Raw genomic sequence first — 63,128 nt, 5'->3', positions numbered from 1 at the left:
GTATTTAATCTCGATCCGCCTGAATATATCATTTGAAAAGCACTGTATATTTGGTAAGCGGTTTAGTAAACCTCTACTTTTAATAATTAACAACGCCAAAGATTTAAAATCTCTTTGAAATAAAGCGGTGTACAACTAGTAAAATGTATAGTTTAGCAAACTATTTTCATCACTATAACACGGCGCAAAACTCGAAACTGCGATAGCATTTTTAATGAAGAAAAATCTTAACCACAGATAATTACTCGTAAGTTCATGTGGTACAGTCAAGTGTAATAATATGTGTGTACACATCTTACTAAAAAATATGTCCCATAGCATCTTATTCCAGTGTAATAAGAGCGTAGTACCATATTTATGAGACGATACTTTTTTTTCGATACTTATTTTTGCATTTGACTGTATATAGTTTATCGTGCTCAGTTGTTCCCTACCAGTTGTTTCTCTTTGCATGAGCATTGATAGTCTATGTTAATTTGTCTTTGAACATAGTTCTCTGTGAATATAGAGTTCGACATATGGGTGAACAAGACGCCAAGGAACAATAGTTGTAAGAGGAAGTTATTGTGACTTAGACACGAGTATAACATACGCTGAAAATTCAATGATAACTACTGATAACTTCCGATAAGTTCTGCCATGCCGGAGCCCTCCGTCAGACTCGGACCGATAATATTTGTTTGTATGCAGGCATAATGTTTGTTGAAGTGTGCGTGACCGTTAAAGACGGCGCCCCTGCGACCTGACTACTCGGGTGCAGGATCTACGTCCGATCTCGGATCGGACAATGTGAAAACTTCTTAATTAAGCATCGATGGGCGAATAGGGCGAAGGTAGATCTCGGTGAGCTCGGCGTCAGTGAAAGCCGATGTGAATCCGCGTAAGACCTAGCAAAATAATAATAATAATAAATCCGTTTATTTAATGCAACATAGGTCCAATCGCATTACAATGTTAAAAAACAAAGTTAAAAATAAATTAAAACAGTATAGACATTTAGAAATATTTGAACATTACTGACATTTACAAAATAAAACAGCCATATAAAAATCTGAATAAAACATTTAAAACTAAAATAATATTACAATAAAATTAAAAGATTAGAATAAAATTATTGTCTAATAAATAAAAATAAAATAATAAAAATGGCGTGCTCTTGGACTCATAACATTATACGGTACATTATTAGAGTCCATAATAGCACTGAGCCGTTTTGTGTATTAGGTATATCACAAAGCTTGTCTATACACAAATATTACGACAACATCAGACTAAATAACTGTAAATTATAAAATAGTTATTGATATACACCATATTGTGTCCATATATTTTCAATAATGTTAACATCCAGAGAGGAAAATGGGGACTACGTTTGTATGGAGAGGGGATTTCGCAGGTCCTCCACTTTCGTCTTAAACTTTAACTTCACCGGCGATTGTCCGGAAGCATTAACCTCATTTTTTACCATTTTTATTCACGATATTTCAAAACTCTTACAAACGAGAAAGCATTCGTTAATGTTCATGAGTTGTATTTAAAATATTTTTTATTTATTTATTTATTTAGGCAATTACCTTATTCAGGTAGTTATTTAACCAGTAAGGTTTGTCTCGATATGCCATTCCGTAGTAGATTTTATACAGCATTTATCAGCAATTTATAAAATGCAAAAACCGACACCATCACCACCACCTGAGGACCTAGACAGAAACCACTTAATTATTTCTAAAAGGTTCGTATGACTCTTGTTATCAATACTTTTTTTTATGGCTGTTATTTATATGCAAGGAGTTATATGTACATATTTTATAATCATTTTTGGCAGCAAAAGTGTCAGCGCCATCTATAGGTCCGAAACTATGTTTGTCCAAATCAGGTTTGTTCCATCGTGCAATTTAAAAACGGGTGTGTGTGTTTAAAAGTGAGGGAATTAGCAATTCCCGACGGAGTTGCTCCCACAGCGCTTGCAGCGTTGCGATTGCTCAGCGAACAGGCGAGCTGATCGCTCAGCGGACTAGTGGTGGGCTGCCTTACCAGCTTACTACTGAGGTGGTGATGAGCAGGAATTAAGAGGGAAGAATAACTGCGATCCTAACGAAATAACGGTACTTTTTCTATGAAATTTCCATTTCGAGAGTAAACTGTTTCTACTAACTAAATCTTAACAAATCACTTTGATTTCGATGTCGATCGCTTCAGCATAATATTTTCTAGGTATATAGGTTTTGCTTTTTTTTTTGTATTGCAACTTTGGAAAGAAAGGTAAACCTGTAAACCTAGTTTTTCAATGTCTACAGACTAAAAATCATGAAGAATAGAAAATATTTAGACGTGGAAAAACATTTTCTCCTTTTGTATGAACAAGTACCTCGTTCACTCCACTTTACTCTTAACCAATATAGTATTGGTTGTAATCCAGCGTCAGCCTTCTCTCATTTTTGCTCATTTCTACCTCAATGGGAAGGCAGACTAAAGAAGCACAGATAAAGTATTCGTTACATATACAGGTCAATTCGAACGTACACTGACATCAGTTGCCAAGCGGACCCCAGACCGGCAAAATCTCGGGACAGCGCGAGAAAGATGATGACCAGTTAGATGTCAGTCTGATATTATTGTATGCTCGAATTGGCCTGCTAATGGAGTTACTTACAAAGACTACCGTTAAAACGTTCTCGTTTACTGACCGACTGATGAGTACATTACATTAAAGTCATTGCCTAGAAGATGCTTCGAGCATCTTTGGTCCCAGTATTTGGTTGACTTAACGTATGCCTCAGCTGCGCTATGTCAGCATCAGGAATATCAAGAGAGTTGCGTTATTTATAAGCCGGTTCCCATGCTTCCGGGAAAGCCTGAGGTAAAGATAAACTTTTGTTCAGTTCAGTTTTGTGGTACGTAGATACCTAGCAGAATACCTCAGGTCTACGTAGATACCTAGCAGAATACCTAAGGTGTACCTAAATGGTTCGGAATTAAGACGACGCATTGTACATTTTGGCGTTAGGCATCTTGTTTTATCTCAGCAATTACAAAACTCGTGAAAGTATTGTTTGGTGAACAGTACCCCTAGTGTAACTTTGATCGACATCATAACGTGACGAACGCGTTTGCGTTAAGTCTCATTTTGTATAGGATTTTGAGGTTCCAAAACGTCCCGCTTGGCGCGCTCTTCCTAAATCCAATACAAAATGAGACTAAACGCAAACGCGTACGTCAAGTTTCAAAATCGAATTTAGTTACACTAGGGGTACTGGTCATGGCGTCGACATCGACTTCATTTTTGTTGCCGTCAAATATATCGTCAGTCGTCGTCAAATATATGTTTACCCTTGCACCTTATTCCTTTCTAATGAGCTAACACCCCTTTGATTTGTGCAAAAAACCGACACCGATGCCGATCACTAACAAAACAAAACAGACAAACGTCTATCCACACGTTCGTGTTTGTTGTTTGTCGTTGTTTGCCACGCATGTGGAGCCAGCATCAACCCTCTTGTGCGATAAAGCGTAGGTAGCGGCATAATATTTGACGTTGATGTTTGATGTTGTCAAGCGCAGTACAGTTGACTCGCTTGCAGCAAAATACATCCCTTTTCTAGTACCCTATAGTTATTCTAGTGCAGGGATAACCGATTAGTTTATTCCGGGGTCCGGTTAAAAAAATAACCATCGAGGTCCGTTTCTACTGGAGTTTATAAGCGAATTCGTACTCTGCGAACTGCATCTTTCTCTCGCACGCTACTCCGCTCGTCCGTCATCGAATTGACGGCAGCAAAGACAAAGTGCTGGATACATTTTATTAAATTACGTACTCGGTAATACAAGTTACTGTTTACTTAAGGTCCGCATAAAATAGGTTCATTACCCCTAGTGTAAATAAATTCGATTTCGAAACGTGACGTACGCGTTTGCGTTAGGTCTCATTTTGTATTGGATTTAGAAAGAGCGCGCCAAGCGGGACGTTTTGGAAACTCAAAATCCTAACGCGTTCGTCACGTTATGATGTCGATCAAAGTTACACTAGGGGTACTGTTCTAGTTTGTTGGTTTGTCTTTTCAAGGCATCTCAGATACGGAAGGTGGAGATAAGGAATGGAATTTCCATATACCAAAAAGTCTCATCAAAAAACCTTAAATAGGTGGCGCTACAATACCTAGAATACTTGAAAAAAAAAAAACAAATCGTAGACAGCGCACTTCACTCCGTCAATAACGCCTAGGTTCATAGCTACTCTAGCGCTACTCTGGAGAGATTTGGAACTATTATTTATAGCTGACCACTGGACACTTTTGCATAAGTTCTGCCTATGGAGATTGCGTTCCTTAACTCTACCTTCCATAGTCTCAGACCGACCTCTTGTCTTCATTGTTGTGCGCAGTAGTGGTGCCTCTTTGGACTATGCAACACATACATTCTCTTTTCTGACATTATTGTGAGGGCAGTGGACGACCACTTCTCCATACAAACGTAGTCCCCATTTCCCTCATTAAGGAAAAGTTTTAAAATAATTTGAGGTAAGTATCCTATCGCAATAAAATTATCGTATTTAATCTCGATCCGCCTGAATATATCATTTGAAAAGCACTGTATATTTGGTAAGCGGTTTAGTAAACCTCTACTTTTAATAATTAACAACGCCAAAGATTTAAAATCTCTTTGAAATAAAGCGGTGTACAACTAGTAAAATGTATAGTTTAGCAAACTATTTTCATCACTATAACACGGCGCAAAACTCGAAACTGCGATAGCATTTTTAATGAAGAAAAATCTTAACCACAGATAATTACTCGTAAGTTCATGTGGTACAGTCAAGTGTAATAATATGTGTGTACACGTCTTACTAAAAAATATGTCCCATAGCATCTTATTCCAGTGTAATAAGAGCGTAGTACCATATTTATGAGACGATACTTTTTTTTCGATACTTATTTTTGCATTTGACTGTATATAGTTTATCGTGCTCAGTTGTTCCCTACCAGTTGTTTCTCTTTGCATGAGCATTGATAGTCTATGTTAATTTGTCTTTGAACATAGTTCTCTGTGAATATAGAGTTCGACATATGGGTGAACAAGACGCCAAGGAACAATAGTTGTAAGAGGAAGTTATTGTGAGACAAACTTAGACACGAGTATAACATACGCTGAAAATTCAATGATAACTACTGATAACTTCCGATAAGTTCTGCCATGCCGGAGCCCTCCGTCAGACTCGGACCGATAATATTTGTTTGTATGCAGGCATAATGTTTGTTGAAGTGTGCGTGACCGTTAAAGACGGCGCCCCTGCGACCTGACTACTCGGGTGCAGGATCTACGTCCGATCTCGGATCGGACAATGTGAAAACTTCTTAATTAAGCATCGATGGGCGAATAGGGCGAAGGTAGATCTCGGTGAGCTCGGCGTCAGTGAAAGCCGATGTGAATCCGCGTAAGACCTAGCAAAATAATAATAATAATAAATCCGTTTATTTAATGCAACATAGGTCCAATCGCATTACAATGTTAAAAAACAAAGTTAAAAATAAATTAAAACAGTATAGACATTTAGAAATATTTGAACATTACTGACATTTACAAATAAAACAGCCATATAAAAATCTGAATAAAACATTTAAAACTAAAATAATATTACAATAAAATTAAAAGATTAGAATAAAATTATTGTCTAATAAATAAAAATAAAATAATAAAAATGGCGTGCTCTTGGACTCATAACATTATACATTATTAGAGTCCATAATAGCACTGAGCCGTTTTGTGTATTAGGTATATCATAAAGCTTGTCTATACACAAATATTACGACAAACATCAGACTACCCTAATCCACTTCATTGTGACGAAAAATAACTGTAAATTAAAAAATAGTTATTGATATACACCATATTGTGTCCATATATTTTCAATAATGTTAACATCCAGAGAGGAAAATGGGGACTACGTTTGTATGGAGAGGCGATTTCGCAGGTCCTCCACTTTCGTCTTTAACTTTTACTTCACCGGAGATTGTCCGGAAGCATTAACCTTGGGCTCATTTTTTACCATTTTTTTACGATATTTCAAAACTCTTACAAACGAGAAAGCATTCGTTAATGTTCATGAGTTGTATTTAAAATATTTTTTATTTATTTATTTATTCAGGCAATTACGTTATTCAGGTAGTTATTTAACCAGTAAGGTTTGTCTCGATATACCATTCCGTAGTAGATTTTATACAGCATTTATCAGCAATTTATAAAATGCAAAAACCGACACCATTGACACCACCACCTGAGGACCTAGTGGACAGAAACGACTTAATTATTTCTAAAAGTTTCGTGTGACTCTTGTTATTATTACCTTTTTAATTTATATGCAAGGAGTTATACATATTTTATAATCATTTTTGGCAGCAAAAGTGTCAGCGCCATCTATAGGTCCGAAACTATGTTTGTCCAAATCAGGTTTGTTCCATCGTGCAATTTAAAAGCGGGTGTGTGTGTTTAAAAGTGAGGGAATTAGGAATTCCCGACGGAGTTGCTCCCACAGCGCTTGCAGCGTTGCGATCGCTCAGCGAACAGGCGAGCTGATCGCTCAGCGGACTAGTGGTGGGCTGCCTTACCACTGAGGTGGTGATGAATTAAGAGGGAAGAATAACTGCGATCCTAACGAAATAACGGTACATTTTCTATGAAATTTTCATTTCGAGAGTAAACTGTTTCTACTAACTAAATCTTAACAAATCACTTTGATTTCGATGTCGATCGCTTCAGCATTATATTTTCTAGGTATATAGGTTTTGCTTTTTTTTTTGTATTGCAACTTTGGAAAGAAAGGTAAACCTGTAAACCTAGTTTTTCAATGTCTACAGACTAAAAATCATGAAGAATAGAAAATATTTAGACGTGGAAAAACATTTTCTCCTTTTGTATGAACAAGTACCTCGTTCACTCCACTTTACTCTTAACCAATATAGTATTGGTTGTAATCCAGCGTCAGCCTTCTCTCATTTTTGCTCATTTCTACCTCAATGGGAAGGCAGACTAAAGAAGCACAGATAAAGTATTCGTTACATATACAGGTCAATTCGAACGTACACTGACATCAGTTGCCAAGCGGACCCCAGACCGGCAAAATCTCGGGACAGCGCGAGAAAGATGATGACCAGTTAGATGTCAGTCTGATATCATGGTACGCTCGAATTGGCCTGCTAATGGAGTTACTTACAAAGACTACCGTTAAAACGTTCTCGTTTACTGACCGACTGATGAGTTGGAACATTGCCATCAATAACATTCTAGTGCCTCAAGTGCTGGTGACTAAGGTTTTATGATTGATGCTGGACTCACATGGGTATCCCACATCGACCATGTATGTAACAGACTAGCCTCAGCTTGTTATGCATTATCTAGACTAGCTCCTACACTATCCATTGACAACCTTACAAAAGCTTATTTTGGATATTTCCATTCTATCTTGATACAAGGAGCGGATATATGGGCCACCTCTGCTGACCGGGATAGACCATTCAAGCTTCAGAAACGAGCATTGCGAATCATCGCGCACGAACCAGCTGATCACCCCGCAAGGGATCTTTTCAGACGTTATAAAATCTTGACTCTGCCCAGTGTATACATTTTAATGGCTTGCAAATATGTGAGAGCTAATCTGCAGAAATACTCGGTGTACGGCTTCAGAAGCGAAAGGTGCCGCGCAAAAAATCTCCTAGCGCCCCCGCCACGACGACTGGCCAAGGCTCGTGCTTCTCTCGGCGTCCTCGGGCCCAAATTGTATAACAATATTCCAATCGATATTAAAAATTCCACCAGCGACGCAATCTTCACAAAAAAATTAAAGATCTTGCTCACTGAACTAGCATGTTATAATGTTAACGAATTTATAATATGAGAATGTATTTATAAATAGTATATATACTAAATAAAAAATGAATATATTAAATTATTAAAATTAAAAGAATCAGTGACATGAATTATTTTATATACCTACTGTAGAATTATTCCATATAAAAAATCACCATTATTAATCATGTAATCTGCTATGTACCTGCCTAATTGTATGACGTGTAAAAACATTGTATTTTTTTACCAATAAATTATCTGAATTATCATTAAAGTCATTGCCTAGAAGATGCTTCGAGCATCTTTGGTCCCAGTATTTGGTTGACTTAACGTATGCCTCAGCTGCGCTATGTCAGCATCAGCAATATCAGGAGAGCTGCGTTATTTATAAGCCGGTTCCCATGCTTCCGGGAAAGCCTGAGGTAAAGAGAAACTTTTGTTCAGTTCAGTTTTGTGGTACGTAGATACCTAGCAGAATACCTCAGGTCTACGTAGATACCTAGCAGAATACCTAAGGTGTACCTAAATGGTTCGGAATTAAGACGACGCATTGTACATTTTGGCGTTAGGCATCTTGTTTTATCTCAGCAATTACAAAACTCATGAAAGTATTGTTTGGTGAACTGGACGTGGCGTCGACATCGACTTCATTTTTGTTGCCGTCAAATATATCGTCAGTCGTCGTCAAATATATGTTTACCCTTGCACCTTATTCCTTTCTAATGAGGCCAAAAATGTAAACATATATTTGACGTCGACTGTCCGAGGCGTATAGAAGTTAGCAGCGATTTTGTTAGCTCACAATGTGCAAGTGTTATTTAAACATCATAATTTTCTAGAAGTATTTTTTAAATATCACTTGCACAGTATGTGATATCAAATTACTGTCAACTTAGCTTGGTCTAACTCTAATAATTATATTCTTGTAAAGATGTTTGTGATCTCGACTGTACAGTCAAAACATTTAATTTGTGACCATTTCGTACATTGTCACAGTGACAAACAACATGAAAGTCGCTAGAGACCTCATTGTCACTGCGACAAGGTACGAAATGGGTCACAAATTATAGTATTTTATGCAACAGTTGTATAAGAAGGATCAAAAAAGGCGAGTGGCGTGAGTTACATTGTAAAGCAATACGCCACGAGCATTTTTTGACCTACTTATGCAACGTTGCATGCAATACTTTTCCTACGCGTCAACAAAAATAAATCTTAATTTAGGTAAACAAAGTAAAAGTATACATATAAGTAGCTAAGATACGCGAGCATACCTTGTTACGCGCCCGGCCCGCCGCGGCCCGGCCGGTCGGCAACATCTCGTAACTCATGAGGCCCTGGTACGAGTACTATAGACTTTTCTTGAAACCTTTTATGTATGGTCTTATTCGTATATTCGTGTTAATGAATGTATAAATGACAGATAACAGTAGAGGAGTAGGAAAAATCTTTTGAGTAAACATGTAATAGAGGCATTAGCTAAGTTTTCCCTATACCTGTTTCTGAAGGAGGAAAAACTCAAGTTGAAGGCAACCTAATGCGGAGCACTTCAAAACTTGTCACCTTATTGGCTTTGAGGGAAGTTGGCGCATATTTGAGGAAAGTTGGCGCGTATTTACAAGTTGCTGGTTTTATTTTGCATGCCAAAGCTCGCAAAAGCTCTTTTTCAATTTGCTATGTAAATTAGGTTTTACAAAAAATCTACTTACTTCTTATCTAGCAGTTCTATTTCATATAATTTGTTAGCTTTACATTTAATTAAACTGTACAGAATGAGTTTTTACTTTTTGTCTCAAATATATTGGCTAATATGTTGGCTCGCGGCTGTATTCCTATCACTAGCTGTTTTGTTCTAAAATTATAGTGCCATTAGGTAACGATATACAACTGATTAAAATGAAAATTAAACATGTTTTTTAGGGTTCCGTTCCTAAAGGGTAAAACGGAACCCTATTACTAAGACTCCGCTGTCCGTCCGTCCGCCTGTCACCAGGCTGTATCTCATGAACCGTGATAGCTAGACAGTTGAAGTTTTCACAGATGATGTATTTTTGTTGCCGCTATAACAACAAATAGTAAAAAGTACGGAATCCACCGAGGGGGTGGATTAGTCCAAATCGCACTTGTCCTTTTTTCTACCGAGCCAACTTTAAGGTCTTGCGGCCCCAATTCATAAGAATTCGGCATATAAGAATGAGATACGATAACGATAAATTCTCATTTAGATATCGTTTGTATGTCGTATAATTGACAGAAGCAGCTTGATTCGGGCAACCAATGTCACTTTGACGTTAGAAATATCGTAGATAGATAATAGTACATTACGATACAAGTGCGAAAAATAGGAAATTCGAAACGAGTGGCGATAAATTAAAACACGACCGAAGGGAGTGTTTAAAATCGACACGAGTTGCGAATTACCTATTTGCACATGTCTCGTACAACGTTTTACAGTACATATGGCCCTTTAAATGTTTGACACAGTAACGTAATATGCTAATTTGCGCACTAGTACGGTAAAGTAGCACCATATGTACTGTAAAGATAGTTTATTATTCAAGTAGGTATATCTTACAATGCGCTTATGAACGTCAAATAAAGCTACACCGGCTCTAACCCTACACCTCTGACCCGTGGAGATTTAAATCCCCCCTTCATTGGAGGAGGGTATCCTAATATGGACCGGCAATAGATCTTATTGGGATCACAGCGGAATCGAAATAAACGTCAATTTTGAGATGTCGTTTAATTAGTTATCGATCTTTTAAAGATCTGATCTTAAACGTGCCTTAATCATTCTTCGAATCGGGCCGTTGGTTGGTGTCTGCCCTGTAATGCACGATTCCCACCGACCGGCTGGAGCCGAACCGCGCCGGTGCGCATTTTCAATATATATACATTATGTATGGCAGAAGCGATGGAATCCGTTCGAAGCCGGTCGCGTCCGCGAGGAGCCGACCGGCTCGCGGCCGTACAAATGGGAAATGCGCGCCGACTCCGCCCGTTCGGTGGGTAAAACTACAAAATTGCGTTAGAACTCTTAATTAAACCTCTTATTGAGTTTAACTTAGTAACTATTCTAAACGTTACCTGTACACTACTAAAATCTTAAACAATTTACCAAATATGTGATGTGGTATTAAACCTCAGTGCTAAGCGAGCTAGTTTCAAAGTAAGTACATAATAAGAGTCCTTGTTTACGGCTTGCTTCATGAAACATGAGTGGATACGTTTCGTACGGAGTTCTAGACTTATTTTAGCCATATTACTTAACCTTATAGATCTTATATCTACTCTTATTTAAGCTTAATATTAATATGTTGTTTGTTTCATAAATAAATTAAAATAATATTATAAAGCGAATACAAGTTACAAAAGGGCGTTTTTTTATACTTAGTCGGTGGCAAAGAAGCATACAGCCCGCCTGATGGTAAATGGAACCGTAGAATATGGACGCCTGCAACTCCAGAGGAGTTACATGCGCGTTGCCACCCTAACACCCCGCACCCTCGTTGAGCTCTTTGTTTCGTTTCGTTTCATTGTTGAAATTTAAGTAAATGAAAAAAAAACCTTGTTTTACAATAATTATTTAGTGCCTTATTTCGTGTAGGTATGGTGTGTAATAAGTTATTTTATCGTGAATATAAGTCAATATCCCGATATTCCCGATTCAATAAGTATCGAGTGGGCATTTGTGCAATGACATTAATATACCTAGATTTTGATATAAATATAATTATTCTAAAACAAAATATGTAAATCTATCAAATATCAAATATCAAACATTTATTCAGGGGCACTTTTACATGTCCATTTTTACAAACAATAAAAATTACAAAATACAATAACAAATATGGAATCGATGAAATAATATATACTTTATTAGAGATGTATACTGTCTCTAAATGTCAAATTACACAAAAAACTATGGTAAAAAAATAAAACCAACAAATACTAAAATTCTTTAGAGATGCATAAGTCTCTAGGTGTCAGAGATTAAATATAAAAAATATATATTAAATTATCCTTAGAGATGTAGAGGGTCTCCAAGGCTTGAATTCTTATATAAATAATTAAAAGACAAAAAATCAAATCAGTTCTAATTCGTTCAGTACTTTTCTGTAAATAACAAATATCACTTAAGACGCATTGCAAATGTGTAAAGCTTTTTTAGACCTATTAGGCATCAGAATCGACGACGTAAAGTTAGTCCAGTTATTTGGGCCGGTATATTCCATTATTCAGTCTTTGTGCCAGCCTCGGTCGCTAGTTTCCAGTAAGTAGGTGCTACAGAGGTCCTCGCTCACTACTTGCTTTGCTCGGCCGAGACTTCAAGAGACCGCTGCGGTGAGGCGAGTATGGGGCCTTAATGTGGGTATTAATTACTAGGTAAGTACCTTTCTTAATTAAATGCTTAGTATTTGTAAATTAATTTGATTAATCGTCTGGAATGAGGTCAGACGGAGAAGTCTGACGGCGGGGTAAGTGGGGCTGGTCTTCAAATTGCGGCCTGCTTACACATTTATATAACGCAAAAACCGGACTCGCTCACCGAGGGTTCCGTACTTTTTAGTATTTGTTGTTATATCGGCAAAAGAAATACATCATCTGTGAAAATTTCAACCGTCTAGTGTGTGTATGTATCACGGTTCATGAGATACAGCCTGGTGACAGACGGACGGACGGACGGACAGCGGAGTCTTAGTAATAGGGTCCCGTTTTACCCTTTGGGTACGGAACCCTAAAAATGACGTTTTTGTTTGAAGAAACGTCACTTTGACACTGACATATCTAATCCATATCTTATCTTTAGGAAATGTTTGACGTATCTTAAAGTTCGAATCGGGCCATGCGTCTCGCTCGCGCTAATACTTGTACGAACAAGTCCGAGCGTAACGAACGCGCGAATGATAACTAACTGACATCATTCAGATATCGTTCTGATGTCAGGTGCACGTTTCAATTGACCTGTAACATTATGTATAAGAATTGGGGTAGTCGAAGTATTTTACAGATGGCGCTAGCATAGCTTGCCCTGTAAATCCCTAGATTTGTGTCAAATTCTTGTTTTTTTTGGGTATTTTATGTACTGGGTGCCAGCCCTTTAAGCCAAATCTCATAGAAAAAAAGTAGAGACAGGGGCAAGCTACGATGGCGCCATCTATGCAAACCTTTGACAGTTGCTAACCGCATTGTCTGTGTATCATAATAATATGTAAGGGACTCGGCAGGACAGGCTCCCCCTAGTGTCATCTTCAAGACAATGAAAAATGTAAATAATCTTTTCTGTCAATAAATAATTTTGTACCTAGTTTAGAATTGGCTTCATGTAATTTATGACAAAAAACACAGTATCGTGTACAAATTGTTTCCTGAATATCTCAATGGTGATTACAGGCGGAACTTGGATAACACTCAAACGATGGAAATGGAGTTATCTTGTCGAGATAAAAATGTTGCAAGTTGGAATCTGCCCGTAGATCATCTCCTACTAGATCGCGGGTAATCTTTAATTGAAATTGATGTTGAAAAACGTTATTTGTTATACTGTTTTTTTTCCTACGTAGGTGGCAGACAAGTATACGGCCCGCCTGTTGGTAAGCAGTCTCGTAGCCTATGGACACCTGCAATTCCAAAGGTGTTACGTGCGCGTTGTCGACCTTGGCTTCCTTACTCACCGGCAGGAACACAACACTATGAGTAGGGTCTAGAGTTATTTGACTGCGGTTTTCTGTAAGGTGGAGGACCTACACCTCTATTTCGGACGTAGTTTAAGGACGTACCCGGGTCCAACGGTCCTACGTTATCAAGTATAATATACTTATTTGAACTTATGTTCTCAGCAAACTACACAACATATTAAGTATAAATCGATTGGTACGTGTTGAAAATTACATGTAAGGACGATGCATCCTGACCCACTGTGATACAGTTCACTCTAGTACGGGGATCAGATGACACTTGCCTGTTGGGTTTGTACCATAAAACAATGTAACTATTATAAGCATAAGTACCTTTATTGACTCAATTAAATATCTTAATCTTTATACTTGACTCTCTCACTTGACATCTCTAAAGAATTTTAGTATTTTATGGTTTTATTTCTTTATCATAGTTTTTTTTTGTGTAATTAGACATTTAGAGACAGTATACATCTCTAATAAAGTATTTATTATTTCATAGATTCGATATTTGTAATTGTTTTTTTTTTAATTTATTGTTTGTAAAATGGACATGTAAAAGTGCCCCTGTGGCCTATTTGCTGAATAAATGTTTGATATTGATATTGATATTGATCGTATGCGTTATGTGCACAACTTTCAACTCATAATATAAAAGTCAACACGTAGTGCAAAGAGTGTAACATAGAAAATAATAACACACATACGCCTACAATAAGAAAAGTATATATATGTAGTTTTACGAGTCTTAAATGCTCTCTCTAGTACCAAGATCTGCGACAACTCGTCCTAAATGCTACCGGAATGTAAAGAGGCCAAAGGAAATAAAATGAAGAGGAATTCGGAATACTTTACGGAAAACTTACGAGCGCGGCTCTTTAACGCCCTTGTTTGTTGTCTTATTTTGAAACTATGGAAGGTGGAGGTAAGGAATGAAATCTCCATGTACCAAAAAGTGTCATCAAAAAACCTGAAATAGGTGGCGCTACAATACCTAGAATACAAGAAAAAAAATCAGAGACAGCGCACTTCACTCCGTCAATAACGCGTAGGTTCTTAGCTACTCTAGTGCTGTTCTGGAACTATTATTATGGAAGGTAGAGTTAAGGAACGCAATCGCCATAGGCGGAACTTATGCAAAAGTGTCCAGTGGTCAGCTATAAATAATAGTTCCAAATCTCTCCAGAGTAGCGCTAGAGTAGCTAAGAACCTAGACGTTATTGACGGAGTGAAGTGCGCTGTCTATGATTTGATTTTTTTTTTCAAGTTATCTAGGTATCGTTGCGCCACCTATTTAAGGTTTTTTGATGACACTTTTTGGTACATGGAGATTCCATTCCTTATCTCCACCTTCCGTAACTATTATTTATAGCTGACAGCTGGACACTTTGGCAACAGTTCTACCATAAGAGATTTCACTCCTTTTAATTCCACACTCCATATTCGAAACAATATTAAATGACGTCGGACTGTCAAAAGATGTGTCAAGCATCTATTGGTTAAAAGAGATTGAAGTGGTTTTATTTTGCAATTGAATAATTGTTGGAATTGAAATCTTATTTTTAAATAGGTTTTATGTTTACATTTCTGCAACACTTATTAATGCCTACTTATTTGTAAATGTTATGTTATTCCAACGCACTTTCATTGGTTGCATAGAAATGAAATAATTGAATCAAGAAGAAGAAGAGATTTATCATATTATATTTCTGTGCTTCGTTAAAAAAAAAACATTGCTTTAACAAGGTCCATTATTTCTCAAATAAATAGCCGGCCAGCCGTTGCGCAAATGTGCGAAGGACGCACAATTCAGCCAGCACATATTTCTATATGTCCGTCTGTCTGTCCCACACACCGGCAACTCCATATCCGTACATCTGCATCCACATTCACCAATCCAAGAAATTGTCAACGGAGCTTCTTCGTTTTCTGATCGTCTTTTGTTTTCGCAGCCAAGGAAGCATTTGTTTCCGTAGGTTTTTAAGTCGCTTGCGCAGACTGGCAGGTAAACCAATGGACAGTAGCATCCGCAAGCTTCTTTTATCCAAGTTAAAGGAGCTAACCCTCGTAGCTTTCTTCTTAAGTTCTCGCAGCCGATCTCACAAGGGTTTCCATAAGTTTTTCCATCAGAACCACATACGGGGTCTCCAATTTTATTGCAATTACATGGTTGACATTCTCCAGTATATAGAACGACTACAAGATCAAGTCCAATTGCGAATCGACGTCCATTGTGACATTGTAATGCGCATTTATTTCCGTACGTTTTTCCATCGCTACCACAGACAGGTTCCCAAATAGCTGGACAAACGCAGCTTTCTGTATAGCAGACTTCATTAGCCTTTAAATATATTCTTGGCAAACCATTATTGACATTATTCTGACTTGCGCAGTCCAACCAACATATATTTCTGTAAGATTTACTGTTACTGCCACAGACAGGAGCAATTGTTGATGAACAATTGCAAGGTGCTTGAAGACATAACCCTTTGTAAGCGGAATAAATAGGCGACCCACCATTTTTTTGTGATTTATTATTAGCGCAGTTTAATTCACATTCATTGCCGTATGTATGGTCATTGCTTCCACATACGGGATTATTATCTTGAGGGCAATTACAAGTATTATCAGGGCATTTTCCTTTGCTTCTCACTTTTATCGCTGGATTTCCGAAGGATATTTGTCTTTTACTCTCACATTCCAATTCACATTTATTTCTATATGTCCGTCCGTCTGTTCCACACACAGGCTGATCAACATCTTTAGGACATGGACAATATTTACACGCTCCAGGCTTGGTCGTAATCAAAGGTATACCTAATCGATATCTCTTCTTATTTATACAATCAATTGAGCAACTACTCGAATATGTAACTCCATCGCTTCCACAAGACGGTATAATATCTATAGGGCAGTTGCCACAGCCAGGGCATTCTCCTTGATTCTTAACCAATATTTCTTCATTACCAAGTCGTTGCATTTTATCGCTGTTACATTTCAACCAACATTGATTTTCATAAGTTCTTCCATCTGTTCCACACACAGGTGTTACATCAGCTGTACAAATACATCCTTCTTTATCACATTCCCCTTCATAAGCTACGATGATTTTAGATTCTCCACGCTTAATTCTTTTCTGGCTTTCACATTCCAACTGACAGGGGTTTCCATATGTAAATGAATTGTTTGAACATACGATGGAGAAGTCAGTTCTGTCGCAGCAGCAGCCATCGTCGGGTAGTAAGATTGGTCGAGTAGAATTTGCTGATGTTAGGACGATCAGTTGGAGTAACGTAAATAGGAGAGTACCTGAAAATAAATACATTTAGTTAGAAAAAGTCTGGGAAAGATTATAAAGTAATGTAAACAGACCAAACCAGTCCACCAAACAAAACGTGAATCAGTCATTCCGCCAATGAGATAGAATTTTTTGTATCTGAATATTTTTACTACCGTATGTATTTACAAACAATTAGCACTTTGTAACATCTGCAACATACTTATTTGCACCACTTTTTCCACCCTTTTTCATCACTTTCACCATCAGCTTCCCGATAACGTGATCTGGGTTCTGGCCTTACGGAAGAATATCAGAGTTTTGCTCGAGAGAGTGAAGCTTAAAGCTGAGTCGGCACTTTTTTGTTTTTGCTGCAATGCACACCGTGTACCTACTGTAATGCAACTTCATTATTCGTGTTGTCTCTAATATTTATATTTTTTCGTGCTAATTGTGTATTTTTCTGTTTCTAAAGTTTCATGTTTGCAGCAACCAAATAAACGACGTGGTAACAAAATAGGGGTTGGAGATACCGAAAAAAACACGTTTAGAAAGAGGCCTGGAGTCCTCATTTGAAGTAGCTTTGCACAGATTTGGCAAGCGACAGTATCTAAGCGCTACCATAAACGTTACGTTCTTATGAAATTATTTTGATTACAGTTGCTATACTGTGGTGATTTCATGTCAGTGCCTAGTTCGCTTGGACATACTCTTATTTAATTTAAAATACCTGTCTTCTTCTTCCTCGCGTTTTTCCGGCATTTTGCCACGGCTCATGGGAGCCTGGGGTCCGCTTGACAACTAATCCCAATATTTGGCGTAGGCGCTAGTTTTTACGAAAGCGACTGCCATCTGACCTTCCAACCCAGAGGGTAAACTAGGCCTTGTTGGGATCGGTCCAGTTTCCTCACGCTGTTTTCCTTCACCGAAAAGCGACTGGTAAATATCAAATGATATTTCGTACATAAGTTCCGAAAAACTCATTGGTACGAACCGGGGTTTGAACCCGCAACCTCGGGATTGCAAGTCGCACGCTCTTACCGCTAGGCCACCAACTCTTCTCTAGGCCACCAGCGCTTTTGCGCAGGCCATCAGCGCTTAATTTAAAATACCTGTATTAAAGAATAATACATTAAAGGATACATACTTATATTTAGTGAATAGATATGAAAAAGCGATATTTACCGTCGAGACAGCGCATTTTCTTGGCTGTCGTGGTTATTATTGTGTAACAAGTAAATGACTACGATTTTTATATTATTTTTTGCACCGAAGACAAGTAAATAATAACTACGACTGAAGAATTATCGCAACCTGAGTTTCTCTTTAACCAGTGTTTTTAAGGATTATTATTAAAAAACCTGTTTACATTTATTACAATCCGTTAAAAGAGAGACAGGCTACAATAAGCCACAAGCTCTTAAATCACAATTCTGTTTATAAATTTTATTTCTCAAAAGAATAACAATTATTCACTTACATGAGAAAAAACACAACAATCAATTACAAAATTAAATTAGTGAGCAAAAATATTAAATACATAAATAATGGTGCCGCGCTAGTAAGTTTTTTTTTATGGAGGATAGGCATGCGTTTGACCACGATCACACCTGATGGTAAGTGATGATGCGGTCTACGGTAGAGCATGCTTACCTATGAGATACCTATTTACTCTAGCCTTGAAGAGATTCAGATTGTACTCATGCGGAAACACAGACTCGGGCAGGGCATTCCACTCCTTGGCAGTTCGCATAAGGAATGTTGAAGCGAAACGATTCGTGCGCATTTGGGGAATACCTACCATGAAGCGATGCCGAAGTGCTGATTGTCTGGTAGTCCGATGGTGAAATGGGGACGGAGGAATAAGGTTGTGCAATTCCTCAGCACACTCTCCGAAATGTAACCTATAAAAGAGAGAAGAGAAGAAGAAAGTTGTAGAAATACAATCTATAATAAAAATGGTGTGTGTCAAGTAGAACAAAAACATGCAAAACAAGTTCAAGAAGTGTGGTTGCTATTGCTAGGAGCGTACCGCGCGCTTGCACTGTCAATCAATTTGACTGACAGTCTATATCATTTAATTGTCTCCGATTTACTATAATTAACACGTTCGCTGCGATATAAGGCTTAAATGCCCTATGCATGTACTCCCACTCCGTGCGGAGGCGAAAAACGGTGAACTTCCCGTGGTGCGGGGGGGTGTATAATGAGAATTTCTATATGTACAAAAGAGACAAGTATAGGTTTGAGTTTAGGACTTTAAGGGCTACTAAATAAAGCATTAAAACTGTGGTAAGGTTTTTCGGCCTGATAACGCACTGATTAATATTTTTTTCGATTCCTTGCGGGTAATAGGCCGTAAGGCCCGACATAGATCACAAGGTCTCTCCACCCCTTCCCGCACTGTTGTAGGTGATAGAATAGTTTACTTCCGATTAGTGTTGTGACATCATTAGCGGGAATAGACGTAAATACGATAGTGCACTATTCAAGTGTTTGTTTACGTTTTTGTGATAGTTCATGGTGTTTTATCATTTATTATGCTTCGGTCAAATAAACGGTGCAGAAGAATGCTGGAATTATCGTTTCAGCAAAATGAAAACAGTGAAAGTGAAAATTCTGATGCGGACAAATCGAGATGGAGAAAAGTGTTTATCAAAAATAATATAAAAAATAATGACTCGCAGCAAAATCGATCCGAAATAAACATCGTCAATCCTGGGCCAAGTAAGGAACCGGAAACTGTCCCAGAGCTACAGCGGAACTACGTGAGTAGAGGAACAGCGAGCACAATTACAATTACCGCTCCTAAAAAACGCAAGTATAATGTGCCAGAGCCTGACACCAGCCGACTTTCTCCTATTCATTTGAAACCGTTATTTCAAACCGATCTAGAAAATACCCCTAGAGCCCGGAAAGTACAACTGTTGAACGAAGGTGACAAAGAGTCGATTTACGTGAGCCCTAGTACTGGTAAAACCTTACAAGTTTTAAAAAATGCTGAAACGTTACCAAGAAACAACCCACAAACTCAATCCATTTTCCGTTCGCCGGCAGTCTATGACACTAAAAACGCGTCGACGTTGACAAGCAGGTGTAGTTCCGTAAGCGATATATCGTGTGCAAAATCTCTTCCGTGCCCGTTAAACAAAGATGCAATTGATGAATTATTAGCTGGACCATCTTTTGAAGACCAACAAAACGAATCGTTTTTGGAAACCAGCTCTAATAACATGAATGCAGCCTCTCCAGCCCAATCCCCAAATCTTCGCAAGACCGTTCGTAGTCCGTTAAATAATGATGCAATTGATAATATAGCAGCAGGACCATCTTTTGAAAACTATCAAAACGAATCGTTTTTGGAGACCAGTTCTAATAATGTGAATGTAGCCTCTCCAGCCTATTCCACAAATTTTGATAAGACTGCTCGTAAGATAGGGGAATCGGTTGACATAGAACCTACCAATGAAGACCACTCGGACACGGATGAAGATTTTAACCCAAATCTAATCAGTTCTCAATCAGATACCAGTAGCACTTCTTCCGGAAGCGATTTCTCGGTTAGTGAAGATGATTCCGAAAATGTCGAAGAAATGCAACCCAACGTAATTCCTCCAGTAGCAAATTCTATGGGCGAAGATGAGTGGCAAGATATTGATGATACGATTCCTAATTTCGAAGAATTCACTGAAAATTGTAAGATAAACATTCCCGATGATGCAGTCACCCCTGAAGATTATTACAATTTATTTGTTACAAAGGATATTATTGCTAAGATGGTCGTAGAAACAAATAATTATGCCCAAAAATTCATAGCAGGTAATCAAGTTAAGCCCAAATCACGAGTTCGAGCTTGGATTCCTACAGATCAAGAGGAAATGAAAAAGTTTTTGGGCGTGATTATGGTGATGGGTTTAGTAAAACTACCACACATAAATGATTACTGGTCGAGAAAGAGTATTTATAGAAATCAGTATGTGGTTTCAGCTATGAAGAGAGACCGATTTCTGCTAATTTTGAAATTTTGGCACTTTAGTCAAGAGGACCCTGATGATAGAAATAAACTTGCTAAAATTAAAGATGTGTTTTCTATGCTGCTTCAGAGATTTCACACGGTCTTAATACCCGGAAAGTATTTAGTAATCGATGAATCGATGATACCATGGCGGGGACGATTAAAATTTCGACAGTATTTAAAAGGTAAGTCCCATAAATACGGGGTGAAGCTGTACAAATTATGTACGCCGGATGGGTATACTTTCAACGTGAATGTTTATACTGGTAAAGGTGATAATGGCAGAGAGTTAAATCACGGAAAAGAGACTGTTTTAAGATTAATAAGGGGCCTTGAAAATGAAGGAAGAACCGTAGTGACTGATAATTTCTACAATTCAATAGATCTTGCAGAGGAGCTTATACGCAAAAAAACATTCCTTTGTGGTACTTTGCGTCCAAATCGGAAAGGTCTCCCAAAACGCATAGTAGCATCAAAACTAAAAAAAGGCCAAATAACTGGTGCAATGAATGAGAATGGGGTTCGAATTATAAAATGGGTGGATAAGAGACCAGTTAATATGATTTCTACATGTCGGGATCATGATTTGATGATAAAGGACACCGGTAAGATAAGACGTACTACCGGAGAAGCAATTAAAAAACCACAGTGCATCATGACCTACAATGAAAATAAAAAGGGTATAGACTTTAGTGACCAGATGTCATCGTACTACACAACCCTAAAGAGAGGAATCAAGTGGTTTCGTAAAGTCATGCTTGAATTGCTATTTGGGACAGCTTTGGTCAATAGCTGGGTGGTTTACAATATTCGGCAGCCAGTTCCAATTTCAAAGAAAGATTTCATCGAAGCGATCATAGCAGCATATACCAAAACGCCAATCACGGATACTAACTCAGGTAAGTCTATTATTTATTATTTCAATCATTTAAGGTCACCCGAGGCAAATGCAACTATGAGGGTAACGTAACGAATTAAAATTGCTCTTAATTTAATATATAATTTTTATAAAGATCAAGCTCTGTTTTATTTTGACAAAACAATAATAGTTCTATGTTCGCTCAAACAGTTGTTGGGTCTTACAAATTGGATTAAATTAAAATGTATTTCAATTAGTTACATTGGCACTTACGCAACTATGACATAAGTGCATATACATAATTAGTATTGTATGAAATATTTATTTAATAATATCATGAGTAATTTTCATGCAGTTATATGATAATATTATGTATCTATTTATATACAGAACTAGCTTCTACCCAGGTTTCAAAATCGGTCCAGCGGTTTAGGCGTAAAGAGATAACATACAGACAGATAGGTAGTTACTTTCGTATTTATAATATTAGTATGGCAATAGATCCCGCAATGTAAATCTAGTTCCCGCAAAACAAGCCTTACAGTTAATTGGTGGGTAAGGCAAGAATTATTAGTGAAAAAATAATGCCATATTAATAATATATATTATTTACTTTCAGATGGTCAAAATGAGGTAGTCTTAAAGAAAAAACACAACTTCGAAAAGAAAGGTGAGAAGAGGAGAATTTGTGCCGGCTGCTACCAAAAGCTGCGTGGTACACTCAACAGCCGAGAAGCAAATAGAAAAGTAAAGAAAATAAAATCTTTCTGCGTAGAATGTAAGAAAGGATACTGCTTGTCATGTTTCTATAAAACTCACATGTAATTAATTAATTTTTCACATATAATGTGAAAAATAATACTGGCTGTCTATTTTTTTTGATTCTTTAATAAATGATATAAAAAGGATATGTCGATAACTTATTTCCCATCACTAATACTTCCTAAAATAAACCTATTATTCAGTGCGTCATCGGGTTACAAGGCCTTACATGTATTTTTGTATATATCTCTCAAGTAAATAGTAGGAACCCGGGGCGAAGCAAGTACTGTAACCACCAACTCGTCGACTATCGATATTGATAGGGATGTGTCCACATTTTTCCATTTTTGTATAATTATAGTCATTTATATGAGTCGATACCTTACTAGGTCAATGAGCCCCATATCGCCGCGGCGTAAACATTGAGTATCAGGCCAATCGGCCATTTAACGCACCATATAAAAAAACGTCAGTTTTAGTTCCGCAGCGAACGTGTTAACTTTTGTTTGTTTCAAAAGAAAACAGGTGTTAGCTATGAATTCACAGTAATGAAGACCATATGCAAAGATAATATTTGTTCAGCGTTGTTTTTCAGACGTCGTGTGTACGTTACAGTGTGTACAGTAAATGTATTAAATATCGATACGGACAAACTGCCATAAATATGTATACACGATCTTATTGCCTATATATTAAGGTAATGTGTACATATTTTTGTCATTTTGTCCGTATCGATATTTAATACCTTGACTATACATGTATTTTTAGGGTTCCGTAGCCAAATGGCATAAAACGGAACCCTTATAGTTTCGCCATGTCCGTCTGTCTGTCTGTCTGTCTGTCTGTCTGTCTGTCTGTCTGTCTGTCTGTCTGTCCGAGGCTTTGCTCCGTGGTCGTTAGTGCTAGAAAGCTGAAATTTGGCATGGATATATAAATCAATAAAGCCGACAAAGTCGTACAATAAAATCTAAAAATTTAATTTTTTTTTGGGTACCTCCCCTACACGTAAAGTGGGGGTGAATTTTTTTTTCGCTTCAACCCTAGAGTGTGGGGTATCGTTGGAAAGGTCTTTCAAAACTAATAGGGGTTTTCAAGAAACATTTTTTGATAAAGTGAATATATTCGGAGATAATCGCTCCGAAAGAAAAAAAAAATGTGTCCCCCCCCCTCTAACTTTTGAACCATAGGTCCAAAAAATATGAAAAAAATCGTGGAAGTAGAGCTTAAGAAATACATTAAATGAAAACTATAGCGGACATGATCAGTTTAGCTGTTTTTGAGTTATCGCAAAAAGTTTTCCCTTCATAGTAAAAAGACTTACTTTAATTAGGTACTGATTATGCAAATTTGCCTATTTGTTTAACTCGGGTGAAAGGTACCATTTACTACACTTTAAGCTCCAGTTTAGCTTATTGTGACGGGAGAGTAACTACGGAACCCTACACTGAGCGTGGCCCGACATGCTCTTGGCCGGTTTTGTTTTGTGTATAAGTGCGCTTGAGACCGAGTCTGGAATGACGAATGACCTGTTATGTTAAAGAAAAATGACTCAGTATTTTCTACATTATTTTAGGAGCAACCGTGTTATCGCCGCAAGTTTTATTTTGTTGTTGGTGTTTTTGTCACATTTGGATAAAATTTGGCTGATTTGAAGAGCGGCATAGATACAATCACAATTAAGTATGTAATTTTTTTTTTGAGTTACTAAAATACTATATTTTTTGGTAACTTAGATAAAGATATTTTAAGATATACTTACGATGAATGAGCTAATATTGTACAGAGTATATCTATATACTAAATTTTATCAGATTCTGCAGAAAAAAGGACAAAAAAATAAAAATAGGCTCTTTATTCCCTTCTCGGTTTTAGTAGGTAATATTCATCTATCAAATTACAGCGTTTTTAGTAAAAGGGCATTTCAGCTAACTCGCGGACAAATACTCGTAGACGAGCAAACCAGCAGACAGGTGGAGGAGCAGAGCCTCGCGCAAATAATATAGTTCCTTAGTTGGTGACAGAACTCTTAAAACTGCGGGTATTCTAATATTGTAAAATGGAAAAACAACACTTAATAAACATATTATAAAAACTATATTTAAAGTTAATCAGCAGTGAGGTCACAATTTCACGTAAGTGTCATAATCACAGATACTTTCACAAAAGAACAAAACTCCAAGGTCTTCCAGTGCGTTGGATCCGGAATTCCAAAAGTATGTATATAGACTCTTGAGCATGATTCGGGTGTAGGCTGTTTCCGAGCTTGTGTCCGATTTTATTTCATAAAGAACCGCTTAACCTCGACTGGGACGCCTTGCAAAACTTAGTGCGCGCCACCGTAGTTCTGAAGCGAATTGTGAATCCCGGTATTGGTTGGATTTCGTAATTACGAAGGATTGGATATGTATTTGGATTCAGAGATCTGCGTTGATTTTAAAGCGACGCATAAGTATGGACTTCCGGAATTTTAGATCAGCCGGATGTTGGATTTAGACTCGTGGTTTAATCCAGATGTTCACTCCTTGCGTAGCCTTAAGTATGAGAGCACCGCATAGATCCGGATCCGGTCCAGGGGCCAGCCGGAACCGTCGGACGATTGCCGCCAACGTCACTTTCATTTCCATCATTGCGAATTTTTGGCCTGAAAGTAAAGCGAATAGTAGATTAATCTCAGCTCTCTGCGAGTTCAGTATAATAATGCTTTCAGGGCGCTGCTGGGGTTGTCACGTCCACAGTGCATCCACCATGTTCGCGGAAGCATGCGTAGACAATTTCAGTGCTGAGCTGAGTTAAATACAGACTTACGGAAAGAAGGCTTAGTTTCCCCTCTAAGACTAAAAGTTAGAGGCAGTCACTGCCATTGTCAATGTCAAAAACCTGGGCTCCTAAATATTGCAATCGAGATAGAGCTAAGATGAGGATGAGGTACCTACGCAGTTCCTCGGCCCAGTGCTAAAAGGAATCCAGTTATACTCATTCCCTGACTAGGATGCCTTCAGGTTTGAACAACTGGTGGTCTTTGAAGTGGGCGGGGTTGTGTTGCAGGTATTTGATTCAAAACTGAGCTGGTACTCATGAGGTTCTTGGAACCAGTTGCTTTTAAGTGAAGGATTTTTTTAAAGCTAGTGTCCTCTCTAGATGAGAAGGTCAGAAGGCAGTCACTGGCGTAAAAATTAGTTCTTGGTACTAAATTGCTAAAAGAAAACCGTGGGTCCTAAGATGAAGATAAGGTACCTATGCAGTTCCTCGGACCAGCGCTGAAGGGTATCCAATTGTATGCGTTGCCCGGCTTGGCCGTCTCAAAGAATCTCTCAGGATTGAAGAGCAGGGGATCCTCGAAGACAGCAGGGTTGCGCTGCAGGTGGAAGATATTGAGGATCACGGAAGTACCCTTGCTTAGGTGGAAATCCATTACATCTGAAATATCGGGATGTCAAGATTATTACTACATAAGGATGAAAGGCTTATGCAGGAAGCCCTGCCCTATTTCAGTTAAACGTTGAAAAGATTAAATATTTTGAGTAACTAGAGTTTTTTTGCCAAAAAGTAACTAATAAGACACAGACTAATACTGGATTCAAACAGACATCGTGGATATATACAGAGAATGTTTTATAGTTAATTTCTGAGTCATAATCATCACTTTCGCTAAAAGACCGTTGTATGCTGCCTTCATTCAACTGTACCCTATGATATTGACCAGATCGTTAGTCCAGTTTGGAGTTAAATTTAAAAACTCTTTGAAAACGCTGAAAAGCTCTTTGAGTGACTTTGAGCCTTCTAATATTTATACTCCTTATACTTATCCTGGGGAACCTCACCTACGTCTTGTGTGAGGCGTCTTTGGATGAAAGGTACAGAGGGGTACAGTCGTAGTGCCTCCTTGATAACGCATTCCAAGTACTTCATCTGTTGCAGGTCTCTAGAATTAAATCAAAAACGTTAGCTTGCAAGGTAGACATCTCAGTATAAAACCTATAACCACATATCACGTCTTCCTCTATTTAACCCTCCCTCCATACTAATTTCACAAGAGAACATAATCAATAAATTCACACCATTGAAGTCAACAGATCATTGATGGTTCTAGGAATTTCCAAACAGTTAGTCCAAAGAGCAGGCCGCCAGCCAGTAAATTGCCATAAAGCCCCATGTAACTAGATGGTTCAAGGACTAGCATGCAATATTCCATACATTGCTAACTAGAAAGTAGGAACAATGAATTCAGTCGATCGACCAAATACCGCAATGTATTTCTGCCAAGTGGTTTGTAATCATTCAAAGTTAAGAACCCAACAATGTTCTTTAATAAACATCTTCTCTCTCTCTTCACTGGCTCAGTGACCCAAACAGGATCTTGGCCTCTGACACAAGAGAGCGCCTCTCTGCCCTATCCTGCGCCACTTCACGCCAGTTGGGTATTCCGAGGGCGAACAGGTCTTTTAGGACTTCGTCGCTCCAGCGGTATCTGGGACGCCCAGACGGACGTTTTCCACCCGGGTGCCCCACATACGCTCTTCTCACGGCACGATCCTCTCCCATCCTCTCTAGGTGACCGAGCCAGCGGAGTCGTGTGGCCTTGATTTCGCCAATTAAACATCTTAGGTATTATGTAATTGAAAGATCAATCTTACGCATAAGTCGGTTCTCTGGTCAAGTCATCACCGAAGATAGACTTTTGCTCTTCCAATACTTTTTTCTGCACTTCTTCGTGTTTAGCGAGGCAGTACAGAGAAAACACGATGCCTGATGCTGTTGTGTCGTGACCCTGAAATAATTCAGCTCTTTTAAATTATGGACATACATATGGACATACAATTAACTCTGACAAACTCTTGATAACTGCTTGTCAGTGTCCCTATTCGTCATTTTTGTATGTATAAAACAGGGATTGTACAAACGGTTTTATTTAATGGTTATATGGTTATACATACGGCAAAGCCCAACATATTCGAAGAAAAAAAATTAAGGAGTCTATTGACATTGACAATATTGACATGTATTACCGGTCATGGTTTTTAAGGGTAACATGTTAAATACAGGTATTGTTGTCTAATGGTAATGGCAAAATCGCTAATAGACATGAATACCGTTATTGATTATACCTAAGCTTTAGTGATATAAATAGTGAAACACAACTATGACCGGTTATACCTAATTTAAAACCGGTAGTCAGAATACCGGTAACACGGTGACAAAATTTAACAGATGTATTTTTCAGTTTCTAAACAGTTTTTGACATTAAGCTTATTTTACGGTTTAACGCACTGTAACTCGCGCGATAAGTTTCCGAGAGCCTAGGTTTCCATTTTCAAGCACTAACAGTGCATGGGCAGCGGTCACGATATCAATTCTTGATTAGGTATTGGTCTTACATAGATTTAAAGATGTACTTGCCTCGAACATGAAAGTGTCCACCTCCTCCCTGACGCTCTCGTCACTGATTGGCTTCCCGTCCACCTCCGCCAGTAGTAGCAGGTCCAAGAAGGCATATTTGTTCTTCAAACCTACGAAACACAAGTATACATTCAGGAACTAAGGTCATGTGGGGCAGTTGGGAAGACCGTCATAGTTACTTTATTGTGAAACTTCGTTAAGCTTCCCACTATGTTCGCTGTCCTGTCCGGTATCAAGCTGGCCATCTCAGTGATTTACTAATTGTGTCCAATAATATAGGATAGCGTCATCCCATGCCTTATTGTAAAACGATCTTTTACGCGCGCAATTCGGACACTTAACCGAGTAGCGATCGAGTTAGATTTGTTTCTTTGTTCTTTGAGCGAAATCACAAGGGCCACGCTATATGTATTGTGTTACTGTAGTTTGTAATAATCTATGTACTATATACCTAATATGTAATTCTTTTCTTTTGTGTGTCAAATTCTATACTGTCGAATTAGGATAGCCTGTGGGTACTCGTAATAATGGTTGTGTGTATGTAATAAACAAAATAAAATAAATCTACAAACTTAGCAATATCTTCATTGTTTTTTATCCCAACTTTCTCTCACTTTCCTGTTGCCTTTTTCGTTTCTATGACTTTCCTGGAGTTTGCATAATAGCTTCAGGTCCTTATCGTGTCGTGTACATAATTTATTGTTAAGCTTCTTTAAAATTTCCACTGTTTTTTTTGTCCCGTCCTATATCAAGCCCAGCCAGGTGGTCACTGTATCATTTATATGTAAAATTTCTTCAAACTTACCAATATCTTCATTATTCTCTATCTTCACTTTTTCATTCTCCAACTGATTTCTCCTCGTCTCGATGACTTTCCTCGTGTGTCCGTGCAGGATCTCTAGGGCTTCATTCTGTGTCTTCTTGTAAGGTGAAAGGCTGAAGAAGAAATCGTTTCCGAGCAGCACATGACGCATGCGGAGGGAAACTATCTCGCTTAATCTGGAAAAGTAAGAATATCATCAGTGTCATAAGTATCGCATACTCGTACATTTACCGCTGAATATATTTCTCGCCCCGATGCCCTTACGCAATGGTTCTTTGTGACCTTGATAAGATCGTCGATCTACTTTATTGGCCTTTTCTTGCTGCTACCGCTCCGTACCGGTTATGCGATAACAAGCAACAACAGTTATCGGGCCTACGCGCCATAACATGATCTGCCTTTTTCAATTTCATTTTTTTATTCATAAAATATACATTTTACATGTCAAATTTGTAACAAACAACATATATAAGTTAAATCATTAAATAGGTACATATTTACGTATATTATTAAGTCAGTAAGTATTATGTAGGTACATTTTATTCTCAATCATTCTTATTACAATTTTTTTTATACTACGTTGAGTTCTGGCAACCTTGTTGAGCCCCCTCGTTGAGCTCTGGCAACCTTGCTCACCGGCAAGAACACAACACTATGAGTAGGGTCTACTGTTATTTGGCTAATAATACTAGAGCCTAATTTAATTTATTCATTGAGTACTACCAAATTTCAAGTTTTGCTTTTAATTGACGTACAAAAGGATTATAGCGTGCAGCCTGCTTAATTGCTGGAGAGATTGCATTGTAAACCTTAGTACCATTGTAGTTAGGACATTTTTTGCCTTAACGAGTCCTGTGTGCGGTAAGCTCAGCTCATGTCGCCGTCGGGTAATGGAACTGTGCGCATCAGCGTTGGTACGAAAGAGATGAATGCGTTTTCTGACGTATTTAGCCAGTTCTAGGATATAAAGACTTGCTACTCTTGGTAGTTAGGATTTTGTGATTTCTGAACAACATAATAATATAGATGCTATGGATTGAAAAAAAAAAAACTTACGTTTCGATGGCTTTGACATATTTGGATTCACTGTCCTTTAGAGCGTTGAAGGAGACTCCCATGATAGATTCTGAAATGTGAAATTTTGGAATAGAAATACAAATATTTTTATTAGTAAACACAAATCGAGACAATTTACATATAGGTAATGGCCTCATCTCAGCATGTTGCTGGAATGCAAGTAATAAACAAATCTGATTATGCTCAAGTCTTCATAAGGCTTGGGACCGAGTTAAACTATATAAAGAAACGGGTTTATTTCGGTTTCATTCCAAAATTTTCTTGAGAACGTGTACGTTTTAAAAATAAATAAATGCCCCTACTAGGCTGCTTCGTAGGTACTACCACTAGACTAGGTTTGAACAGTGACTTGGTCTTGATGAGCATAATGATGACCGGTCTGGTCTGGTGGGTAGTGACCTAGTGACCATGTGAATATGAATTAAGCCGATGGTCCTGGTGACATTATGGTGGTGACATTTGTTTGCGTGATGAGCACAGATATTTGTTCCTGAGTCTTCGTCGCGTTGTCCCGGCATTGTGCCACGGCTCATGGAAGCCTGGGGTCCGCTTGACAACTAATCCCAATATTTGGCGTAGGCACTAGTTTTTACGAAAGCGACTGCCACCTGACCTTCCAACCCAGAGTATCGGTTTTCTATGTATTTAAGTATTTGTATATTATATATATCGTTTTCCGAGTACCCACAACACAAGCCTTCTTAAGCTTACTGTGGGACTTAGTTAATCTGTGTAGGAAATTAGGAATGTCCTATAATATTTATTCATTTATTTATAATGAGAACATACCTGTAACATTATCCAAGGCAGCTAATGCTATAATCGGGAACAGGTCAAATGGGGTCCCATCAGCTCGCTGCTGCAGCTTCTCCGTCAGGACCCTGGATGTCTTGATGAAGACGGGCAGGAAGCTCGCCAGGATATTGAAGTGGAAGGCTGGGGTCAGGAACTTGCGGTGGGATTTCCATCGGTACCCTGAATGAAGTCATCATGTTAAATAATAAATGTGGCTTTCCATAAGAGAAGGGTTCTTATGCTCCATGTGCATATTAAGGAACGTTTTCATAAGAGAAGGGTTCTTATGCACACGGACCCTTCTCTAATGAAAATCCACAAACAAATATTTGGCAACAATCTTACAAAGACCAATCTAGCCCCAAACTAAGCAAAGCTTATATGTACTATGAGTACTAGGCGACGATACGTATACATACTTATACAGTTATATCATGAGGAAGCCGAAAGATTTTAACCACGCATGTCTAAGGCCAAAAAGAGAGAGAAAAAAAAAAATTTAAGTTAATTTGGCCAAAATTTATTTTGTTTTGCACTACGAGTAAGTAACAATAAGATGTTTTTTTAATTGGTCTAATTTGTAATTGTGATTTTTAATTTAAATTTATTTTATTTCATTTGTAGTTTTAATTGTAAGATGTTTATGGACTCTGTCTGAAAAAAAAAAAAATATTTTAAACCTAATTGAAGGTAATTTATAATTGCGTAATTTACATTTATATGTAATAGTTTTCTTAGTAATGTAGGAAGCTTTAGGCCTATTTTAGTTCATTTATTTTAGACATATTTGTAAAAGGCTGTTTGTTTTCTAAAAAAAAAATCCATAACTCATCTAATATTCGTGATGAACATAAAAAGAAATACCCTTACCAGGATTCGAACCCGGGACCGTCTGCTTCGGACACAGGTTCACTAGTTCACCGACGATGCTACGAGTAGAAGGCCGTTAAGTTAATGATAAATATTTTCTGAAAGAATTCCCTAACCATAGAGACTACGGCGATTGCACGCTGCATCGCTCCGGTGTGCGAGCGAGATATCGCTATATGTGCATAGCGCTGTCTCACTCACACCGGAGTGGCGTGCGGAAGCACCAGTGTGTGATTCACTTGATGGTCTCATCGGAAGATCAGCGCTAGAAGTAGCATCATGCTGAGACGGGAGCATATCGTGGCACTTTCACCTTGCTATGTTTAATCTTTTGTATATTTTTTTTCTTTTCTGTGTTTGTGTTTATGAATTTCTATTTTTTTATTTCTATAATCGTTTAAGACTCACCTGTTGCCGTGAGCAGGCCCTGTCCCAACCACGGGTGAAGGAAATTATACGATCGGCCTTTTGTGATTATCTCCGTACTGGATATGATGTGCTAGGGAAAGATAATGTAATAATGATTTCCATTCCAATATAATAATATATTATATAGCTCAATAGCGTGTAGGAACAGGGCACGTCTCGCAAATCCACTCGAAACGCTAAAGCCTAGACCCAGGTATGTCCTTAAACTACGTCCAAAAGAGAGTTAATGCATTGTGAACGTCATCTCGCTTTGTGTGGTAAGGCACAGCACAGCGGATGTCATTCTAGATCTAGAGTAGAGCCCAACTAGGGAAGTACCTCCACCTTACAGACCCTACTCATAGTGTTGTGTTCCTGCCGGTGAGTAAGGTTGCCAGAGCTCAACGAGGGGGCGGGGTGTTACAGTTGGCAACGCGCATGTAACACCTCTGGAGTTGCAGGCGTACAAATACCATCAGGCGAGCCGTATGCTTGTTTACCACCGACGCCGACGTAGTATAAAAAAAAAGAAAGGCCAGGTCAAGACCACCCTAAACTGGCGAGAGATGAGGAATGTTATGAAAGTGAAGATAGCGAGCAGAGAGAGAGCAGAGCCACTCTACTCATCATAGTGTTTTGTTCCTGCCGGTAAGTGAGGTTGCCTGAGCTCAACGAGGGTGCGGAGTGTTAGGGTCGTTAACGCGCATGTAACACCTCTGGAGTTGCAGGCGTTTATAAGCTACGAAGACTGCTTACCATCAGCTGGGCCATATACTTGTTTGCCACCGACGTACTCGATGGAGTATTGAAAAACAAAACAAACCTGCCACAGACTGAATATAATTTTAAGTATTAAGCTATTAAGTTTTGCTTGTTATACCTACCCTACTCAGTGTCCATGTTGTGACAATTTAATTTAAGATAACATCTGTATATATCATCGACTGCAATAAAGAAATGAAATGAAATGAATCTCACAGGATGGATCTCGGGCCAGAGGAAGACCAAAACGTAGATGGCGGGAAGACCTAGACACATATTGTGAAGAGTGGAGGGATGCAGGACAGGACTTAATGGCGGGAAAGAGTGGAGGCCTTAGGTGCTTACAGGCTAGTAAAACCCGAACCAATGAATGATGTTACCTCGACATATTTAGGATGTGACAAGACGACGTATCTCTCATCCAGGATCTGGGCAAAGGCTGCGTCGTTGTAAGCCTCCGCGAACTCCCCGAACACTCGAATTAGACCTGGAATGGTACAAATGTTACAATGTAATTGGGAAGAACAAAGCTCCTTAAGAATAAGAGCGTTTTCACAGTGTCTGATCCGATACCAAATGTAGGATCCCACGTCCGAAAATCGCGTCACTGCGTTGGCGCAAACGTTGCATGAGCAGCAGCCATAGAGTTGACTACACGCCGACGCTCGGGAGACGCTAGTGGAGTCGCTCTTAGGAAATAGGTTATTTCTAACACCATCCCAGCTCTTTGAAAGGAAAAGGGATAAAAATATGTCTTAATGTCGCAAATTGTCATAGGTTTTTGCCTGGACTCTTCAAAATAAATAAATCATTGGATAGTTTATTGAAATAAAATCTTATTTAAAAAAAAATTATCTACTTTTAAATTTATTTTATTTTTATCTGTTCATTTCATTTAATGCATCATTATCACATGTTAATTTCTCTGTCGGCTATCATTAAGAGCCAAAGTACTTTCTCGCCAAAACGAGCTCATGCTCGATATAGTTGGGTTAGGGACCAGAATCATCGGCTTCAAAGGCGTATTAATATTATTGCATGATTGTCCATTTACATATGTATGAAAATTTTCAACTTCAACTTCGCAACTTCAACATTTATTCAGCAAATAGGCCACAAGGGCACTTTTACACGTCAACATGGAATTTACATACAAACAAAAACAAGCACATCAAGAATTAAGTATAAAATACAATTACAAAATATAACTAAAATAATAATAATAAAAAAACAAACAGATACAAAAAAAATCTAAAATTATTTAGAGGTGTAAATATCTCTAAATGTCAGAACTAAATGACTAGTATCCAATTATCCTTAGAGATATATAGTCTCTAAGAGTCAAAATTCCGTATAATTAAAACATTCATTAGGATAAAAGAAACATACGAGAGCCGAATGAGGTGTCTCTCTCTCTGTATAATAATGTAATGTAATATACTCTATAAAGTTAGCTTAAACAGACCGTCTCCACAAACAGCACCCGTTCACGAGTATGACGCGTATCTCAGCCATCGCCTCCCTCAACCTTCATTCGGGAAAGTGGCGACCCGATCAACGACGCCACCGTAAGTAAAGACTTTTAAGTCTTACTCCTTCTCAACTTCATCCGAAACCGGGAAGTGGGTCAAATTTAACTTGCAAGATTTGACCCGTACAAATATACATACACATGCATTACAATTTAAATAAAAGCTTGTAAAAGTAAATCCCACCTGCAGAATCCAAGCCGATCAGCCGATGTCCATAGCCCACAACAGGCAACAATGCCGGCCCGTCAAGCTTACTCTTTCTCTTCTCCCGAAGCGCATTCACCCATGTCACCAACACATATGTTACTAATACACCCAGTAGAAGTAAAATAAGCATTTTCTAGCACTGAATCTAAATAGTTCTTCAGTAACACAGTTGACCGGAGATAGACTTTGTGTCGTTGTACTATTGGTCAAATTACCGAGGTAACAGTACCGTTAAACCATTCAATTGTAGTCCAATACCTACTGCAAACTATTTAATTATGGTCCACAGTTTCGATATGGTCAATACGGTTAAGTGCAGCTGAGGGAAAATAATTTTGTGGCCTTAACATTGGGGCCTGTTTACACATTGCTTAGTGTTTGCATATATACATACATACATATAATCACGCCTATTTCCCGGAGGGGCAGGCAGAGACCACGGATTTCCACTTGCTACGATCCTGACATACCTCTTTCGCTTCCTTCACTTTTATAACATTCCTTATACACGCTCGCCGGTTTAGGGTGCTCTTGACCTGGTCTTTCTTCAGGATTATCCCGATTTGATCAGAGAAAATCCCCCGAGATGTACCCCTACCAGCTCCCTCTTCTACTTCTCCCTTGCACACTCTCTTTGTTAGCGTTCTTTCCCTCATTCTTTCCACGATTTCAAACCATCTCAACCTTTCAAAGGAATAAGTTCGCCTTTGTACTTCTTACTAATTGTACGTTACTTTTAATACGAGTATATACAGAGAGTTTACTACTACTACTACCTTTCTTAGCGCACTTTATTTTTTCCTTTCTTTCTCCTCCAGTTTCTTGCTTAGTGTTTATTGGGAGTTTATTCTTCTTCTTCAGTCGTTTCCTTCACGCTGCGGATCGTGACATTCTATTCCACACTAAGCGTATGTACATTTTCATCATTATAAAACTCGCAAATAAATACGCACATAATGAATGTGTAAACAAGCCGCAACGTGAAACCCAGACACACTCATCCGTACTGACATTACGTAATTAAGTATCAAAACCAATGTCATTTGTGGTTTAGTGCTAGCTATTTTTAAATGAAATATCTTGCCTGTGAGCTGCGCAATTTAAATAACGGTCACGTCTAAACAAAGATATAAAGAAATCAAAACAAAAATAAGTAAAAGGACACAACACCAGACAAAACAAAGCTTACTGAACTGCAAAGGATACAGAGCTAATCGCATCTCCACAAACAAAAATATTCAAGTTAATTTTAGATTTTAAGGTAACACTCAACTGTCTATAAATGGACCTTATATCATTCCACTAAGGTTCACGAAATATCAGTCAATACCATGGACGATGGTACGTACACGGTAGAGTGTGGAAGTGGAATGAGCTCACTGATTAAGTTTGCTTGATTTTTACAGTGTCAAATTTATGCCCGTTTTAATTGGACCGCGTTATGCAATATCAAATTAAGCGCCAAAATAAATAAAAATACGCAGATAACCGCATAGTCTAAGCATGATGGCTATGCAACTCATTAGTTCTAAAATCATAATAGGTTGAATTTAGTGACTTATAAGAATTTGTTAAAGCTTATCCACAAATCCGTTATAAAATAATTAAGATTTAGGTGCAAAAGCTACTTCTGCAATATACACAATATTTTTTAAATCTCAATACTGAATCAACCTCCTGTGATGGATGCTCATTCAGAAACCACCACAGACACCAGGTGCCCACACTGTTTTACGTAAAAACAAATGGTACTTAATAACGACAAAAATAATTAAACGGAATAAAGAATTTAACGAAATTAACTTTATAACTTCTAAACAATTATATGTAATGTATTATTCTTTCAACTTTTATAAATTGTGTAGGTAATACATATATGTATTACTACGGCTTTACAGCATTTTCACCTTCCCCGATACGATATCGGATATCGTAGGGATGTAAAAGTGTTTTTCTGTATTTATTCATTCATTTAAGAAATCATAGCTAAAAAAATACAGGTAAAGTAAAAAAGGCGGACTTCATGCCATAGAGTACTCTCTAACAACTGTTCCCATAGGGGCCATCCGACATATTTTTGTTTGTGTGCGTTGAAAACTGCTGAGGGGTAGGGGGCGCGGCGGCCCGATATTGCAGATAGCATTCTACATCCGATATCGGATCGGATAATGTGAAAATGCTCTTAGAATAAAATTGTACTAACAACATTGCACTAGTAAAATGGAAAATAAACATACAACAACTAATGAGGTACGTTCATTTCGTTCAGACTTGTCCGCACAAGTGTTGGTGCGAGCGTAGTGCCCGCGCGAATGACAGCTAAGCATTGACATATATCTAAGCACGGGCCTTAAGGGCACTAAGAATGCTGCTAGTTTAGTGGTGTCACTTACGAATTCTAACGCAACTAGCTGCGACCAATCGCGTGCGTGATGCTAACTCATCAACCAGTCGCGTTGTGGCGTTATTTTTTACGATTGGTTCGAATTCGTGTGCGTGAGACCACTGTACTGACATTCTTATTGCCCGTAAGGCCCGTCCTTAGATACGAGTATATTATGTCAATGCAGCTAATTGATATAATTCCAATATTATTCTAATAAAAGTTTTGCTTATATTTTATTTGCATATTACAACGGATATTTATGTTATGAATAATTAGTTTTTTAAAATTTAGATTATTTTTAATTTGTTTAAGTATCTATTTTATGTTTATATTTCTTGTTAATTCTACTCTGACGATTCTTTTTAGGAGATAAAATATTATATTATATTATTTAAACTATATTGCACAATAAAAATAAGTACAAATGGTGGACTTAATGCCTTAAGGCATTCTCTACCAGTCAACCATACGGAATTCTTCCATGTTAGTTTGTAGTTTTTGACGACCGTGATGTGAATTCTTATAATTTTGGCTTAGGCAAAATTGTATTGAAAGTTATATCATGTAATAAAATAATCTAAATGTTCAAGTTCAAGTTTAAATATACTTTATTCATGTAGGCCTAGCAACAAGCACTTATAGACAATATTACATATAATTATCTTAAGCTAATTATCAGAGCAATTTATTGATGTTGTAAATATTATTCCATATTAAATTTGTATAAAACTAATGAATATAATTCATAGATCAAATTTAATACTAAGAGTTTCACAAAATATCGTCATACAAAAAAAAACAATTGTATAAAAAATACTAGTCTAGAATGTTTCTAGAATAAATTCTAAATGTCAATAAAAAATAAAAACAACAAAGGAAGTATATGCAATGTAATCTAATCTAATATCGGTTTTATGTCAGTACGCGTTCGAATTGGCCTGTTAGTGTCGCTTGATCACTTGTTACATAAGGCAGTCCAATTTAAGTATATGAATGACCTAGAGAAACAAGTTTTGGATTTTTATAATATTTATATCGGTAGGCTAATGTTTTGGTTGTAGTAAAACCACATTTGTTATTTATTAAGTACTTAATTAATTATATAGCGTAGATATGGTAATGAAGTATAGGTAGTTCGTGTCATCCACGACGACGCGCAGATTTGTCAAATCTAACCTGTAATTACATGACAATACGAGTCAAGGCAGGCGTCATCGTGAATGACACGACACGATATTTATTGTTCGGAGAACCAACAGCTATAAATTGTACAATAGTTATTATTAGTTTTTTTTTACACGTATTATATTATATACTGAACAAAGAAACCAAAACTTATTACGTTAATCGATACAATAATATGCCAACACATACAACTCGCTCACTCAAGTAATTTGTCTGTTAGAATCCGTCTTATAGTTGTGATGTTGCTATTAAAAACGTCTATATCCCGCTCCTTCGTTAGTTCATTTAGACTTTTACCAGCTCGTAGTAGAAAGCTATTCTTTCTGTAATTACGCGATGAAAAAGGAATTGAGAGGGGAGGGAAGTATCTTTTAGACCTAGATGGAGTATTGAAGGAGAGCTATATATATTTATGTTTCACCGTAGATTAGAGTTTTTACAATATTTGTATATTAAAATAAGATTTTTGACAAAAATTTCATTTTAGATACAAGATATTATCGCTGACTGAATATACAACGAGTACTTTTCAACTAGTAGGTACTCATCGAGACAATTCTGACAAACCCAAACACAATTGACTTCCCTAACAAACTGACTAAGGAAAATTCCTAGTAGCTAACCCCCTTATTCATAAACGTCTACTAAAGTTAACAAGCCGTTAATAATCGTTTGTCCCTTTCCGACGTATTGGTATGATGGAGAGGGACAAACGATTATTAGCGGCTTGTTAACTTTAGTAGACGTTTATGAATAAGGGGGTTAGTATTTAAATTATATAGTAATTTCATATTATGAAATAAATAAATCTAAATTTTAGGTCTTGCACGATTTGACTACAGACATACAGACAATGGGACGGGTGAACGGGCTTGTAATATAGGAATATACTCAAATTAAATATAACAATAAAATATTGTAAAAAATCGAACCTAGCAGCCACCCGCAAATAACCTTTTGATTGTTAATCGACTTATAATTGATTCAACGATTTATTTACGATAAATTTCTTCAACTGTGCATTTCCCTAGAAACTTCCGGCCTCGCACAGCTAAACTGTGAAATGAACTGTCGTCTGCGGTATTTCCGGACCGATGCAACCTTCAAACTTCAAGAAAAGAGCGTACTCCCATCTTAAAGGCCGGCAACGCACCCCTCTGGCGAAGTGGGTTTGGCGCACAGCCTTTTTAAATCAGATAATCTAATCACCGTATATCGTTTAACAACCGCGCGCTTTAAACATATATAGTTCAAGTATGGTGAACAAGCTCAATACATAATTATACTCTGGCAAGAATACTTTGTCATTAGAAAAAGGTGCGATATTCAAAAGTATGCGAAATTGATCCTTCGTGCCTACATTTGTACGGGAGATCACTTTGTATTACTTAAAATAATTTAATTCTCATCCAATATGTATCGATACATTTGGCGACCGGTTTGGCCTAGTGGGTATAGTGACCCTGCCTACGAAGCTGATGGTCCCGGGTTCAAATCCTGGTAAGGGCATTTATTCTTGTGATGAGCATGGATATTTGTTCCTGAGTCATGGGTGTTTTCTATGTATAAATAAATAAGTATTTATAAATATTTATATATTATATATATCGTTGTCTAAGTACCCTCAACACAAGCCTTATTGAGCTTACTGTGGGACTTAGTCAATTTGTGTAATAATGTCCTAAAATATTTATTTTTATTATTATTATTTATTATTATTTATTAAACATGAAAATTCGAGAATCAATAGTGAAAATCATCAGCACAACTTTTTTTAAACATCGAAATTGACGCCAAAGCAAACTTTTAAAATAAAACTAAAACAGTTCTCGCTGGCAAATAAATTGCCTACATAAATAACAAACTTATAATAAAATTTAAATGTGCTGTAATAATATTATTAACAATATTTCGAACATTATGATATTTATATCAATCTTATTTATCCGATCAATTAAATATTTTCTATTGTAACTTTTTTTAAGTAAACCATCATTTACCTATGGCAGGATATTGAGATTTGGCTAAGAAAACATTGATCTCTATTTCTATGATATTAAGGTTGTTTTCACATTGATAACAATAATGGTGTAATAAGTTGGTTGTTACTCGAATATAATATTAGTAATATACAATTGATTGGCAAAACATGCAAGATTCATACTTCTAGACAAGAAATTCCATGAACTTTTAACAATGAATCTTACACTTATAAATAAATAAATAATAAATAAATATTATAGGATATTATTACACAAATTGACTAAGTCCCACAGTAAGCTCAATAAGGCTTGTGTTGAGGGTACTTAGACAACGATATATATAATATATAAATAATTATAAATACTTAAATACATAGAAAACACCCATGACTCAGGAACAAATATCCATGCTCATCACACGAATAAATGCCCTTACCAGGATTTGAACCCGGGACCATCAGCTTCGTAGGCAGGGTTACTACCCACTAAGCCAAACCGGTCGTCAAAACACTTGTCAGTAGAAATATCAATGCACTTTACGTTTTGGTTAAAATTTAAACACAATAAAGTAATGTTTATAAGAGCTGTCTAGAGGATCGTGACCATGGCAACGGGGGTCAAGCAAAAGGTCATTACCCCAATTATTAAATGGGCTTATTTTTTATCGCTTCTGTTGCTGAACTTTGTTTTTGATAAGTATTAGGTATGTAGGTATGTTCCACTTAGCTCGTTGCCCTTGGTCTTGGATATAAATATTTATGGAAATTATGGACGTAAAACAGTTTATTTATATAGATAAACAGGCCCATTCGAACGGACACTGATATCAGTACCCCTAGTGTAAATTTAATCGACATCATAACGTGACGAACGCGTTTGCGTTAAGTGTCATTTTGTATAGGATTTTGAGTTTCCAAAACGTCCCGCTTGGCGCGCTCTTTCTAAATCCAATACAAAATGAGACTAAACGCAAACGCGTACGTCACGTTTCGAAATCGAATTAGTGTAAATAACACTAGGGGTACTGAATGAAATAGAATAAAAATAGCTTTCAAATCTAACGAAATAACGGAAATTTTTCTATTAAATTCCATTTCGGGAGAAAACGTTTTCCGCTAACTAAATCGTAACAAATCACATAATATTTTTTTATCCATTTTTCGAAATCGATATACCTCGTTTGTATTTAACAAAAAAAAGAAAAATATAATCAAAAATTCTTTTTCACAAAAAAAAAAAAAATAACAAAAAAAAACTAACCGTATAGTGCTACATTTTGATTAAAATTAAATAATAATAATTATATTTTTACATTTAATTAAATAGAGTTGTAAATTACATTGCATTGTATAAATTAAGAAAAATCAATAATAATACCAAAAAAATATCGATCCCTTTTTTTATACCACCTTAGAGGCAAACATACGTTCGCGTTCGTCCCGCCTGGATGCTGTTCGAGCTATTTCCGCACAATCAATATAATTTCTAGTAATACAGTCTGTCTTCACTAATACAAAGATGACAACTGCTGAAGACAAATTATTGGAGAACGCATTGTGACACAATTGCACCTATTACATGTTATTAAGTGTTTACCTAATCATTATTGACTCATTGTGAAAACATAAAAAAAAACAAGAACATGTTGGGCCTAGCTTTGTCTTTTTAGGGTTCCGTAGCCAAATGGCAAAAAACGGAACCCTTATGGATTCGTCATGTCCGTCTGTCTGTCCGTTTATGTCACAGACACTTTTTTCCGAAACTATACGAACTATACTGTTGAAACTTGGTAAGTAGATGTTTTCTGTAAACCGCATTAAGATTTTGACACAAAAATAGAAAAAAAAAACAACAAATTTTGGGGATTCCCCATACTTAGAACTGAAACTCAAAAATTTTTTTTCGTCAAACCCATACGTTTGGGGTAATAGAAGTAGGGAGGATATGCCGATTCCAGCTCACTTTAGGTATTTATCTCCCCCTCCCCCCCCCCTCACCCCCCCTCACTCACCCCCCCCTCACCCCCCTCACCCCCCCCTCAACCCCCCTCAACCCCCCTCCCCCTCACCCCCTCCCCCCCTCAACCCCCCCCCAAGGTTTTGGAATTGGTCTGTTTTAATAGTTAATAGAATGGGGTATGTCACGCGTCAACCTGTTCTAACCTATTCTGGTTTGCCTGTTCTGTTGTGACCTGTTTTGGAATTGGTTCTTAAAGTGCCTCGGTCCTTGATATTATTACTATAGAAGGGAAACTCCTAACAGAAGTGTCTTCTTACAAGTGTCTTGGGAGCCAAATCAGAAAGGATAACAGACTAGCCTCCGAGATCCCAACTAGGATTGCTGCGTCCACTTTCAGTCGGTTAACACATCGTATCTGGGGATCGCATACTCTAAAGCTGCAGACGAAGTTGTCGATGTACAGAGCCATGGTTCTTTCGATTCTTGGTATTTGTACAAAGGCGACATTCGCTTGCAAGCCACGTTCCATTCTGCGATTAAGATGGTAAGATCGCGTGCCCACCACTGAAGTTCTTAGTCGATGCAAGATGCCTGACATGGAGGCGCTCTTAATGAAGGGTCAGCTAAGGTGGTGTAGGCATGTTTGGCGTATGGCGGATTGCAGACTGGACTGGAAAGCCGTTTTCTATTCCCAGCTATCAACTGGTAATCGGAAGCAATGTGGACAGCACCTACGTAATAAGGACGTGCTTACGCGCCACCTACGCTATACCACCTGACAAATGGGAGGAGTACTTATGCATCTCTGCGGTCAGAATGACGTTCTCGTTTTAAAACAAGTGTAAAGAACTTTGAAGGCACGAGTCTCATTGACCTCGATGCGAAACGTCAGATAGGTAAATCCCTACCGAAACCCTCCTATAATTATACCTACAATGATTCTCGTCAACTTTACTACCCCACCTGCGACAGAGTTTCGGCTTTACGAGGGCATATTAGAGCTCACGCTCGTAATTAGCTAGGGTCTAGAGGTATTATTATTGTAGTAGTAGTAAAACACTTTATTGTACAAAAAGAAACATAAAACAGAAAAAAAAAACACATCATGTGTACAAAGGCGAACTTATCCCTTTCGGGGATCTCTTCCAGTTCCAGTTATTAGTTAGTTAGTTATTTTGTTTGTTTGTCCTTTCATATCTCGGGACCTTTGGGAGGCATGCTTGGGGCCGAAGCCAACAGCGCAGAGGTCCTTTAAGACAATTTAATCTAAAAGCAAGGGATTAATTAGCTTTAAAACCCTACTGAAAAATTATTACTTGTCTCTCTTAATGTGTCACTGTGTTATATTAGGTATGTATGTATGTATGTATATTTAGATATGTAACTAATATTTATTTATTTTAATATTGGTATGTATTGTTATATTTATTTGTTTATTTAAATTGTAAATGTACTGTATGTACTGTCTGCTTAATGTTTGTGTAATTTTCCTATTCCTCTAATATATTCGTGCACTACCTGTTATAAAAACTTACTGCTCTTTATATCCTGATACCCTAAGGTTGTCTGGAAGAGATCGCTTACAGCGATAAGACCGCCTGTTGCTACCTTTCTTTAAATTGTAAATCTGTTTTTAAATTTGTTTTGTTTGTGGTGCTATAAAGAATGTTTACTTACTTAATTATTATCTCTGTCATTTACATAATCTCAGGACCTGAAATTTGGTATGCGTGCGTGGAGCCGAAGCAAACACGTAGAATCCCCCTTATAAATAGACAATTTACTCTAATGTGACCTCTCATAACAATGTATATAATTTACCACAAGTCAATAAAAAGTTTTAGGCATGATGAAGGATGAAAACAAATGGAGAATACTGCGAGAATTGGTTGCGTTAAGACCAAAAAATGTATGCGTGTATATTAGCCTCAGACGACATAAACAAAATTAAATGTGTAAAAAACGAAAGGTATTAATGCCGCTCCTGTACGACAACGATTAAATTTTAATAAATACTCTTGCTGTTTAGACTTACGTAAACCTCTTTATGATAACATGTATAATTTGGCCTTTGTCCAGTAGTAGACGTCTTTTGGCTGAGATGATGATGATGAAGCACAATATGTACAAATTAAAAGAATGAAAAAGAGATTAACCCCTTTACACATGTTATAAAGATATTTGTTGAAATTTGAACTTTAACAGTTGTCAATATAGTTGAATATCATATCCGCCATACATAGCTTCGTATGCGGTAAAGGGTTAATTTTAGACGATGGTATTAAAACCTTTGCATGGGGACGTTATAAAATACCTAAATGATTGGTAAATAAATAAATAATTAGTCATTCACTTTTAAACTTTTTTATTTTCGGAATGCATACAAATACAATTATTCTTAGTCCGCAAACACATATATTTTTTTTATGATTTTCGGGTTAATCACCTCCACGAACCACAACCCCGCGTCTTTCCAGATTAAAGTTTTCTGTTTAACAGGCACGGAGAGCAATGATCTAATGTTGTGTTTCCTTAGCACCTCCAGCAGTAGCCCCTCCGCATGGTATCCCGAGTGTAACTGGAGGACGGACCTCTCCTCCAAAATCTCTTTGATCAGCTTCTTCAGATCGCTCCGGGCTGCCTCCCACTTGTAGATGTCCACGTCAGGTGCTAGCGCCTCGATTGATGAGATGAAAGCAATATTTGTTTCGTCGCTATCTCCGCATTTATAATTATACCCCAACCCCTTGTTACTGAACCACAGCCTCACAACGAGCTCAATTACGTACTCCATTGTTATTTTCTGATTTTTAATTAATTTTAGAATGCGTATGCGCTAGTGGCAGGTTGCCGGTAATGTGGTCTCATTTATGATAACATTTCTCTGAACCATGGCATGAGCGGTGGGGGAAATGACCGAACGGGATAGTCTTATTTATCTTTCAGTAGGAGTAGCAGAGAAGGCGTTGCTATTGTTTGTTCTTGTCACAGTCCCCAGTCCAGATTTTTGACAAGTTTTGAGTCGTTACTCCTACATTTGCACAATAGATAGAATTTTATGACGAACGGCTATCGGGTCTTCAATATTTTATCTCCATTCTGGTCTGCCGATTTTAAAAGAAACATGAACACTTATTTATTTATGATTTTTTTAAATATTGTCTATAAAAACACTTTTTTCGTTACTCGATTGCTGTGAAGGGTTTTACATACACGAAATCTACACATTTGGGTTCGTCTGTCGTCTCTAAAAACTCGTCAGAGAATTTAATTTTAAACTAACTAGTTAACTAACACAAAAGTTATGCTCAGAAAACCAGTTTTTTGGTCTAAAATTGTTCAACTTTGATGCCAAATATCTCGAAGACAATAAACTTGAAGTAAATATGGTAAGCTGGCTACTAGCTATGGTAAGGTAACTAAGGGGATTCAGATCGAAGGTCATTGGCACTAGGGAGCCCCTTAAAGTGAAACTTTTATTCCATCGCCTCAATTATGCATGTCGCATTACAGCCGGCCGATTTGAGTAAAATTCTACTTTATTTCTAGTACTTAGAGTTGATCGTTGTTTGTCATTATTCTTTATGTTAATCTAGAATATATTTGATTTTGACAGATAGAGTTTTACGGTTAATAAGATCTACCGTCCTTAATATTTTGTATGAAGTTACAAGCAAATATCAGTCTTCGTGAATTAAGTATTGTATTATTTCAAAGTGCTTAAGGTTTAATACGGTATGGTAATATGGTAAGCCGTATTTAAGGTTAATAAGGTCTACTGTCCTTAATATTTTGTATGAAATTACAAGCAAATATCAGCTCTCGTGAATTATTAATGAAGCTTATTTCAAAGCGTTTAAGGTTGAATATTTCCTCAAATTTTCCGTTAAATGCCTACAATCCTTAGAGCATTTAAACCGGAGTCGCCTTTAAGAGCTTACCCCTCTGTCGAAAACCTCGCCCAATGGTCATACTTATTGTATGGACTGGCGTTTATCTGACCAAAACCAACCGAAAATAAACATTCACCAGTACATACAATAGTACTTGCAAGCATCCATAGGCTAGGGTGCTTACTTGAGCGGACTGTATGGTTGTTTGCCACCGACGTCTCAGTACATATAAAATGCAGGATCGAGAAATTGGGTGATGTTATATTTATTCAATTCCATGACTTGTAGAAATAGTTGTATAACACAAGTTCTTCTAGATTAGAATACGTTAGTAGTCCTCAAACACGCAAACTGGGGCGAGGCAACGCGCATGTGACAACTTTGAAGTTGCAGGCGTCCAAAGGCTACACTGACTACACTTACAATCAGGCAGGTCGCGCCGTATGCAATTTCACAACATTTCGCATACTTTAATGATCAACAACGCGCATGATCCATAGGCTACAGTGATTGCTTAGCATCAGATGGGTCGTTTTCTTGTTTGCCACCAACGTGGTATAAAAATGTTCACCAATACCAGTGATCAACAACGCGCATGATCCATAGGCTACAGTGATTGCTTAGCATCAGATGGGTCGTATTCTTGTTTGCCACCAACGTGGTATAAAAATGTTCACCAATACCAGTGATCGAGAACGCGCATGTAACAACTTAGAAGTTGCAGGCATCCATAGGCTACGGTGACAGCTTATCATCAGGCGGGCAGTATTCGTGTTTGCCACCGACATGGTATAAAAAAAAGTTGCAGGCATCCATAGGCTACGTTGACAGCTTATCACCAGGCGGGCAGTATTCGTGTTTGCCACTGACGTGGTATAAAACAAAGTTGCAGGCATCCATAGGCTACGGTGACAGCTTATCATCAGGCAGGCAGTATTCGTGTTTGCCACTGACGTGGTATAAAAAAAAAAGTTGCAGGCATCCATAGGCTACGGTGACAGCTTATCACCAGGCGGGCAGTATTCGTGTTTGCCACTGACGTGGTATAAAAAAAGTTGCAGGCATCCATAGGCTACGGTGACAGTTTATCATCAGGCGGACTGTATTCGTGTTTGCCACCGACGTGGTATAAATAAGTTCACCAGTACCAGGAATCGGAATTAGGTCAGCTAAAAAATACCTATTACATAATATAGAGTTGTTACAACCTGGTAGAAAAATGTATTTTTTCTTGAATACCTGGGTATTCGATATTTATTTATTATTCACATACAGATATACTCGACTTTGCTAGTTAACGACATAATTAGGTTTAGAAACTCCCTTTTCTAAAAAGTGTGATGTAAATATTACCAGATGTAACTAGAAATAGTTACAACTTTTAGATTAACATGAAACATCCCGTACTGTAAGTAAAAACATGTATGTTTAACATTACGACTAGTACCTGGATAAATATCGAATACCCAGGTTTTCAAGAAAATATATATTTTTCTATCCAGTTGTAACCACTCTATATTATGTGCTCTTGCAAATATGCCCGTATGCATATTTTAAATCAAACTTATTCTCTCTCTTATCTCGATCAACCTTGAGACTGGAATGTAGGTACACGTGATGCGTGGGCGGCAGACTGGCGACCGGCCGACGCACCATGCGGGGATGCCCCTCAGGAAATTGTAAACGGATCGATAACTAACTTACACAAAGTCGCAAATACCTTAAACATAGAAAGTAGCGCCAACTGGCGAGGATATATGCACAACTACCAAGGGGCGCAGGGCCAGGGGCAGCGGCGGGGAGGGGGCGGGGGAGGGCGGGGAGGCGGCGACGGGGGCGACGGGGAAGGTGGGGGAGGGCGGGGAGGCAGCGGCGGCGGCGGGGAAGGCGGGGGGGAGAGGGCATGGCTCCTAGGCCATCGACCTCGACTCGGGAATGCGGCGGGCTGACGCGCATGTAACGACTTTGAAGTTGCAGGCATCCATAGGCTACGGTGACAGCTTACCATCAGGCGGGCAGTGTTTGCCACCGACGTGGTATAAAAAAAAGTTGCAGGCGTCCATAGGCCACGGTGACAGCTTACCATCAAGCGGGCAGTGTTTGCCACCGACGTGGTATACAAAAAGAAAAATAAGCCGATATATATATATGCATATTTTAAATCTAACTTATTCTCTCTCTTATCTCGATCGACCTCGACGCCCACGTAGGAATTTGCAGGTGGCCGTCGGCGCCACATTGGCGGCTGATGCAACACGTCGGGAGACAAATACCTAAACTGAGGCAAGGCGGCGGTAGGGCCAGGGGCAGCAGTGGCGCCATCTAACGGATCTTTGCCGCACTTTTTAAATTCATCGATAACTAACTTACTTACACGTACAAAGTAACGCCATCTGACGGGGATCAATGAACAACTACCAAGTAGCGCCATCTAACGGATCTTTGCCGAACTACCAAGTGGCGCCATCTAACGGATCTTTGCTGAACTACCAAGTGGCGCCATCTAACGGATCTTTGCCGAACTACCAAGTGGCGCAGGCCAGGGGCAGCGGCGGGGAGGGGGGCGGGGGGGGGAGGACGGGGAGGCGGCGGCGGGGAAGGTGGGGGAGGGGGGGGAGGGGAGGGGGGTTGAGGGGGGAGGGGGAGGGGGGTGAGGGGGGGGGGTTGAGGGGGGGTTGAGGGGGGGGGGAGGGGGGGGGGAGGGGGAGATAAATACCTAAAGTGAGCTGGAATCGGCATATCCTCCCTACTAATAGATACCCCGTATACAAGAAATTGTGTAAAAATATTTTCCATAATGTCAATATCCAGAGAGGAAAATGGGGACTACGTTTGTATGGAGAATCTGCCGTCCTCTTTTCTCTTAAATGTACTAGTTACAGTGAAAATACCCCTATTTATTTGGACGTTCACTTGGCAACTTAATAAAAATAATTAGCACAAAAATAAGTTTTAACTGCCACTGCCATCTTACTCAGAGGTAAATATGGCTTTTTGCGATCTGTCAGGTTTCCTCACGATGTTTTCCTTTACCTACCGAAATGTAAATTGATATGATATTTCGTACATAAATACATAAGTTCCGAACCCGACTTCCGGCTTCAAAGCAGTTACCTTTACGTGTTCGCCATGCTGTTTTTTTTTGCAGTGTCAATGTCAACTAGCACGCTGCCTCGCCCCGCGGCATTCCGACTTAAAAAATCGGATCTTCTGTCTTTGCTTACCGCGTCGTTATTCATAAAATAAAAATTAAATAAATATTATAGGACATTATTACACAAATTGACTATAGGTAAGCCCCAAAGTAAGCTCAAGTAGGCTTAATTTTTACCAAGAAGAAACGTCTGCGAACGATGCTATTAAGCTTAGAATAAATTTAAAAGTGGAAAATTACTGTCTTGGGTGAGACTTGAACTCACGGCCTCTGGATCGATACTCCAGCGCTCTGCCATCTGAGCCACCAAGACCTCATCCATAGGCAGCAATTTTTCCACCATATGGGTCTAGGTGGGTGGGTTTTCAAGAAGGCTTGTTTTGTGGGTACTCAGACAACAATATATAAATATGTATAAATACTTAAATACATAGAAAATACCCAAGACTCAGGAACAAATATCCGTGCTCATCACACAAATAAATGCCCTTTGAAGGATTTGAAGTTGAACCCGGGACTATCGGCTTCATAGGCAGGGCCACTACCCACTAGGCCAAACTGGTCGTCAAACAATTTTAATGAATTATATCGCGTATACCTACTACCTAGGTAGCGAGATACTTAGGTATTAGTAACCATATTGTCAATATTTGCATTTATGCTATTATTTGATATTGCAAAGAATTGGTTTAGTTACTGATTTTTTGATGATATGATATTTATTTATTAATTATTGTCAATATACAGGATGATTCATGAGACGTGAGCAGGACCAACCCTACACAATCAGTAAAGCTAATGAATCGTTCACCGTCATATTTAAGTAAAACAATCACACTTTTTTCTGTTATCTAACTTTTTAAAGGACAAATTTGATTATCTACAACCATGGACACCCTACACCACTCAATTAACAAAGATAAAACTTCTATAATCGTTATGACAGCACTTTGATTATGAAGAAAATAAAATGTCACACTTGAGTGAGATACGATTTTTCAAAAGTAACCAGACTCCGATGACATTCAATTTGTCACTTGTTTGGATAAATCAATCAATCAATAAGAATTTATTTCGAACAATGTCCATATTGTGTTAATAAAACAAAGAGCGTGACCATAAATGTCGTAAATAAAATACAACATTTATTTTGAACAGAAAAAAAAAACAATTTAACGTTACTCTCACAAATACTATTCGTAACAGTTACTGATAACTTACTGAATACGCAGGCTTGATCCTGGTCACGTCTCCTGAATATTTTATTAACAATATATAACTTACATTACAAACACAATAAATAAACTAATCATTAAAACTATAAATAAAAAATGCTCCCCAGGTCACCTTCATGCGGATGGCCATTTTGGATGGCCAGGCTTATCCTCTGGCCGACGTCGCTGACAGCCCTCCCGTCATATTATAACAAACAATACCACAGTTCAATGATAATTTTTACTTGTAATGCTTGACATATATAGTTGTTTATATTAATAGTTGTTTGACGATCATAATATAAATTCAAACGACTTTAGATTAGTATAATTTTTTCCATATTACGAAATATATACATCTAAATCTTTAATTAATATAAAATACATCAATCACACACACACCGCCGCCAAAGACACTCTTTATATTTAGGAAAAGGTTAAGGTTGTGTACACATATTTTATTACATTTTTTGAAGTGCGAACTTCTTTAGCGGCGCTGTGCACTTTTTGTGGTGGGGAAAAAATGTTAAACTCGCGACAGGTCACGTGGTCGACAGATTCGTCAGATTGAAAATTTGTAAAACGTGACACGTGGCCTGATCGAAAAACTGTTACAATGTCATTGTAGCCAGTAGACCGCTGGCGCGGCGTAGGAGAGGAAGTATCCCCCTCTCATTCTACCGCGCGGCGGAAAATGTATGCACAAATCATAGTACTTTTATACTGATAATTAAAGCAATTCGTGCAAAATTATTCCCTAACCATTCCAAAATATCAAAAATGCACAACGTTAATATTCAAGTTTCCACTTCTGCCGGCACTCCCGGAGTGCAACCTGTTGTTTTTTTTGTGACATATACTTTCAGCTCCAACTGTACGTCTACATGTTTGCATGTTTATCAAGTACTTCTCGACGCCTTTCTAATGAGCCTACACTCGATGTGTTTGTGTTTTTCCATCGGTGAGTTTCATTGGCTACCTCCCGACCGCATCACAGATCGGCTCCATGTAAGATATACAATACAATACAAATAATCTTTATTGCACACCTCAATACAGAAACAATACAAATAATACAACACATTAAGAAGAGGTAAACAACAGGCGGTCTTATCGCTAAAAAGCAATCTCTTCCAGACAACAGGTGTACCAGATGCAATAAAAGAAGTCTCATACATAATAAACACAAAACAAAACAATATATCATATACAAATATAAATAAATAAAAATATATGTATAATAAAATATAATAATAATATATTCTTTATCTCAGACTAGGTCCATGATTAAATACTTAAATTATAACATTAATACATTATATGTGTAAGTAGCAATAAGTAATAATTAATTAATTAATCTTCCTACAACTAAGGTTACAAAACACAAAAAAAACTCCGTATATAACTCCGTATGAGATAAATAAAGTCTAAGAAAGGAACGTGCCTCGAAAAATTAAGGAAAATTAACAGATGGCGTAATTCCTTTAGCCTCTATACTATACTCGAGTAGATGGCGACACCAGTGAAAGAACATGGGTCAAATAGCCATATTTCATAATATTGTAATAGTTTTAGTCCATTGTCGAAAGATGGCAGAAAATTAAGTTTACTACAGAATTTAATTTACAAGACGCTCAATTCTCTTTGTACACGTAAATATCAAATCCACATAAAATAAAATATACTTCTGAAGTTCGAATGCTTCTTTGCTTTATGACGAGTTTCTGTAAACGGTGATGACTCGACAAGTGTATCCAGTGTAATAAGTAGGGTACAACTGTCAATTGTCTGTTATTTACTCAATTTGTCATATTATCTAACTTGTGGTTGCAACTTGCATTCACCTTGACACGGTTAACACACTGGTGGGGAATTATACGCCGCTCTGGTGTGTGAGTAAGACAGCGCTATGCACACATGCTCGATGTCAAAAATACATGATTAATTAAACTTAGTAAGTGAATAGCGAGTATAACCTTTAGTACCATTACACATTTCAAGTAAGGATCATTTAACCTATCCCAACACATGGCATGACACAGACAAACAATAGCTTAGTTTTTCAACTAAGATTGCCTACGCCCAGTTATCTTAAACCGAAAAAGGAGTTAGCCGGAGTTAGCCTCGGAGTGAGAGATAATAAGCTAGGAACTCGTATACACCTTCATTATGGTGTTCTAAAGTTTCTCTTAAAAGACGACGAAAATCTCGTGTGCGCGTCGGAAGTTATTTAAGGTTATACGTGCGGAAATTCGATTTTTGGCGAATATCAAGATGTCTATAGCTCCAATGATACATTTATGTATAAAATGTAGAGCATACATTTTGCGACTAATTACGTCTCCAACATTTTTTTCATACGATTAAGGGGCTGTCAACACCCAATGTCCTTGAAATTGATGTTACTGAAACAGTTTTTTAAGAAAGACTATTTGTTTTAGTCAAGTAAGAAAAATATATGTTCATATTAATTATATTTGACCGTCCACATTAGGGCTCACGCTAGACAACGTCCATAATGTGTTTATTTGGGGTCGCCGTCATCGAAAACGATGAGGAGGACTATATATATTTGACCGTGGTTGTACTCGATACATGATTGAACGAAATCGGCTCTATAGAAAATAATTGCAAAGATTGGTCTTAAAATCACAATTAAACGGTTCTATGTCTTTATTGTTTTGACTTATGGGTCTGCAATTAAAGTCACAATTTCAAAACATTTATATCTAAACCTCTAATGAGTAAAATATTACACTAATAATCCACTTTTTTTATTTAAATAATTTTCTTATTTTTCCCTTGCCCAGACCCAGTAACATGCGACAGTGCTATCTCATTTACCGGAGTAAATCGGAATACAAATAGACAGTGTGCGTGCTTTAGGTATTGACAGCCTGTTAAGGGCTTTTAAGATAAGGGCTTTTCATACGAATAAGGGCGCAGAACGTGAACGTCGGCTGACCACTAGCAGAACGTACTATAAGAAAAGGTCAATCATGATTATCATGAATATTGGTGAATAATACCGTCTATAAATTTATTTATTCATCATTTAGGTACTGATCATACATATATCTTAAAACAAAAGTCTTCCCTGTGGACAACAGTTAACAGCTTGTGTCCATGTTAGTAAACACACCGATTAATATCGAGTACCTCTTATTTGAGATCGATTCTTGAGACCGACAATTTTTCTGGACCAAGAGTGCATAAGATAAAATACTCTTCAAAGTATTTTTTGTAATGCGATTTATTTAACAATTTTGTATTTTGCACATCAATTGTAGGCAAAAGTAGAACATAATTATCATTAATTTATCTAAAGTTTGCCTCAGTATATGTTATTATTATTGTAGTATAACATCAATATATGATTAACGCTGTCAAGTGCGAGGCTATTTAAGCATGGAGGGTTCTTTTAAAATCTTATAAATATGTAAATAAATATATATTATTATTGTGTGCATTTGCAGCAAACAAATGACCGCTTTATATATCTATCTTATATTTAGGACGATATTACACAGATCGATCTACTCCTACAGTCAGCTCAGTATACATACATACAAAAACTTATATAATTGATGAAATATTGCAAATGTAGAACATATGTAGGTACATTATTAATAATAAATATGAACTATGAAATATACCTACATAGAAAACATCCCGATTATTTATTTTCGTTTGTTGTTTGACATCTTGGTTAGGCGCCCTTTGATATGAAGCAGCTACTGATAACCTTGATAAAAAAATCATAATATATAAGTATAAAAAGTAAGCAAAAATAGACTCTGTTTCTTAGACATTCAGCGTTTTGGGAGATACACAGCAATGTAATACTTAAGTTGTTGTTCAATTCAAAATTTCTTGTTTGTATGCCTAATACTTAAACAAATAATATTTTGACTTTGAATTTATCATCTTGATATAACTGACCGAGTTCAGTTCCCGGATCAGTCTTTTTTTCGATTACGGGAAGATTTCAGACAGTCAATTCATTAGCCAAAATGGCAAAAAACGTCCGGTAAGATGACGCATTGTAAATTTTGGCGTCAGGTATCTTGATTCATCTCAGCAATTACAAAACTGATGAAAGTATTGTTTGGTGAACTGGTTATTTATGGTATCGACTTCATTTCTGCAGTTGCCGTTATATGATTGGTTTACTTTTCTAGCAGAGAAAATCACAGGCAAATGGGACAAATTCGAGCCTCTAAATTTTCCATGTAGAGTCTAAGCACACACTTCAATACTGTAGTTGAGACTTATCGATTAATTCTTGTTTTTTTTTTCAAAGCGCCGCATTTTTAGATTTTATTGTTTAACGATGCGTTACCTTAATACGAATTAAATATATATGAGTAAAATATGTAGATACCTAAGTATTAATCAGACGATGATAATATTACAGACTAAAGGAGTAATGTGCTCATAGAGGCAGAGAGGTAGGTCCGGAAAAACGTGTATACAATATAGAGAACAACCAAGTCTTGTATAACGTGTGTACAGTATAGAAAACAACCAAGTCTTGTAAAACGTGTATACAATATAGAGAACAATCAAGTCTTGTATAACGTGTATACAATATAGAGAACAACCAAGTCTTGTAAAACGTGTATACAATATAGAGAACAACCAAGTCTTGTATTATGTGTATACAATATAGAGACCAGTTTAAGTAAGTCTTGTAAAACTATCATTATTATTTGATTGAGGAGCCTGATAGCTGTCATTTGGTGCAATTATGAGATTAAATAATTAAATAATATGCCAGCGAAAGGGTTATAGCTAAAAACCAAACTATAGCACACCTAACATATACACGGTGCTGACGAGGAACCCGAAAGATTTGAACAGAACATTCATGATCATATTTAAAGACGAAAATGTCCATAAACTTTTCGTGAATTCGCCTATACTCTGTATCTTTAGGTATTTAAATCAAAATAAACAAACAATTTGTACATTCTCGGGTAGTTATAACATTTATTAGTCAACCAACCAAATACAAAACCTCCTGGAACTGTCACTGAACGACCTGACTTTAACTCAAATTATTTGATCATGTAATGTTTTCATCTACCCTCAACTGGCTTAAGGAGCCGTTTGAGGGTAGATTTTGTGTACTTTTATTGAAATACTTAAATATACAATGTATAGTTTCAGAGTTAAAACCAATTGAAAAAAGTCTGTTTATTGTTACTCATTGCAAAACGCCTTTTTGATGGCGATGTTACCACTTTGGAACTTAGTCTAAATACCCTTATTGACAAAATCCAAAAATTTCTCGTTTTCCATGTTTCTTCTTCCCAGTAACCGTGACGTCATGCCTATAGGCAGTGGGCCCAGATATGTAGGTAATATACTTCTTTTTAAGGATATACCTAGGTGGCAAACTAGCAGACGAATTGCCTGATGATAGGCGATTACCTGCAACATCCGAGGGGTTGTAAGTGCGTGGCCGGCATTTAAGATGGGAGTACGCTCTTTTCTTAAAGGTTTGAAGGTGGCATTGGTCCGGAAATACCGCAGGCGACATTCCTCAGTTTAGCTGTGCAAGGCAGGAAGTTTCTGGAGAAACGCACAGTTGAGGACTGGCAGTCATTTATGTGGTGAAGATGGAAATGTTGCGTAGAGCGATGGCGGAAAGAGGCGGCAGGGATTAATACGAACAATTCCTCGGAGCACACCCCGTTATACATGCGATAGAAAATTCAGAGCTAGGCTACATATACGCAGCGACTAGGAGTCAAGCCGATCTGAAATCCGTTGGATCTGCGGTATCGATAATATCGACTGTCCTTTCTTACTTTTACCGCGGCTAGCTCTAGCACTATTAAGCGTGTTAGCAATTAGTCTAGATCGGCTGTCTGCGACGCTACTCAATTAAGGCCAGGTAATTTCATGGAACACTTAGAATAAAAAATAAGCGGCTTTGACTCATTTACAGTGTTAATGGACTACCATTAACTCTACTTACTAATATTGACTACTAAGGGCCGGTACAGACGGACTGCAACTCGACTGCATCTTGTATGGGAACTGCACGTCGACGTTGCAGTTGGAGTGCAGTCGGCATGCAGTTCCCATACAAGTTGCAGTCCGTCTGTACCGGCCCTAAGGACCGGTTGCACCAAACTGTCTGTCACCGTTAAAGCGTTCGCTAAATTTTATTGTATGGGAAGTTTCATAGTAAACTGCCGCGGCACGCCCGGTGACATTGATCAGTCTGTCATGTGCAGATGGTGCAACTGGCACTTAGTCACTGCAACTGTTCCAAATTTTAAATATTAAATTTAATGTTACTAACCACTATGAGGCATTGTTGCCTTTCAAATAAAAAAATTGAATTTTAAAATTTTTGCTATTTACTTCAAACAATCTCTGAGACAAACGAATTAAATCGATTTTCGAGACGGATAAGTGCTCCGTGAACAAAACTGTGTACGGAGCACTAAAAAAATATTATCGGTTTTGATATACATACGTGAAATGTAAAAAAAACATCCTATGTCTACTTGGAGATTAGTCAAGGAATTACGGCGAGCAGCTTTAATAATCTTTTCTCAGACTTGGCCTCTTTTTCTTTCGTAGCTTTAGCAAAAGCATTTTGTGTCAAAGGATTTTCAGATGACAGCGTACTATTTAATTTACTTTGTTATGTAGTATAATTATTATGCTCGCGTATTGCTATTGTTTCTATTTTTTTTAATACTTATATGTGTGTATTGTGGCCAGTGAATAAATGGTTTATCTATCTATCTATCTTATGGCAGACGCTGTCAAAGTAACCTTCACGCTTTCAAGTAAGGTTTATATTATACGGCTCGCTTGCGCCCGTGACCTTGGCGTCTGAGCGTTTGAGTGATATTTTTGTTTACGACGTAAGGGTTAATTTATAAATATAAAAAAAGTTATGTCCAAAATATTTTTTTTCTCATTTTTGTGACGCACTTTCACATTCATTTTGTATGTAACCGTTACAAAACCTACTCATATATATGGTATGGAAAACTGAGAACAATTATTTACAACCAATGAATCTTCCATAAATTGGTAACTTTTATTAAAAAAGACGTTGTTAATAGAAAAAACAACATACACGCAAAACACACAAACAAAACGAAAAAATACAATTAATACATAATTAAATTATTTAAGCACAGAATAGGATACGGCAAAAGAAATATCATGTCCGAGGGAGCACCGATGTACAATAACTTACCTAGTGAAGTGAAAGATAGCAAATCATTATCAAATTGAAGAAATATATCAGTGATAATGTATATTAAGTATCTTCGACTGGCTGGATGTGATTGTAAACCACGTATGAAATTGTTTATAGTTTAAGCTCATTGTAAGTGAACTTTTGTTCTTTATGAGTAATAAAAAAATCTTAAAACCTAAAAATAATGGTACTTTTTTGAGAAACCCATAAATATTAACAAACTTTAGTAAAATCTTGAACAAAAGAAAGTGTTAATCAATTTCCGTCGTGAGATTAGCCGCGGCGCGATACTCGGCCGCGCGCGCCAATAATTCTTATCTCAGACTTGGCCCTTTTTTGTCGCGGCCTAACGAGCCACCCTTTCCGAGGAGCAAGATGGAGCCAATGGGGCAGAGGAGCGGAAATTGTTATTTTTAATTTGATCCTTCCTTGAAAGAAGTGTATGGCTAAAGTTTAAATTTTTGAAAAAGTTGTGGATTAAGACGGCAGCGGCATTGCTCTTGCAGTGTCATTACTAAAGCGCTGATACGAGGCGATGCCACTATCAATTTCTTTGATTATGATAATATTATGATATAAGAGGATTGAATGTTCTAATCGTGACAGAATCGAGGCAAAGACAGCGATTTTTTTTTATTAAAAACTGATCGGCGATTGCCTCTAGTCACACCTGATGGAAAGTGAAGACAGGGCCTAAGATGGAGCTCACCGGTTCAGTAGTAGCCTATTCACTCTTGCTTTAAAGATACCGAGGTCATATTTAACAGGGACTATAGATGGCGGGAGCGCATTCCATTCTTTAGCCGTCCGTACCAAAAAAGAGGAGGCAAACCGTTTAGTGCGAATAAATGGAATGTTTACCACAAACGGGTGCATTCGCTCCCCACGCCTGGATGTCCGATGATGGAAAGGGGAAGGTGGGATCAGATCGTACAGTTCCTGTGCGCACTCCCCGAAATGTATCCGATAGAACACCGATAGGCTAGCGACTCGACGGTGATGCTCAAGGCTCTGTAATTTTGACTTGATAGATGGGTCATCGCCAAAAAGTCTATGAGCCCGGCGCTCTATCGATTAAATTATTAAGGAAAATAATGGTGATAATTCGCCACGACAACGCTGCAGCAGTCGCAAGAAGTCGTATCATTTAATTGTTTTTGGCGACTACAAGATCCCTTATATTCTTATATGCGAGTTCTTGGACCATATAAATGCCTTTAGAGTCAAACCAAAATATGTTGGCAGTGATATTGGCAGCCCAGACAGTGCAAGTATTAGTAGCTCCTATGAAATTATGACGTTTAGTTAACACTTGCACATTAAAATCGCTGCTAAGCTATCTAGGTCGGACTCCAGTCTTGTTATTGTTATCATCAAGGTAAGTTGCCCATAAGAATGAGAAAAATTTAATTTAAGCTATTTACTAATAACGCTCGGCCTGAAAACGACCACAGCCTTACCACCCCCTCCCTCACTAATTAATTTACTTCGCGCGTCTCTACACGGCGTTATTATTAACGAAAAAATCCTACACACCCTTCCGATGGGATTATTTTTATTGCCCTTTGGGGATTTCCCGCGGGATTTTCCTGATACAATCTTGATCATAAAGATCTTGAGGCTGTAAGATTGAGAAATTATATACAATATGGCGCTATCAACTGATATAAAGATTCCTAGTTATAAAGGGTGTTTATTTAGTCACCTGCAATAATTTACGGGGTGAATATATAGGTCATACTGAGCAACTTTTACTATGGGACCAACCACTAAATCACGAAAAAAAAATACTATCCCATAGAAAATGTCAAGGAAATGTCATAGAAAATGTTCGCCTTCACGGTAGAATACCTATGAAAGCACTTGCAATAATTCTAATTTAAGATCAAATCAATGTACCATATTCTGACAAATAAATACATTTCATTTCATTTCATTTCAAGGTCAGACAACCAAAATGTATGAAACAGCCAATTTTTTTCGCATTTTCGGGGTTGGTCCTATAGTAAAAGTTGCTCAGTATGAACTATATATTCAGCACGTAAATTATTGCAGGTGACCAAATAAACATCCTGCATAGGTATATTAACGCTCTTAAAAATGTGATGCGTATGTGGTGTGTGTGTGTGTGTGATGTGAAAGGTAGATTTAAATATCTTAGATAAAGAATAGAATTAGAATAGAATCAAGATAGAATTAGGAACAGTGTGATAAGGGAAAAGTGTGGACTGAACGAAGATGTAGTGACAAAAATTGAGAAAGGTATATTGAGATGGTTTGGACACGTGGAAAGAATGAGTGAAAGAAGGTTAACAAAGAGAGTGTATAAGGGAGAAGTAGAAGAGGGAGCTGGAAGGGGTAGACCTCGGCGGAACTTTCTCTGATCAAATCGGGGAAATCCTGAAGAAAGGCCAGGTCAAGAGCACCCTAAACCGACGAGCGTGTATGAGGAATGTCATGAAAGTGAAGGAAGCGAAAGAGGTATGTCAGGATCGTAGCAAGTGGAAATCCGTGGTCTCTGCCTACCCCTCCGGGAAATAGGCGTGATTATATGTATGTATGTAGATAAAGAAAAGATTGAACATTTATCTTGAACTCGCGATTTTATGACACCGGCCCACCGCTCTACCAACTGACCTACCAAAAACTACAGTTGACGAATAATTATAACAGAATATTCTTTAGATATGTATCGCTTTCCATGGCCTAAGGAGGAGCCTAGCGACATATATTGTAAGAAATAAAGTAAAAAGTCGATTAGCATCGTTCGCACACGTTTCAGCTTGATACAAATCAAATCTTTTGTACTGAGGTTTTCTTAATCTTATTAACCGACTTCAAAGAGGAGGAGGTTCTCAATTCGACTGTTTTTTTTTGTATGTGCGTTACTCGATATCTCCGAGAATAGGGAACCTATTTTCAAATATATTTTTTTATACGAACGGGTATAACACCGAGATGGTCCCGTTGGCACCAAGTCGGGGTCTGATGATGGGATCTTGGAGAAATCGAGGGAACTCTTCAAATGTTATAGGTACATGTATGGCGCTTTTGGTAATTTTTGAAGTAGGTTTTATTTTTTGTTAAAAAAAATTTCTTTATACATTTCAAAATATTTAATTTCGTTCGCACAGTTTAATGAGCTTTGACTTGACGACCGGTCTGGCCTAGTGGGCAGTGACCCTGCCTATGAAGCCGATGGTCCAGGGTTCGAATCCCGGTAAGGGCATTTATTTGTGCGATGAGCACAGATATTTGTTCCTGTCATGGATATTTTCTATGTATTTAAGCATTTGTATATTACATATATCGTTGTATGACCCACAACACAAGCCTTCTTGAGCTTATGGGACTTAGTCAATTTGTGTAAAAATGTCCTATAATATTTATTTATTTATAACTAACAATATTGATTAAATAAAAAATTCTTTAGTGCAGGCTATTTTTCATTTATCATCGTCTGGCCACCGACCAAACTAGCGCTGTGAGTTCACGCCAGAGGTCGGGAAACCGTGGCTCGTGAGCCGCATGCGGCTCTTTGGAGGTACGGTCACGTCTGAAAACATTGATACGAACAAAGTGCAAAAAATATGTGTACACCACCTTAATATATATGGGCAATAAGGTCGTGTATACAGATTTTAGGCATTTTTTCCGTACCGATATTTTCAGATGTGACTGTACAATGCGGCTCTTCAACTGACTCAAAAAATGAATACTTGAGAACTCATAGACCCCAGAAATCAACATTTGCGGCCATTTGAGTTTCCTGAGACCGGTGATGTCTACGGCGGTTGCTTTTTTTCTCCAAAAGTTTGCTGAGCCATGGCCGCGTAGCCAACATGCCAATCGATAACGCTCCGTGGCGTAGCATACTCTTATTTATTAATTAATTATATTGAAAAGTTCTACAGCGCTTACAATAAATAATATACAAAAAACATGAGTACTTATAAGCAGAACTCCCTGGAATGTACACAAAATAAGGTTTCATTTGTGAGTAGACTTGTGACTTGTGCTGTATAAGAATTGTAAATATAAACTGTAGATCTTTAAGGTACAAAGAAAAAGAATATGAAAACAAAAATAGTAACTGAACCCTGGGAAATTTCCTAAAATGTGTAGATAAAGTTAGAACTTTATCTACACGAGAAAAGAAAGAGTGGTTCACTCTTTCATATTAGTGCGAAAATGATAGTTGTTCCGTTCGCTACGTAGCGTTAACGATTGGCACGTTGGCTACGCGGGCTGGTTTCCACCTGCGCCACAGCAAATGAGATTATCCTTTTTGTCACAGTGCCTGTTATTTTCTTACATCTATGTTTACAAACATTAATATAGGCCACTTTATTACTTAACGGGCAGACGAGTGTCAGGAATTAAGGAAAATTAATCCTTGTCATTTTGAAATGAAGTTTAAAATCATTGTTACAGGGTGGCCTGGTATTTTTGCCACATAAAATCGCAGTTTGCCCTTAAAGTGTTATTTAGACATACGCAACACTTTTTTTCAAATTTCAATGGTTTATGTTATTTTATTTCTTCTTGCAACCATGAGCTCTTTCGATCTTAATAGAAAAAAAAACTAATCCCAAATTTTCATACTTACATTTATTGTTCCTTTCATTCCGATATTACCAAAAAAAGTATATGGAATGGAAAAAAAAAATCTGCTATTAGGATCGAAAAAGTTTGTGATTCTGAAGAGGACCAAACGAAAAAAAAAATACAGTAGCTTTAAACTAGTGAGCGGTAGACCTTGCGCACCCTAATAGCTCCTCTATTTTTTATAATTTCCAAAAACAGAATCGACAAAAAATGTGAAAAACTGGAAACTGCTCACAAAATTTCACGAGAACCGATTGAGAAATGCGACCTCTAGAGGAGAATATCCAGATTACAAAATAATTTTTTTTTACTCAAACTGGAACGGAGACCTTCGCTTCGCTCGGCCAATAAAATGGCTAATATACCACCTAGATAGTGGCTTTCATAGGCAGTCAAGTTTTAGAGCATATTTATTGTACGAGTATATAATACGTAACGTCGTAACGTCGGAACCATTTTGACAGCAACTTTATTCAGTCTTTTTATATTTTTCGCCAAAACTTGCCATTTCTGATCACGTTTCCGATGTCAACCCGTATTGTTTTATTCACGATATGTGCTAACATTTCACAACATAGTTTTCCTTCTAGAAGGAGTCTAATATAACTTGGGCTTAAGAACCGAAAGATTATTTAAAAATAGGAGCTCTCACTTATAATGGTCTTTTGAAACAGTTATATTGGAATTGGATTGAAGAAAAGGTTGCCACAGATTATCGTATAATTTTCAGATCAAATGATTGAAAGGGTCGATTGAAAAAATAATGTGTGGCCGCAAAACAGCCATGAAGGAAAAGCTTATATTAACGTTTTCTTTGTACACAGAAGATAACACACAAGAAGTCGCACAGGACCGAAAATAGTGGTGCTGTCTTGTGTCGGATACCAACTCTCATTTTGGGTCACTGAGCCAGCCAACAAAGTTAGTAAATAGTTGTACACAGTGTTTTTTTATACAAATGGGGTAAAGAAAATAAATGTAATACCCACTATAAGGAATACGTTTTGTTCTTAGGAGTCACGAGATCGTAAGGTCAGGACATCTGGGTGCGTAGTCAGCTCCATAGGGAAAGAAACGCAAACATATTAAAATTTTACTTTTGTGTATAAAATCGAGTTCAATGGACGTCCGTCACATTTCATTAAAAACTTTTTTCGTTTTTCATAAACGTCGGTCAAAATCTAATGCACTGTTGATTATCCCGTTCCG

The 63,128-nt window shown here is 37.6% G+C and overlaps 3 protein-coding genes and 1 non-coding gene across 4 annotated transcripts; 1 reads left to right on the top strand and 3 right to left on the bottom strand.

Moving 5' to 3' along the window:
• Positions 1-15,195: 15,195 nt before the first annotated feature.
• LOC133517393 (serine protease inhibitor dipetalogastin-like) lies at positions 15,196-17,453 on the bottom strand. The gene has a single exon (XM_061850695.1). It carries the CDS (start codon positions 16,843-16,845, stop codon positions 15,259-15,261), a length of 1,587 nt encoding a protein of 528 aa, XP_061706679.1. The 5' UTR covers positions 16,846-17,453; the 3' UTR covers positions 15,196-15,258.
• Positions 17,454-19,313: 1,860 nt separating this feature from the next.
• On the top strand, positions 19,314-22,579 carry LOC133517392 (piggyBac transposable element-derived protein 4-like). Its single transcript, XM_061850694.1, has 2 exons — positions 19,314-21,711; positions 22,291-22,579. The coding sequence occupies exons 1-2, from the start codon at positions 19,338-19,340 to the stop codon at positions 22,494-22,496; spliced, it is 2,580 nt and encodes an 859-aa protein (XP_061706678.1). The 5' UTR covers positions 19,314-19,337; the 3' UTR covers positions 22,497-22,579.
• A 1,925-nt stretch (positions 22,580-24,504) lies between these two features.
• LOC133517394 (cytochrome P450 4d2-like) lies at positions 24,505-34,501 on the bottom strand. The gene is made up of 11 exons (XM_061850696.1): positions 34,281-34,501; positions 32,946-33,052; positions 31,804-31,894; positions 30,520-30,705; positions 29,710-29,779; positions 28,636-28,829; positions 27,831-27,940; positions 27,068-27,201; positions 26,255-26,355; positions 25,668-25,850; positions 24,505-25,074 (listed from the first exon to the last, which is right to left on the bottom strand). Exons 1-11 carry the CDS (start codon positions 34,432-34,434, stop codon positions 24,923-24,925), a joined length of 1,482 nt encoding a protein of 493 aa, XP_061706680.1. The 5' UTR covers positions 34,435-34,501; the 3' UTR covers positions 24,505-24,922.
• Positions 34,502-49,103: 14,602 nt separating this feature from the next.
• Positions 49,104-49,176, bottom strand: Trnad-auc (transfer RNA aspartic acid (anticodon AUC)). The gene has a single exon. It is a non-coding gene; the product is annotated as a tRNA-Asp (tRNA).
• Between the last annotated feature and the right edge of the window lie 13,952 nt (positions 49,177-63,128).

Source organism: Cydia pomonella, chromosome 4 (genome assembly GCF_033807575.1).
Source record: "Cydia pomonella isolate Wapato2018A chromosome 4, ilCydPomo1, whole genome shotgun sequence".
In the NCBI taxonomy this organism is placed as follows: domain Eukaryota; kingdom Metazoa; phylum Arthropoda; class Insecta; order Lepidoptera; family Tortricidae; genus Cydia; species Cydia pomonella.
The sequence above is the reverse complement of the archived record's forward strand: the minus strand, read 5'-3'. Positions and strand labels throughout refer to the sequence as shown.

Coding starts and splice junctions, on each gene's coding strand:
- LOC133517393 (XM_061850695.1), bottom strand. CDS start 16,845: ATGTATTTATTTTCAGGTACTCTCCTATTTACGTTACTCCAACTGATC.
- LOC133517392 (XM_061850694.1), top strand. CDS start 19,338: ATGCTTCGGTCAAATAAACGGTGCAGAAGAATGCTGGAATTATCGTTT. Junction 21,712..22,290: donor AATCACGGATACTAACTCAG/GTAAGTCTATTA, acceptor ATTTACTTTCAG/ATGGTCAAAATGAGGTAGTC.
- LOC133517394 (XM_061850696.1), bottom strand. CDS start 34,434: ATGCTTATTTTACTTCTACTGGGTGTATTAGTAACATATGTGTTGGTG. Junction 30,706..31,803: donor GGGCCTGCTCACGGCAACAG/GTGAGTCTTAAA, acceptor GACTTCATTCAG/GGTACCGATGGAAATCCCAC. Junction 25,851..26,254: donor ACGCCTCACACAAGACGTAG/GTGAGGTTCCCC, acceptor CCGATATTTCAG/ATGTAATGGATTTCCACCTA.